Here is a 72,089-nt window from a genome sequence, read left to right as displayed (position 1 = left end):
TAGATGGTAGTCCAGCTGACCCTCTGGAAAAGTCAGGTGGCACAAGCCAGGTCAGGTCCCTCCACACATTCCATGATGGGCACAAAGTTACCAGAGCCACGCTTTACGTGTTGTGGATCCTTCCTCAGAAGCGTGGTTATGACTCTGGCATAGTCCAGTATTTAAAGGCCGGTGGGTCACGAACACCTGCGTCCGATTTCCTGTTTAGAAGGCACCCTTGCAAGTGTCTTGAGGCACCCCAGGGTACCACGGCACACAGTTTGGGAACCACTGCATTAGGGACATTGTAGAGTGACACCCTTTTACCACTGTTCTACAGAACAGGGGGCAAACCGCTTTTGCGGCACATAAAAGGTATTCCTATATTGTGAAAATTGCGACGGAGGAGCGCATATGACCGCTACTTCTGGTTCTTTGGAACACAGTCATATAAGATCTGTTTGGGTACGCATGCCTAGTTATAATCATAAACAGGAAATAGGACACAGGTGTGCATTACTTACCGGCATTTAAATACTGGGCTACGCCAGAGCCAAAACCACGCTTCTGAGGAAGGATCCGTAAAGCGGGGCTCTGGTAACTTTGTGCCCATCGTGGAGGGACCTGGCTTGTGCCACCTGACTTTTCTTGAGGGTCAACTGGACTACCATCTAATTGGGGACAGTAATGACACATGTTCCAGTCTTGCCTTGGGACACTTATTTTCATGCTGATTTATGTTATTTTATTATTAATCAGAAAGTTAAGAGACAACCTCTGGAGAATATACATGCTCCAGTTTAAAGCGACAGTATTCCTTTATTCCCATCCAACTTGGAGCACTGTCTAAGCTTTTTTTTTTTTTATGTTTCAAGTGTACTGGATGTCACTTTTCACTTAAGCTTTTTAGCTACAGCACAGTTTGTATTTGGGCACTTCAATAATAGACTGAGCCCTGCTTTTGACAAATCTGACCAAAGTACAGTCTCACAGAAGTATTGTGGCTTTTGCAAAAGCTAAGTCCTGGGCTTTCTTGCGTGCAGCCCACTATCCCTTTTAATAAGTCAGATGATGCGACCTGACACTGAACTTCACCTTGGAGTGCAGCTTGTTTCTTTTTCCTTGCCTCTTTTTTTTTTTTTTTTACCATCCTAAGCATCCACCTGTTCAATCTGGGGTCGAGTTTCTTCTTGCAGCCATGTCCGGGTAGGTTGGATATCTGATGGAATTTAAACTTCATAATATTTTATAACTAGTCAGGAACATGAGGTCTTATGAAATCCTTCGCTTTAACCTTAAGCAATACATAAAAAATCCTCAAGATGGCACCACTGCACTATTAGCTAGCAGCTGCAAGGAGCGGAGTCCATACCTTCTATTGATATCAGAGCTCTACTTGTAAAGGTGCGTACCCACGGTAAGATATAGTGCAAAATCTAGCACACTATCTAGCTAGTTTCGAATAGCATGCTAGATATTACCGTGTGTACGCACTATCCAACGTACGATGCGCGCTCCCGCCGGTCGTCTGGGAGGAAGCTGCTCGGGTGAGCATGCAACTCAATCTGGCTAGAAAGCATAAGATAGTATAGTGTAGTACAGATGTGATGTCATATCGTATATGATATCTTATGCACATTGTAAGTTATTTTAAGCACAAATCTTATGCTTTTGACCACTGGGACTTTCCTGGTAAATCGTATACAATATCATACGGAAGATAAAGCGTACCGTGGGTACGCACCTTAATGAATTAAGAAGGGTAATACAAAAGTAATGGATAAAGTCTAATTGTAAAATATAAACAGTTTAATTATAAAGGACTCGCAGGTTAGGCTATAAAAATAGCATATAAGCAATTTATTCCATTAAGAAATTATTAAAAAGAACAATATAAAAGTGCAACTTGGAAGAAAGAAGCAGTACTGTAGGTATTCATTTAAATACTCCTAATGGATTGGGGCTGATAGTACACTGCATGAAGAAAGCTTCAGCATATGACTTGAGGAGATATTACCAGGCTTGATAAGGTATGTGCTGCACATACTTTTTGAACTAGATCGTATTGAATCGCACGCAAATCGCATATAATTATTGTACTGTGTATGGGCAATTTTACACAGTTGTTCAGGTCTCCTGGAAACCCAATGACCTGCTGTGTCCTGTACCATAGCTGGAGAGTGATGATAATCCTATTAAGCAGTCAATGATAGAGTAGGTGCAAGCCTTATAGAATGCAGAAGGACGTAAAAGGCACCTAGCATGTTTCTCTAGGGTGTCATCCGTAGTATATCTGAGGATTTCTCCTATACACTGCTATCCTCTCCATCCTAAAGGCCCATACACACGGGGCGATTTCGAGCTGAAAGCAGCTCAGTTTTGTCATTTAAGCTACTTTGAGCTCAAAAGCCGCCCAGTGTGTATTGGCCAGAGATGAGCGCTGGTATCGCTGTCCATACACGCTGGACAAAATTGCCCAGTTTGTATGGACCTTTACTTATACTATACTCCTCCCTTATAGTTAATTTCAACCCTCCTTCTCCTGCTATTAATTTCTGAGAACACCCAACCAAGTTATTTCATTCTTCTCTTCCTTTCATCAAGTATCCCCCCCCCCCCCTCTCCTCCCCTGTTGTCCTCTCTTGCTCTGTAATTTGTTTTTACCTTTTGGTAAGTTCTTTGCCCCCTTCACTGGCCAGTAACGCATGTGCCCTGTAATTTTCTCCCCTCCAGCAAGCTGTTATTTAACTTCCAGATCTTCTCTATCTGGCTAGTGCCAGCAGTTATAACTTTTGTACTGATTGTGTGATGCAAATACCATGAAACATCCATTGATATCTTATTGAAAAGCTTTCAATCCAAATGTATGTAAGCTATTTCTGCTGGTAATGATGGTTGTAGGTACAAATCATTCACCATCTGTTAGTTTAGCATTTGCCTTTATTGATCCACTGTGAGAAAAGTGGTTGGCAGTGGATCTGAACAATAAGGCAGAGTGGCAGCATTGTTATGGGTACAGCTGGGGGCAATAATTCTGTAGGAGGTAACCGTTGCCTGTGAGGCAGTGCTATTTCTGGCTCCTTTCTCTTACCTTTTTCTTCATAGTTTTATGTTTGTATTTGTAGGCTCAGCGAACATTTGGTTGCCTAGGACATTTTCCTCTTCATCATTCTGTGGGCAGAGTGGACAACAGCTGTAAGTAATATACAATTATTTCTGAGATTAAAGCTGGGTACCTGCTATACAACATATTGGCCACTATTGCAATCCAGGGTGGATCGAAGCCACCATCGAATAGCGTATACATCCAGTTCAACATTTAATGAATGCAGGCTGTTAACATTGATATTGTAACAATGTTCTATGGTAGATTATGCATTGTTTACAGGGGCACTATATATTGTTACATCGTATCGGCCCATCGCAGGATTACCACGTTGTTAGGTGTATACCCAGCTTTTACACAATTGGATGTTTGGAACATTTTGTTCCTGTGGCATATCTTGTTTTCTACTAACTTCACGTGTAGAACATTTCATTTTATTTAGCAATTAATGGTCTTCAGACAAATGGAATATTTTAATCTGTTTTTTAGATTGCAGAAATATGAATGAGCATCCGAAGAAACGGAAAAGGAAGACCTCCTTTCCTTCCCGCTATGCGGTACAGACTGCTACAGTCACTTCTCCAGGTATGTGGGTCGCTGGCAGTGTGTTCAGGTGCCTGTGTTACGCATGTCTTCTAGAACATTGTCTGTTTATGTAGAGATACTTTAAATATAGATCTTTTTTATTTCCCCCCCAGAGGTTGCTGTTCCAGTCAAAACTGTTGAGAACAATGGAATATTTTTTGATCACTGTTACAGCGTCTGCTCTATAATTCAGGCTGATCCTAAAGTTCCTGAGACTGAAGGTGAGTAGAATTAGAAAGAAATCGCTATTAGGTTTAGGATGAGATCTCCCCACCCTGTCCCCCTCCCATACCATAATGGTGCTACTCCTCCCTTGGTTATCTATTGTAGCAACACCTCACATGTAATTAGTATGTGCAAGTTATGTACATTACTTTTACACATTTAATGGCTCTTTCATGTTTTTACTGCATATTAGAGGATATTACGACATAGGGGGGTATTCAATGTCAGGGTCACGGCAGTCGAGCTTGCTCGACCGCCATGACCCAGTCCCGTTCTCGGTCAGCTCGACCGAGAACACGCAGGCGGGATTCAATGTCCCGCCTGCCGGGGAGCGAAAAGGGGGCGTGGCCGCGAGTTGCCGCCGGGAAGAGGCGAGCTGCAGCCGGCAGCTCGTCACTTCCCGGCTTTTCTCGGCAGAACGAGCCCGACAGCTAGAGATGTCGGACTCGTTCTGCCGAGATACCCTGCTCAATGCTGTCGGGGGAGACAGCATTGAATAGGGCCCGGCGGGCATCTCCCCGATGGGAGGTGCTCGCCGGAGATTGAATATCCCCCTAACACTTAAAATGCAGTTTTAGGGAAACAACTAATAGTACTTATCAATGGTCTATCATTACCCCTTTCCACCATAATCCTTCCTATCCTGTTTCTGTCCCTTTTCAATACAAGGAGCAGTGTTCTCACTCCCCTAATTTGTGAATGGTACATTCATGTAGACAGGACGTTCAGATTATTGGCAATATGCTGTCTGCATAAAGCTTTGTCATGGCGTGAGTGAGTAAAGTTGCTGCAAGTCTCCTAACTACAGCAGTAGACCTGGTAGATTGGAGGAAACGGCAGACCCTGTATTCAGTATTATTATTTTGTCTAGTGAACACTTAAAATAGGCAAGGCAGATTCCTTCCCGATATATTACAATTTACTTGTACAGATGGAAAAGTTGTCTAGAAAGAATTGATATTTTGTTTAGAAAGTGTCCATACAACAGCGTTCTCTTTTTCTTTTTTAATAAAAATGTGGTTATATCCGAAAATATTAACAGAATTGTCCACATTTGGAAAAACTCCACCACTTAAGATAGGCCCAACCATGTGGGTTCTCTCACTGAGGCAACATGACACCAGAGCTCTGCTTAGTGCCAGGTAGGGACTCCAAGTAAGGAAAAGATAAAGGGCTGTTTTAAATGCTGCCGGTGAGGGGGACTACCGCAAGGGTGGCTTGTTTTTGGTGAGGATTGCCAAAAACAAGCCATCCTCTCCGGTTAACCCCCACACTGGCCACTCGCCCTATTCAACATTCCGGGGGACTCGGAGGATGGTAAGATTCGCTGCCAATGCAGTGAGCCCGCTGCAATCACCTGCGAGCCTTGCCGTTTTGACGGCTGCACTTGCCGTTTCCACCTCACCGGAAAAATGGTGAGTGCAGGGGGTCAGTTAAATACTGACCCACGTGCTGATGGCACTGCTCGCCGTCACAGCTTGCTAAAAAGCATTGAATATACCCCAATGATGGATGAATATACTTGAACTACGGCTCTTTAAATAAAAAAAATAAAATTGAATGATTGATACTCTACTAACAATCTAATGTAGGAGCAGGATGAAAAGCAGAAACTTCACCTAAAATTTATTTTGTTTTCATAAATCTGTGTGATCTGTATAAGAAATGTTATTCTGTTTGCTCTCTAGAGGAACCACCCAGTACCAATGGAGAAAGCAGAGAGATTTGCGAGTCTCCTACATTAATTCCCCAACCAGCTCATGAAGACGCAGTAGTAGAAGTCCATACAGAAGAGCCAGAATGTGTTCCATCACCTGTCACTGAGGAGGAAATAAAGGATATCCCACTTCCGATACATGAGAATCCAGAGAACAGCCCTTCATCCAACCTGACTGCAGCTCAAAAGTGGCCATTACTGAGGGCCAACAGCAGCGGCTTGTTCCGCTGTGAGCAGTGTGATTACAACAGCAAGTATTTCTCTGACCTAAAGCAGCATATGATACTGAAGCACAAGTGTACAGAGTCTCACATCTGCAAGGTGTGTAAACAAAGTTTCTCTAGTGACGATTTGTTGCTGGAACATGGCAAAGTGCATGAGGAGGAGCAACTGAAGTGTAAGCACTGTGACTACAAGACCAATTCCTTTGAGAACCTCAGCCAGCATGTGGCAGATGCTCATTTCAATGATTTTCTCTACTGGTGCGAGCAATGTGACTTGCAGTTTTGCACAAGTAGTGAACTGTACCTTCACTTTCAGGAGCACAGTTGTGATGAACAATACCTATGCCAGTTCTGTGAGCATGAGACTAATGATCCCGAGGATCTGCACAGTCATGTAGTCAATGAACACACGTGCCGTCTAATAGAGCTCAGTGATGCCTATAACAATGGAGGACGTGGAGAGTTCAGTCTCTTAAACAAAATCAGCTTTGATAAATGTAAAAACTTCTTTGTCTGCCAAGTATGCGGCTTTAGCAGCAGGCTCCACACTAATGTGAATAGGCATGTTGCAATAGAACACACTCGTTTCTACCCTCATGTCTGCGATGACTGCGGGAAAGGGTTTTCTGGCATGCTGGAGTATAGTCAGCATTTAAACTTGCATTCCTCTGAGGGGGTGTACCTGTGCCAATATTGTGAATACTCAACAGGTCAGCTAGAGGATCTGAAAACTCACCTAGATTTTCGGCATTCTGTTGATTTGCCTCATAAGTGCGGAAACTGCCTTTTGAGGTTTGGAGCGGAAGAAGAACTTAAAAACCATCTCCAGACACATGAGAGAACATGATCTATTCTTTCATCATGTCGCATGTCAGGGCTGTTCGCTTGCAAAGACCTTCTGTTCCCTGCTAAGGATTTCTGTATGCAATATGAGAAAACGCTAAATATTTAAATGTCTAAAGCTTCTTAGCTCCTTATCGGTCTGGCAGATTCTGTGTTCTAGAATTGTATTCATTATGTTTAAAAATAATAAATCTGCCTTTCCTAGGGAATATAATCTATGTAAATCATAATCTGAACACTGCTTTTTGTTATGCAGCAGTTGACTAATTGTAGTGAAAACAATGAACGTAAAATCACACCTAATGTGGGATGCTTGGGGAAGATATCTGAAGTATGGTACACTTTAAACTATATTCCCTAGTGCTGTTGTGTTACATTTTTTCTTTTTTTAAGTGTATGAAGTTTTGATGCCCAATTATGGAACACCTAATATACTGTAGGATCTAATAAAATGATTGGAAGCAGGGTATTTATGTTCTGTATGTGTGGAAATATTAAATTGGGAATACTTGTAAATGGCTTACTGATTTGTTCCTTGTTGTAAACCCTTGCACAAATTTAATGTATTAACTGTTAACGCCTGTTCTACTGTGTTTCCCTGATAATTAGACACTCTTATTTATTTTTCAGCAAAAAACACCATAAGGCTTATTTTCGGGGTAGGACTTATTTTAATTTACAGTCCTTTTATAGCACCATGCCCCCAGTCCTGCTTTCACAGCCCCCAGTCCTCCTTTTACAGCACCATTCCCCCAGTCCTGCTCCTCACCTACAACACTCTTCCAGTTGTTCTTCTTACTTTCCGCCGGCACTGCTGCTTCTCCGCTCCCACCATGTACAGAAGCCGCATGATGAGCACGGTGACATCATCCGCAGGGCACAATGTATCCCTGGGACAGGAGCTGAAGTCTTCAACGGCTGAACAGCACTGTACTGTACAGCATCCCTCAAGCGGCAGTGATGGGGGTTAGTGGGGGTTAGAGCAAACCTGGGGGCATTGAAGTTAGTGAACGCACTCAGGTAATGGGAATTTTGATAGGGCTTATTTTTGGGGTAGGGCTTATTATCCAGAAGCCAGGGTAATGGTGGCCACACACGCACCGATTACAGTGCTATGCGTTTTTTGCTGTACAATGGTTCTATACAATTTTTCGGGCAGATTTTAGCATGACCCGATGCGATGGTTATTTAGCCATTTGCGATGCGATGCGATGCTGTGCTGTGCTGTGCGATTTAAGCACATTTTTCACCTGACTTTTCTGAACTTTTTTTTGGCTGAAGTTGACAAGTTTGAACCCATCAATAAAGTTGTTGATAACAATTTGAATGTATAAAAAAAGTGATCAGAGTTTATTTATAGGCCAAAACTGACAGACTTCAATTCCTTTGCGCAGTGATTCTGTTGGTGATTTGGGCTATTCCCAGAAATTTGTTATGGATGAATTCCAGTATCAGGCGCAAATACTATATGCTCAGGGCATCGCAGTTATGCAAATGGCCCATCATCATCATACAGGTGACCGAAAGGAACGTAGTTGCTGGACAAAAGAATGGCTCCTGAAACGAGATAGCATGTCCCATACCTCACTCCTTCAGGAATTGCAAGAGTCAAATCCTGATGATTACCGCAACTATTTGCGCATGAACGACCACACCTTTCAAGAACTACTGTTAATGGTCACGCCCTTGATTGTGAAAAAGGATACAATCATGCGTAAAGCAATTTCCCCGCACGATAGGCTAGTAGCGACTTTACGCTACCTAGCCACAGGTAGATCGTTTGAGGACCTCAAATTTTCAACCAGAATATCAGCGCAAGCTTTAGGCCAGATCATTCCAGAGACGTGTGAAGCCATATATTCTGTGTTAAAGAAGAAGTGTTTCCAGGTAATATTTTGCTTTCACTTGAAAAATGTAAGAATAGCCTTTACTCTGATCGGTGCGGATATATACTCATGCGTTGGGCTGGCCGATGTTTTGTGTATGCGCATATGCAGAGGCGTCTCTGCGCATGTGAGAGCGGGGCATATGGGTAAATGCCGCATGAACTGTGAACACTCCGAACAGGGACTGTCGAGGTGCGTGAAGGGCTATTTGTGCGAATTACCATATGCATACGCCCCCCATTTCATGGCCCTTCCCATGCAAACGCTGGTCGTACGTATGGTTATGCAGTCGTGACGCACGTGTAGGGGGCGGACATCTGACATTGCTGGATGTCAGCTGGCCGGCCAGATCCCTGCTTTAGCATGGAAACATGTCCGTGTGCTTGCGCTACTTGGTGGAGCAATTTCTCCTGCATTCCATGGTCTGTGACCATCGAATGATGGGGGAGGTTCCCTTAGATGGAGGAGGCGTATTGCGTGGCAAATACACGTGCGGACCATTCCGCCACCTTCTTACCGCATACAGACGCAGTTGGCGATCCGTATGGAAGGCGGGGTTTTGCGCACACGGTCCGGCCTGCATAATCGCCTGTGTCCGCACCGATCAGAATCAGGGGCAATATGTAATGCAAGTAAATCCGTTTCATTTCCCCCTTGCTTTTCATAACATACTAATTGTCATTTGGTAGATCTCACCATTTCAGCAATAGCACACCGAGGGACACACTTATCAATAAGCTGCAATGTTCTGCCATTGGCAGGGTCTTTAACACCTAAATGTATCAAGGCAAGTGGCCAGTGGTAGCATGTGTGTGAAAAGTTGCACACATGGATCCGCAGCTTCCAGCAAAGTTCAAGCATTACACTCCCCTAGACACTACCCCATTTTCCACAGCCCTCTGAAAATGTTTGATGCTAATCATGTGCACAGAGGGAGCAGAAAGTACTATGTGTTGATAGGTCCACCTGTGTACATAGCTAGCTGCGCCTGTTGGGGTCCTTTATGCTGGGAGTTCATAGCTGCTGAATCAGATGACAGTGATCTGATGTCTCCACGGTCCAGATAGTGAGGAACACGGATTTTGATGATTTCAGGGCGCCACTGTGGCGCCATTAATCTCACTACATACAGGACCCCGGAGGCAGGTGCTCCCCGCTCCCCATACACACCAGGTCAGGCCTTTTCCCCCTCCACACACATGTGGTTCTTTGGCCATGATAATCTCGCCCAAAAGACTGTCGACCTAGGTGTGCTGCAAAATTGTAACATATCGGTTTGTGGCTGGGACAGGATTGTCACTGTAGACTACGGGGATCTTTTTCACTGGAGATCTGTTTTGCCATTACATGCAATGCATTTTTATACTCACATCAATGTCTGCCTCTATCTTTCTCTCTCTCTGTCACTCTCTCTCTCACACTCAAAACACATCAATTCTTGTATACATACATACATACCTACCTGCATACATACATGCCCTTGCATACGTATACACTATATATTTGCATGTCTAATTTTGAAAACGATTTTAAATATTCACTACTATTAAATTTCTCTACATCTAGTTTCCCAGAAATTCGGACCAATGGTTGCAATTGGCTCAAGGATTTGACGACAGATGGCAATTTCCAAACTGTGGCGGTGCCATAGATGGAAAGCATATTCGAATCAGGCCACCAGCAAATAGCGGCTCCTTGTTCTACAACTACAAAGGCTACTTCAGCACCGTTATGATGGCAATTGCCAATGCAAATTATGAATTTATTTATGTTTCAGTTGGTGCTAATGGTCGCTCCTCAGATGGTGGCACATTTAAGGCAACCAAATTCTACCAAAGGTTGCAAGACAGTACACTTCATTTGCCTACTGCAAATGAATGCAAGTTTGGGCTTAATTTTGTCTTTGTGGCCGACGAGGCCTTTGCCCTCGAGAATCATTTACTGAAGCCCTATCCTCAACGTTCGCTGGATCATGACAGAAGAATCTTCAATTACCGACTGTCAAGAGCACGCCGGGTAATAGAGAATACCTTTGGGATTCTTTGTAGCAGATTCAGAGTGTTCCATACCACTATTGATATGACCCCATGCAAAATTGACAAGGTAGTTCTTGCAGCCTGTTCCCTTCATAATTTCTTACGTCAAAGTTCACCAACTACAGTCAGACCATGTACACCATATGTCTCTGATACAACATGTGAAAGTATTGAGACTTGCCCCCTTGACAACTTTCATGTCACAACCTCTGCACAGGGATCCAGCACATCTGCAAGAAATGTACGAGAGGAGTATTTGCAATATTTCAATGGGATTGGAAGTGTACCATGGCAGGAACTAAGCATTTCGTGAAATACATATTCCTCAAGGCTACATTATTTTTGACCAAATTGTTCTTTTCAATTTGCAGTGTTCATGAAATAAAAACCCACCCATCACTTACAAACACCTTACCAGTGTGTAATTTTTTTGAGCCATATATGTCATAGTTTGTCACTACATTACTACTGTACGTAAAGGTCATGTGTGCACCAATTATAGAAATTTCATTTTTACCATCCTTGAGGCAAATTGTGTGACATAGGCCCTTATTGTGATCGGTGCGGATAATCCCGCTTGCATACGGTCCGCCGATGTTTATCTTCTGCGCATGTGCAGAGGTCACTCTGCGCATGTGCAGGCGCTTGCGCCGCAACGATTCTCGATACGCCGCACAGGTGGCGTGAGGGGCTACTTATCCTCATTACACTATGCATACGCCCCGCGTTTCATGGGCCTTCCCATGGAAACGCGGGGCGTACGCATGGTAATGAGGCTGTGACGCGTGGCTACAGGGCAGACATCTGACATCGCCGGATGTTAGCTGCCGGCCCCCATACAAGAGTTCACACAGACAAGTGTCGGTGTGGTCTTGTGTTGCGGGATCTGGTGGAGCCTGCGGACCTGCATTCGATGGTCGGCGACCATCAAATGGAGGGGCTTCTCCCACCATGGAGGAGGCGTATCCCCGTCCACATTCATGCGGGCCGCCACATATCCGCATACGGACGGAGGTGGCGATCCGTATGGAAGGCAGGGATTCGCCAAGACGGACATCACCGCATATTACTGATCGGGCCGCACCGATCAGAATAAGGGCCATCGATTTTTCATTTTCAAAAGTTTCAAACCATTATGTTAATAGGTCAATACCTTGCTAAATTAGACTCATATCCCGTGACAAAACAATGGTTTTTGGAAACAAAAACCGTAATTCCACCTTTCCAGCTTAGTTTTCTACCAAAATTGACTTATATTAATATACAGTGTTTGGTTAATATGCAAAACAACAATGTATGGCTTGGAGCAATATCTATACATTTGCAAGGAAAAAAACACCACACGGAATTTAAATTTTGAAAACTTTACTGCATTCGGCAGATTCTGTCATCTGGACACGGTTCATTAAGAAAAATGAGGCATACAACTGCCTCGGAGGAACCATTAACATAATAAAGAGAAAAGGAATCAAGCACATATCAGCAATTATGAACATGCAAGGCACGAAACAGTGCTGCAGACTATACATTTGTACGGAAGAAAAAGGCAAAAATGGGAGACAGAAGTGGGAAAAGGAGCAAATCAGGCACACAAATCACAACGATCAGGAGCACAGAACCAATTACATCTCCAATAACCAAAACTATGGACGAACAACATCATGAGTTTATTATCGAACAGACACCAATTTGAACAGCACGAACCTTTTTTTAAGTACCAACAATTAACGCATGCCAAAATCGAAGCCAAATTAAATCAATTTATTTAATAATACGCATCATCATCTGGGGGGAGGGATGGATTGTTCAACATAGTCCTGAACAAACCGCCAGACAATGCGCTCGGTTGAGAGGTGGAAGATGATTGGGTGGATGGCCCGGGCGCTTCAAAAGAAGTATGGGGATGCGGAGGTAGACCCGGCGCATTGACAAAGGGGTGGTGATATGGATAAGGGGCCGGTGGGGGCTGTGGCTGGTGCCGCATAGCTGATGGCGTTATGTCACACTCATCATATAGGGTGTTATCTGATGCGCGTATCATACCGACATGAACTATGCGTTTGAAGATGCGATACTGTTCTGGACGCATCTTCCTGCACTCACTAGCCATATGGTTTGCAAACATTTGAATATCATCCAGGGGCTTATTTAGAACTTCCTCCGCGCGCTTAAAAAAAGGTAGCGCACAGGATGCAGCGAGACAGGTCCCCTGTGACGGTTGCTTCCTCCTCTGTTTTTTGGGAGGAGCAACAGTTGGCAACTCATCTACAGGTCCCTCTGCTTCTGGCTCGACGTGAGCCGTTGCATCCTGCTCCGAGAAAACGTCCTATGGATAATAAGAAAGAAAGAAGACATTAAAATACATTACATAAGCCATTTGAAAAACAAAGATGAATCAAAAACTTACTATGTCACCACTCTCCGGATCTTCAACGGGAACGACTTCCGGAGAGTCATCATCCATAGGCGTTTCCTGTGCTGTTCTTCTTGGTGGCTGTTCGATGATAAACTTCATGATATCGTAGTACCATAGTTTTGGCTTGTAGATATCATCGGTTCCTGCTCCTGATCGCTGCGATTCAAGCACCTGATTGTGCTCCTTTACCACTACTGTCCTCATATTAGCAATTTTCTTGCGTACAAACTTCAAGTCTGCCTCACTGTTCCGTACCTTGCAGTAATCAATTAGCTTCTGATATGCTCTATTCCTTTTCTCTTTATTATGGTAATCTTTATTCGTTGTCCTCCAGAGACAGTCGTTCTGCTCATAGATCTCAATGAACCGTGTCCAGTAATTGGTGCTCATTGCAGCTGTAAATTGTGCTGGAATAGTCCAAAAAAATTCACTTGTTAAAGGGCTAGACCAACAAATTCAAAATGGCAACACACATTAGTCATAAACTTTGCAATGGTAAAAGTTGGATGAAACAAAATATTGCTTTGTAAAGTCGTCTGCAAATCTTTTTTACACTTTTTTACTGACAATCACATTCACTTATGCAGTGGTCATTGTTATTGGGATTATTTATTTTTGTTCTGGCTGCAAAGGCAGAATTTGCCTTTCTTTTTGTATATTACTCTGTGTCATTAAACAACCATACTCTGTGTCATGAAACAACCATTACTATTCACCATAGACTGTGATTGGCATGAAGGATAATATGGTGAAGTATTGTGAATGATGGCTAGCTTCGACATTTGCCCTACGCAGATGTTTACACCACAAAAAATAAATACAAAAACAAGCTTCATGTCCCAGGTTGAGACTTTGGAGCAACCCTGTACTAGTGATGATGTTAAGTGTGCCCTGTACCAAAATCCGGACACATTGCAAATTTCAAAGGTAGTACGGATGGTCAGGGATTACTCCCGGGGTCCAGGGTAGTTTCAAAGGTACAGAATTTGGATAACCGGGTTGCCGTGACCAGGCCCACAAGAATTCATGCAGGTGTCCATTGCAAATGAGGGGCTAGATGTATGTTGATGATGACGCGGATCTCCGGTGGGAGCCATGGCGTTGGAGAGCAGTATCTTCTTCATCAAAAGGCTGGCCCCTCATTTACAACCATCACCAGGGAGTTTTCCTTTCACTGTCTGGAGACGGTGCAATCTCGGTCTGAATTTCCCCCAATCCGCCCCCGCCCATATTCCCCCAAATGGTTAAAACCAATAATTGCGTAGCTGTCAACCACAAAATGTTATGTATGTTAAAAACATTGGAAATTACTAATTGGTTACAAAAAACATTGATACCTCCAGTCCTAAATATCAGATAGACATTATTTTGTAAGAAGCAGTACAAATCAACCAACCCCATCACTGGTGGATGTAACATACCTTTCAAGTCTGGGTGAGCGAGGTTGTGGAGATTACCGGGGGCGAAAGGCCCTTGTTTCCTCAATGATAACAGAAACTGAAAAAGAAAGGGTCAACATGGAGACGTCAGGAACATACAGGGCAAAGGTAACATAACACAAACAAAAACAACAAACAAAAACAATGCCCATACAAAATGATAACACCCATTTCATTTCCCATAAATTCACAATGTATTGCAAATGGCCGAATAGTGGAAGACACCAACATAAGCCAACAGACCTGGCCACCCAACAGATCCTGAGCTCCCTTTGCGCATCCGACCAACATCCACTGTTCTGTACACAGCGAGTGAACAATACAGCATGCCCAAAGCTTGGGACATGCAATAGCTGCTACCCAGTAGAAAAGAATACCCCCTCACTGGTGGATGTAACATACCTTTCAAGTCTGGGTGAGCGAGGATGCTGGAGATTAACCGGGGGCGAAAGGCCCTTGTTTCCTCAATGATAACAGAAACTGAAAAAGAAAGGGTCAACATGGAGACGTCAGGAACATACAGGGCAAAGGTAACATAACACAAACAAAAACAACAAACAAAAACAATGCCCATACAAAATGATAACACCCATTTCATTTCCCATAAATTCACAATGTATTGCAAATGGCCGAATAGTGGAAGACACCAACATAAGCCAACAGACCTGGCCACCCAACAGATCCTGAGCTCCCTTTGCGCATCCGACCAACATCCACTGTTCTGTACACAGCGAGTGAACAATACAGCATGCCCAAAGCTTGGGACATGCAATAGCTGCTACCCAGTAGAAAAGAATACCCCCTCACTGGTGGATGTAACATACCTTTCAAGTCTGGGTGAGCGAGGATGCTGGAGATTAACCGGGGGCGAAAGGCCCTTGTTTCCACAATGATAACAGAAACTGAAAAAGAAAGGGTCAACATGGAGACGTCAGGAACATACAGGGCAAAGGTTTTTCCAAAAACTATTTGCACATATCCATAGTTCTCCATTGCCATTTTGCATTTGCAAAAGTGTGTGAAATTGTAGCTGATTTGGGGTAAATGTGTTGACGATGTGGAGATATGCTGTTTGCACTCCACAAAATTAATTGAAGCCTGCCACATATCACATGCTTACACTGCCCTATCATTGTATCCTAATCATATTTATCTTTTTCCTGAATGGTTCACAAAGCACTAAAATACAGAGAGTCCATGTGGTGTTGTGTGCCTTGTCTCCTCTGAGTGCATAACTCCCACTGTGTGGCCCCTCCTACTCATGGCCGCAGTATAGACCAAGCCCATGAGGACCCACTTCATTCCATTGTATCAGCAAAGAGTCTCGAGTGTGGCCCTGCTGCTCCGCGCAATTATTCCACACCTTCCATCAGAGGTGCAGACTGCGAAGCTCGTGCCCCACCTTCTCATGCATGTGTAATGTGGGGGGGGGACGTCATACTGTGAATGAGCACATAACAACATCAATGTGCCATATCATTCAATGGGTGGTGCCATGTGGCCTTTACATTTTCAGGGGTCCTCCGTGTATGCCCCACTGGCATTACAGTGTTGCCATCCTGTGTACATGGCATTACGGCGTGTGCCACTATGTGTAATGGGCATTATGGTGTTGGCATTATGTGTAATAGCCATTATGGAGTTGACATTACGTGTAATGGGCATTATGGTGTTGTCTTTAAGTGTAATGGGCATTATGGTGTTGTCTTTAAGTGTAATAGGCATTATGGTGGTGACATTATGTGTATTGGGCCTTACATATGTGGCATTATATTTAATTTGCATAACAGTGTGGCATTACTATTGATGCATAGCAGAGGGGAGAGGACAGGGTGGTAAAATGATGGCTATGTTGCTGTCCCATGGCAGTCGGCATCAGTGCGGAGGGGAAGATGCTTCGGCATGTAGCTGCTGCGCTGCTGCCAGAGGCCGCTCGCAGAGGTGTGTGGGGGAGGGGGAATAGGCTCCAGCATGTTCCTCCTGCTGCCTGTGCCCAACCGCGACAGTGCAGGAACATGGGCCAGGATGGGGGGTAAGGGTAACTCAAGTACCCCCTGCAGCCGGTGCCCGCGGTGAGGTCAGTGCCTCCCCAGGCAATGTCCAGACTGCACAACACTGCTGATGGTTCTCTGCCCCCCTGCCCATGCATCGTCATGACTGGGGTCCCCCGCTGTACTATTGTGGTCTGTGTCCCATGACTGAGCTGCAGCATCAGCCCTGCTCTGTTCCCTGAGGCCTGGCCGCCCCTGCCATGGCATATTATATATATATATTTGGTTTTAGTTTATGAATTTGTATTGTTTTTGCAATACCAAACAATAAACTATGCAGGTGTATATACAGGGGATAAAAGGTGCATATACAGGGGATATGTCACAGGCAAAATATTGTATATATTTAAGCATATAATACAAACCATATCCATGCACATTCACAGCATGTATGATATATACATAATGAAAATCTGCCTTTAGGTGAACACAGTTCAGTACCCATCCGGGTTCCCAGTAGCAGAGAGGTGGTTATATTTTTATTAGACCTCCACAACCACCCTGCCCATGCTGCCACTGAACACATATATAGTTCAGAACCCTGAGGCACCATCCAGCTTCCTAGTAGCAGAGAGATGGTTTTGGATTTATTTTACAAGCTCACAACCCCCCTGGACATGCCGCCGGGGAACACATATCTACTTCAGTGGCCAGCGGTTTAAGAGTTGCAGACACATGCATACACTATTATATTTATTTGTGGCTAACACAGCCCCCCTACACATGCCGCCACTTGACTGGGGTCCCCCTCTATGTTGCTGAATTATGCGGCCACCTGTAATAGAAATAAATTAAAAACTTACCTATTACGCAGTGTCGACGTGCTGCTCCGCTGGTAGCTGTGCCCCACGTGACTGCCCGTCTCTCGCGCGAAAGCAGGAAGAGACTGACAGCGGAGGGGAGTGTTGTAAAAAAAAAAATAAATAAAATAAAATCGTCCAGCATCGCCTCGTATGCCGGTATTTGCAGAGCCCGATGCTGTGCGATAATGTCCTAAAAAGTACCTGCGGCACATACTTTTTAGGACATCTAAAATCGAGCAACGGGAACGCGCATAGCACAGCATCGCGTCGCACACGCCGCGCTACTACTACACTAGAATCGTATGCACGATGCGTTTTGTACTTTAAAAGTACAAAACGCATTCTAAAATCGATGCGTGTGTGGGCTGCATAAGGCTTAGTATCGTGGAAACATGGCATTATGTCAATTGGATGTGTGAGTCAGAGGCATTGGGGGGGTTATTCAATCTGTGGTGGTATTTCAGTCAGGTGAAAATGTGCGGCCATTCCGTAACAGGTTTCACCGATCAGTGGACTTTCCGACTCCGCAGTCGGAACATTGAATTCCGACTGTCGAGTCAGTGACGGAAGCTGGAAGGATTAAAGATTCAGATGAGGCTTTGTCCTGGAACAAATCAGCAGGAAGAAGGCAGGAAATAGACTGGTTGAATATAACAAGCACATCGACCAAAAGTGGGAGATTTCTGAGCATGGTGAAGGACCAGTGTATTACACAAACCTTAGAGGAGCCTACAAACTATTTATTTAGTTTCTTATATAGCGCACACATATTCCGCAGAGCTTTACAGAGAATAGTTGAACATTCACATCAGTCCCTGCCCCAGTGGTGCTTAAAATCTGTTCCCTACCACATATACACGCACACACAGACATTCTAGGGTTAATTTTGTTGGAAGCCAATTAATCTACCAGTATATTTTTGGATTGTGGGAGGGAACTGGAGTACCCGGAGGAAACCCACGCAAGCACGGCGAGAATATACAAACGCTGCACAGTTAGGGCCATGGTGGGAATATAACACTCAATGCTGTGAGGCTGTAATGCTAACCATTACACAGTCTGTGCTGCCCCCAAACGATTGGGCTTTTGTATCAAACACCAAAGTAGTTGAACCTCTGGGCAACAGCAACCATAATATGGTGTTGCTAGATATTGGCTTTCAAAAACCGCAATATAAGGGACCATCAAAAATACTTAACTTCAGAAAACCTTAGTGATTCAATAAAAGAAATAGAGTGGGATGCTGTATTCAAAAGAAAAAACACTGCGGATATGTGGAAGGCTGACAAAAATTTTTTAGCTAGACAAACCAACAAATTTATCTTGAAAGGTAATAAGGGGAATATCAACAATATATACCATTATGGTTAAACAAAAAATAAAGGCAGCAATGAAAATATAGAATTAACTGCAAAAGAAGTCATGAGGTGACTGCACAATAAAACTAATAAAGTCCTGTACACACAGGGTGACGCCGGCCTCCATGTTGAGCGCCATGCTAAGCACAGATGGCTTGGCACACAAGTGATGCATCTACAATGTTTTCTGAGTGATCTGTGCTGCGTGGTGTTTTGACTTGTTTATAGTCAAAACCTCACGATCTAGCAAGATAGACAGTACATGCACTGTCTAGCTTTGTGGACTATGCATCGATGTAGTCCGGGGGCCATGTATATGGAGTGATCGTGCTTCGTTTTGAAGCAAACTAGTCAGATTGCTTAGAAAAGGGTTTAGATCACCCTGGGTGTATGCACCTCAAGGGAGGAGTTTGCAAACCCCTTGTACTTGAGTCCTGTTGGAGAAAGTGCGCTACATAAATTATACTTACTCCATATTAGATAAATCATTCTCGACAAGTTTGGTACCTAAGTACTGGAAATTAGCGGAAGTGGTACCAGTATTCAAAAAGGGAAGACCTGGCAAATTATAGGCTTAAAATCGGTAGTAGGAAACACTATTTGAGAAATAATAATAAGAGATGGTATCCAGAAATATTTAGTGCAAAATAACAACCGCTGGAACTAACATGGGTTTGTAAAGGATCGCTCGTCCCAAACTAACCTGATTTAGCTTCTATGAGGAAGTTAGTATGGCAATGGTATACATGAATTTTGCAAAGACCTTTGACACGGTGCCTCACAAGAGGATGATCCACAAAATGGGACTAGGAAAAAACTTGAATATGGGTTAAGAACAGAGAATGGCTATAAATGGTGCTTTTTCAAATTGGATAAGTGGGGTACCTCAGGGTTTGGTGTTGGGACCGCTTCTATTTAACATTTATCAACAATAAATATTTGCAGATGATACAAAATTGAGCAGAGTGATTAAAACAGGTCAGGATGTAGCCATGCTACATAGGGTCTTAAACTTGAGTGGGTGGTTAAATGGAAAATGCTTTTCAGTGTTGATAAATGTAAGATTATGCATCTTGGGAGAAATAATCAGTGTGCTAGCTACAATCTTAATGGGGGAGTCAGGAGCATCGGTAATGGAAAAGGACCTAGGAGTGCAAATTGATTATAAACTTGGGTGCAGTACACAATGCCAAGCAGAAGAAAATAAGATACTAGCCTGTATAGAATGAAGGGATGACACTGTAATTGTGCTGCTCTTTTAGACATGTTCGGCATCTTCTTGAGCTTGAAGTACAATTCTGGGCACCACACTACAAAAAATACATTATTGAATTTGAAAGGTTCAGCGAATGGCAATTAAACTAATTAAAGGGATAGAGGACATCTTTCATGAAGACAGATTAGCCAAACTATGTTAGCACTTGGGAAAAAAGATGTGCTTATCATGTAATATCAAGGGACAAAATGAGGACCTATCATGCAGCCTATTTACCTTAAGGTTGGTGACCAAGACAGGAGGGCATCCACTAAACTAGAGGAGAGAAGGTTTTGTACCCTTAGCAGGAAGGGGTTCTTTTACGGTGACAGCAATAAAGGTCTGGAATGCACTGCCTGTGGAGGTGGTGATGGACCAGGTTGGACAAGTACTTGATGGATAATAACATTCAGGGCTATAATCCACATGTTATGGTCTAGTGTAGGCATTCCCAACCACGGTCCTCATGGCACACCAACAGTGCCGGTTTTAGTGAAATCCAGGCTTGAGCACAGGTGACTTAATTAGTACCTGAGTGATTCTGATTAAACCATCTGTGCTGAAGCCTGGATATCACTAAAACCTGCACTGTTGGTGTGCCTTGGGGACCGTGGTTGGGAATGCCTGGTCTAGTGAAAGGATCAGTGGGTTATATGAGACCATATCTGACTGACTAGTTATGCCAACGATGGAATCAAAATGTATAATCCTGAGGGGTTATCATTTCGTGGACTTGCTCCGATGAGTCTAAGTAACCCTTTGAATGCTAAGTGAATTAAAAAAAAAAATAGGTTTGAAAATTTCCAAGCAAACCTTTTTATTTATCATAATGACCTGTAATGTTTACCTTATATAGGATATATAATCTTTTTTTCATAAACCATTTTTGTTTGAATTCATATAACAAATGTAAGCGATCCTGGCATTTTTTGCGGATATTTTGAACATCTCTCACAGAGATGTTGGCATTCAAAGGGGTTAAAACAGGCTGAACTTGATGGACGAATGTCTTTATTCAACCTTAGCTACTATGTGAAATGCTGTGTTTTAATTTGAAGCCAAGGTTTTTTGTGTTGTATTTTACAGGCAAAAGTTGCAATAAAGGAGTAGAATTCTTTGTAAAGGCCACTTTGTAACACTAATAACAGATAAGTACTGTAATCATTGCTTTCCAGAATATAACAACCCCAGACATTCACATATAATCAGGGCCATCTTTTCCACTGGGCTGGTTGGTCCAATGATCTTCAATATGATCCTGATGAATCGCTCTTGGCTTCGATACTTAAATATACAAATACAAAGACAAAAAATTGTAGTATTTCTAAAGCTGAAAATATGCACACCCAGTGTTCAAGCGAACACTACCTAACAAATACTTCCTAAGGCGAACTCAGGGAGGACAGAAACCTGCCATGGAGCAGAAGGGCAGTGGTTTTCAACCTCTTTCCGGGTCTTTTTCAAGGGAACGCATCGAAAGGATTGTGTTTTTTTTTTTCTTTATCTTGTAATGGCCACTTTTTAGATTGTGATGTTTTCAGCCAACGCCAATACCCATCTTATAAGAAATGTATTTATATAGTGCATTTACCCCCCAATCAGGTGCCCTACCCACCTTTTGAAGTTTTACATTTTTACATTGTATATACATCTTGTATGTTTTTATGGAGGATTGGATTAAGACGTTAGTGTTTTTAAAGATAAAGGGATGTAAGGATCATCGCTCTTTTGATAATGAGCATGGTACGCATTATTACTCTATAAACTCGATTTGAGATGAGTGATATATTCCTAATACCGTGTTCAGTGTGTGAACAACATGGCTTTTTACCGGCATTTAAACTGCAGCGCCGGACCCCCGTTCTCACTGCTAGCCAAATTTCCAGGTGAAGCAGTTCTACCGGGTAAAAAGCAGGGATGAAGACCCGGGAATTTCGACCCGGGTTCACCCGTTCACACTGAAAATAAAAAAACCCTGTGTTGAAAGGCAAATTCCCAGATTGACATGCTTGACCCGGGAATTTGTTTCGCAATGAGAACAGGGTATAACTGTAAGTGGAGGATTATAGCTGCAGAAAGAAACCTTTATGTGAATTAGCTGCAGTTGTCACCGAGCTCTGATATGCTTGCTTATACAATTCAGAGGGATCCACTGATAGAAGTCTGCTTGAACACTATGGGTTTCCATACTACATGATTATTTTTTTGCTTTGTATTTGTATAGTTATGTATTGGAGCCAAGACAGATTCATCAGGATAATACTGAAGATCATAGGACTCAAACACAGAATATATGGACTAAATATTTATGCACTCCCCTTGATGCTTTTGTTTTGGACTACACGGAGAGCCTGTGCTTGTTTTTGTTTGTTCAGGGTTTACCTACATGAGGGTTTGGTGGCCCTCATTTTTTCAAACAACTGCATAGTATTGGTGCATTGGGTGTCAGATTGCTGGTTGGTGGTCATCCCTGCCAGTAGTTATACCCTTGTCCACACAGTGCCAAGGTAAGGGTGCCCACTGTCCAGAACCCTCAGGTGCCAACTAATGCCTCTACCCAAAATACTGTTAGGGGATTTGCTCCGAGTTTTGGCTACCCACTGAAGCAGATTAGCGCCAGAGAATTAGTGGCCAGACCCCAGGGGCATACTTGCCTACTTTTGAAAACTAGTTTCAGGGAGATTATAGTTGGTAGTAGAATTTTGCACAGCACGCCATTGAGTGGGCATGTCATGCTCCACCCAAAGGGTGTGTCTAGTTAAATATATAGAGCAGTGTTTTCAACCACTGTGCCGTGGTGCCTTGAGCTGTTCTCAGGTGTGCCCCCAGAAGCGTGGATGTGATCTTCTACGTCTGAGAGGAATCTATTAAAATAACTTATATCCAATTGTAGATGAGCCCCAAAGCAGTTAGTAAGAGATACTATACTTGGTAAAGCACTGGGAAATGGTGCTGATGATTAAATGTAAATGTATCTATCTCTTTTTTTCCCCAAAAATTTTTTAACAGTGTAATGTGGGCTAGGTGAAATGAGGGAGATTGCTGCTATTTCAGGGAGTCTGCAGGAGGGTAGGCAACTATGCCCCAGGGGTGCATAACTCCTGGGACATTGCCCTTGGGCCCTCACCAACGCCGAACACTAGTCACTCTGGCTGCAGCCACAATTTATTGCAGCAGCTAAGCACTTGATTTAACAATAGTAATGTAGGGAGGAAACATGTCCTGGGAGACGCACACACAGGAGACTGTACCAAAAAAGAGAGCGCAGCAGCGCGAGTGAGTCGCCATGTTTCCGTGTACAGCGTCAACAGTTTATTTAATCGGTTAGTGACATATTTGGTGTGAGTTATATAGAATAGCTCAGACTAACGAATCCAATTATTTTAGATTGTGTCGCTAGACTTTTGGGTGGTGCAACCATTCAGGTGCATGTACAGTGACAGAGGTAAATATCTTCAGGAAAATGGCACCAGTTAGAGACCGGACGTTTAAACCCCTTTTTCCTTTTAGATACGTAACGTTTCGCTGTTCCTTAGGAAGTGACGCAATCCCCGCCCCCTTTTGTGATTGGCTGCGCTCATGTCAGGTTACTGCACGCCGGCCAGGTATGTGTGTGTATAGCCAGTCACTCACCTATGGCAGTAGCAGTGACACGGTAGCGGCAGGCAGGGAAGCGGGGTAAGGCAGGGTGACGTGTCTGTGTGTGTGCATTGGGGACAACTATATACGTAGAGGCTCCGGCATGGTGGGCACACGTTACTCAGGGTCTTGGTGAGCAGGATCTCTTCTATTGGGTGTCCGCACCATGCACACTCCTGCTGTACACTGACTACACACAGTACCTAGTGGAAGTGATAGGTGAAGTACTGTCTATAATAGGTCATAATATTATGTTACCTGTTAGTAAATATTTGTTTCTACGTTGAATGCCGACATGTAGGTGCACATGGTATAATTGTGTATATTACCCACAGTGTTGCTATATGTTGTCTTGCCATTCCAGCTTTTTTTTTGTTTTATGCTTTCCTCCATAAAAAATGAGCAAAAAAAACCCCGTTGTCACCCTGTTACAGGGTGACTATCATGGGTTTTCTTTATGTCAATTTAGTTTTTTTGTTTTCTTGAAACATGAAAGTGAAAGTTAGTAGAGAGATGTCACTGCATTCATCTGTTCTCTTTTCTGGAAGCTATTACCTATTTGTATTAATATTTGATCTCTTATTATAACTGGTGCCAAAACTTACTTGAATAATTTTTTATAAATGATATAGATTCTTTCTTACAACTTCAGTGGTTCGGAGACTTCGGCATGGCCTTTGGTTAAAGTTGGCAGACAATGTGATTATCCATCGCTTCATTGCTGATGCAATGGAAACCGTCATCACCAATGTTTGTCAACAGCTTTCAATATTTATAATATGTCAAATGGTAGGAACAGCCATGCTCGACTCAAGATGGGAGTCCTCCATTGTTCATATTCTTTTCAGTATATTATAGTATTCAGCATAAACATATCAATTAGGCAGTCATTTTTAGTAGTACTATGTCTATTTTAGTAGCAAGCCGTCTTATTTTTCTATTTAATCTCTATAATTGAATGACTTTCTTATGAGAAAGCGACAAGAAAAACACTTTTTGCTGGAATACAGTCATTGGGTCACCAGCAAGTAGGTTGATATGACAGGGTCGTTAGGACGACATGGGGTTTTCACTGTTTTTTGAGCCGACAGGTGGTATTTCATGCCCTACCATCCACTAGGGCATGATGCAAGAATAAAATAGTGTGCAGAGCGTAGCGAGCGCACACAATGCTACGTTTCAGTGTCCATGTCGACTATGTCGACATTCCGGTAAAAACAAGTTGGTCTTTGGAGTGTTTTTCACTGACCACTTGACCACCTCCTTGCAGGTATTTTTTTCATTTATGATATGCACTTTTCAAGAGTTATTGTATTAAATAAGATCTATCAGTGTTAAAGAGCTAATCTTCTTATTGTTTCTAGTTTGACTGTAATGTGTTGAAACCTTTTAAAATATAATATTAAAGTTTATTGACCAGAAGATCCAAAGGTTCTGGGATAATGTTATGTCCTTTGTTAATATGGTAGGTCACCTCTTGCTATGTTATGTGCTAACTTTTCTGACTGGAACCCGATGGGCCTAAAGACTGAGCGTTACTAAAACCATTATTTTACCATGCTGGACTGCTAAAAGTCCACCTGTCCTAAATTTCGTATAATCTGCTTTATCACAATATCGATATTTGGACAGAAAGGTGACCTTACCTCAAATAGAAACAGTAGTTGAGCGTTTTTAGAAAATAAATGGGGGTCTATATTGATTCTTTGGACAAAGATACACACTCCACTATCTCACAGGTTTTTGAGGGAACTTCATGGTTTCTGCTCCGTAACAGTCATATGATTTCACGATCTCTCCATATATGAAACTAGACAAACCCTTTCGGAGGAGTGTGACACGCCCCCTCAATGGGGAGCTGTGCAAAATTCTATTACCAACTATAATCTCCCTGAAACTAGTTTTCAAAAGTAGGCAAGTATGTTTGGGGGAGAGGTAGATGGGGAGGGATTCTGTATGAAATCCCAGCGGTCGGGATCCCGGCGTTCAAAATCCCGACCGCCGAAATCCCGACAAGGGGGGGACGTGGATCGCCCCCCCTTGCGGGCTCGCTGCGCTCGCCATGCAGCTGGCCCGGTGCCTCGCTACGCTCGGCACGCTAATTTATTCTTCCTCCAGGGGTGTCGTGGACACCCACGGAGGGAGAAAGTGTCGGGATTTCGGCGGTCGGGATTCTGAACGCCGGGTTCCCGACCGCCGGAATTTTAACTGCATCCCGTGGGGAGAGTTTCTTTTGTTTGTTCACTTTTTTCCATATTCTTAATTTCTATTATGTGATATTGTATACCAGAGATAATATATATATTTAGATATTGATTAAACATTCAAATCTTTCTGTTTTAATGTATGATGGGGTACTGACCCTGAATTGGGCACTGTATTTTATTCTTTTTACAGCAGTATGTGCACATAATTAATATTACCAGCATAAACAAAGTTTCTTTTTGTCTTTATACATATATTTGAAAACTTAATAAAAATGTTGAAACAAAAAAAAGTATTGACAAATCTGTTGGTGACGATCAGGACATTGGGTACACTAATTAATATATATATTTATTTTTGTAAAGGTTATATAACGTGTTAAGTAAGTGTACTCAATGCCCTGAACTTTTAAACTAGTCTTTTTAGCAAAGTAAAAATACTAATTTGGACTGTGTGGAACTGTTTACTGAAACATGAGCCCTATCTCGTTACACATTATAACACAGCCAGGGAGTTATGTACATGCACAGATGTGTGGGAAGTGCACCAATGACTTAACCATTTGTGACCTTCAGTCTCAAGGACAGCCACTGTGTGTGCTAACTAGTAAACATTCTTGAAGTTACTATTGCAAAAGGGATTTGAATTAAAATGTCTTAATCTGTGGTTGATTGAGTTGGACGAACAGCACTTTTTTTTTGTACAGTACATGCACAGATGCAACTTTCTCCTGCGCAGTCTAATCTGTCTTTCCATGAAACTGGGTGTTATTGGCATAAACCATGCAAGCGAACATCCCTATAGATTGTAAGCTTGCAGCAGGGCCCTCTAACCCCCAAGTCTGTCTGTCATTGGGATGCGGTTAATTTCCCGGCGGTCGGGATCCCGGCGGTCGGAATCCCGACCGCCGAAATCCCGAAACTTTCTCCCTCCGTGGGTGTCCACGACACCCATAGAGGGAGAATAAAATAGCGGGCCCGCTGCGTGGCGAGCCCGCAAGGGGGGGCGATCCATGTCCCCCCCCTTGTCGGGTTTTCGGCGGTCGGGATTCCAGTGTCGGGATTCCGACCGCCGGGAAATCATATCGGATCCCTGTCATTACCCAGTTTGTTTTATCACTGACTACTATTGTAAAGCGCAACGGAATCTGCTGTGCTATATAAGAAACTGTAAGTAAATAATAGAACTGCACTGGGAATATCATAGGCGTATATCGCCCTGTTCGATTTTTGAGTTGTGCTTACAGGGCAGGGGAGCTGGTTTCTGATGCATCTCTTGCACATGGGGTGGGGCTGATAATGATGACCATTGTGGCAGCTTGCGCAAAATCTGTGTACATCAGGTGATTTCAGCTTGGAGACACACAAACCCCCACATTATTGCTACGGATTTACGCCTTAACTTAGGTTTGTAAATCCAGCTTCTGCAGCTATAGCTGCATTGCATGCCTCTCAGAAGCAGTCCCTCTGTCTTAACAATCCTTTGAGAATAGTGTCCTTTTCTCTATAATAAAACCACTGTTCATGTTATTGTATTGTATTGTAAAATATATAGCGTTTTTTTTTTTTTTAACCTATTGTAAAAGCCTATATTATGATATGTAATAATACAACTATGAGACTACTCGGTTATGCTTTGGAATAGACATTGCAGACCTCCTCCAATCTATTCCAGTGCGCTACTGATGTTTTTCAGGACAGTAGTTACTTTTTACATCTCTTTGGTTGGGATACGGTCATTGGGTCTACAGCATGTTGGGCGATAAGCATTCAGTCGACATGGGTTTAGGCCAACACAAGCATTAGGTCGACGGGCAAAAGGTCAACATGGGGTTTTTCCACTGTATTTTTTGAGCCGACATGTGCTGACAGGCGGTATTTCATGCCCTACCATCAACTAGGGCGTGGTGGGAGAATAAAATAGGGTACTTGTTTCCTAGCACGGCCACAACGATCATAATCGCGGTCATCGGGGGTAAAATCGGGGCCATCGCGGCCGCTAAAAAATCGGGTGCAATGGGCCAGACGCGATGCCCGCGATTTCCCCATAGAGAACAATGTTAAATGCCTCAATTTACCCGCGATGACCACGATTTCCCATAGGAAACAATGTGAAATGGCTCAATTTAGCCAAATTATCATAGGAACAATAGTAAATGGGCCAAAAACACCCCTGAACATTGAAATGTCCCCCCAAAAGTAGTTGACGCCACCCCGCCATCAACGTGAACCCGAAGCGTGGCGAGCGCAGCGGTACGCGTCCTCCGACCTTTTCATGCCCTACTATCCACTAGGGCGTGGAGTGAGAATAGAATAGTGTGGCGAGCGCAGCGAGCCACCGAGCCCGAAGCATGGCGAGCGGACGCGGATACCTTCACAGTTATACGCGTCCCCTCGCGGGCTTCCCAGGTGTCCATGGCGACGCGGACACCTGGGAAGCCCGCGAAGGGACGCGTTTACCTGTGAAGGTATCCGCGTCCCCTCGCGGGGCTCGCTGCGCTCGCAACGCTTCGGGCTCGGTGGCTCGCTGCGCACGCCTCACTATTCTATTCTCACTCCACGCCCTAGTGGATACTAGGGCATGAAAAGGTCGGAGGACGCGTACCGCTGCGCTCGCCACGCTTCGGGTTCACGTTGATGGCGGGGTGGCGTCAACTACTTTTGGGGGGACATTTCAATGTTCAGGGGTGTTTTTGGCCCATTTACTATTGTTCCTATGCTGATTTGGGTAAATTGATCCATTTAACATTGTTTCCTATGGGAAATCGTGGTCATCGCGGGTAAATTGAGGCATTTAACATTGTTCCCTATGGGGAAATCGGGGGCATCGCGTCTGGACCATTTAAGCATTTTTAGGTGCACACGACGCGACCGACCCGATTTTTCAATGCATTTCAATGGAAAAATCGGGGGCATCGCGTCGGTCGCAGGCCACTCAAATTACCCCCGATGGCCAAGATTTGTGGCCGTGCTAGGAAACAAGTACCTAAAATAGTGTGCCCGAAGTATTGTGAGCGGATGTGGTGCACTGGAATCTGTGCCATGTTGACTTCGTCAACATTTGGGTAAAAAAACTGTGAAAAACACCATGTCGACCTTTTGACTGTTGACCTATGCTTGTGTCAACCTATTGACTAGTCGACCTAAACCCATGTTGACCTTTCCCCATGTTGACCTAACGTAGTCGATCTAATGCTTGTCAACCAATATGCTGTAGACCTGGGGTAGCCAACCCTAGTCCTCGAGAGCTACCAACAGTGCATGTTTTGCAGGTCTCCTCACAGAATCACAAGTGAGCTAATTAGCTCCACCTGTGGATCTTTTAAAATGTGTCAGTGATTAATGAGTGCAGCAGCTAGGTTGTCTGGAAAATGTGAACTGTTGGTAGCTCTCGAGGGCTAGGGTTGGCTACCACTGCTGTAGACCAAATGATCCCAACCCCTTTGGTTAACTCCATTGTAGAACATACAGTAGAAAACGTACAGGGATAAACGGATTCAGTATTGAATCCCGGCGGTCGGAATCCCGACAGCCGAAATGCCGACAAGGGGGGGTCGTGGATCGCCCCCCCTTGCGGACTCGCTGCGCTCGCCACGCAGCGGGCCCGGTGCCTCGCTACACTCGACACACTAATTTATTCTCCCTCCAGGGGTGTCGTGGACACCCACGGAGGGAGAATGTGTCGCATTTTGGCGGTCGGGATTCCGGCGTCGGGATTCTGAACGCCGGGATCCCGACCGCCGGGATGGTAACTGCATCCCGGATTAACTCCATGCTGTGATACAAGGTTGTACTCAATTGTAGTACAGGCCATGGAGGAAAATGTTTTTATTTATTTTTTAGTAAATGACCTGTGGACTTGTCTACAGTCATTACTCATAGTATGTTCATCTTCAGTAAAAGATTTTTAACACAAAATCCTTTTTTTCTGTTTTCTATTGCTAATCTGTTTCTGTTTTTTTTTACATAGAAAAGACATGGATGAAAGAGGTGTCTCCCCATTAAAGCACTTTGTGCAGGCGAAGAAAGCCATTACATCTATCTTTGATCAGCTAGTCGGATTTGTCAATGATGGGGTTACGTTTGTAGAAGGTGAGAGACTCTTTAGATCCACTTTACAGTCTAGTGTTCATGTTAGCTAATATGAAGAATTGCACATAGAAATATTTCTTCTGCTCCATACACACGGAGCGATTGGTCGCTAAGTGATATATCGCTTAGCAAACAAACTGCTGAGTGTCCCGTTTTCATCAGTTACCAGCATTGGTTGCTGATGAAAATGGGGGAAGTTGCAATGACCACTGCAGGGCGTCGCTCTGTACTCACGGGGATATGATCACTCAGCGACCATATTCCCGGTGACTTAGGCTTTCTAGTTAACCAGTATTTGATTCATCATTCCCCTAGATGCTAGCAGATACACCATACATTGGTGGGGGATTCTTTCTCCACTTCTTCTTCCTTCTGTCTCTCTGTACATCTCTTACCGCATCTATATGCCTGCAACCCCCCCCCCCCATCTCAGTTCCTATTTTTCATTATTTAGGTCACCTCCTACAATCTCCCTCTTGCTGATGCCCTCTTTTCCCAACCCTTCTTTACACTTTCTCTGTCTGTACATTTCTAAATCACCAGCTTGCATAGAGAGACCAGACTGTTGTTCGTTCTGGGTGTGAGTTGGGGTGTATTGAGACCAGGCTTCTACAGAGGAAAAGGGGGTGCCCTTGTTTGGGTTAGTGGTACAGCTACACACCTAGACTGTCTGACTACCGTGTGTAATTGATGGATTCTCCTGTTTCAGAAGGTTAGAGGTTGCAGACTTTCCCTCTACCTGCCATTGCTGTAGGAGTCCTGATGACACCCACAGCCCTATTGCTGACTTCTTTGGAACCCTTACCTTCACTCATTGGTCCCTGTTACTGTGTGTCAGAGAACACCTGTAGAGTTAAGATTTCTGCTCCATTTTCCCTGCTGCTGACTAGTTTTCCCCTATAGATTGTAAGCTTGCAGCAGGGCCCTCTTACCTCCAAGTCTGTCTGTCTGTTACCCAGTTTGTTTTATCTCTGTTTACACTTGTAAAGCGCAACAGAATCTGCTGCGCTATATAACAAACTGTAAATAAATAAAGAGTGTAGAGGCATCTGTCCATGGCACCTTATTCTGGACTTCAGTGCCAGGAGATTGTTGTGTATCCTCAGGACGCTTTATCCCACCATATGCTGGATGACTACTCTTTACTTCCCGTGAGTGACTTTGGTTTGTTGAGCCCCTGACATTCCCTTCTCACAGGTAGCAGTTACAGGGATTTGCCAGAAGGGGTGCTTGCAGGTGTATGGTGTCCACTGTGCCTGCTCTGGCCAAACACCATACATGATTGGGTTGGGACTGTTGGTCGACATGGGTCAAGGTCGATATGGGTTTAGGTCAACAGGACACTAGGTCGACAGTCAAAAGGGTGACATGCGGTTTTTCACTGTTTTTACCTGAATGTCAACACTGTCGACAGGGACACAGTTTTACGTGTACCGCATCCGCTTGCTTCGCTCGCGATGCTTCTGGCATGGTCCCTCGCTGCGCTCGGCACACTATTTTATTCTCCCACCACGCCCCAGTGGATAGTAGGGCATGAAATACCGCCTGTCAGCACATGTCGGCTCAAAAAACAGTGAGAAACCCCATGTCACCCTTTTGACTGTCAACCTAAGGCTTGTGTTGACCTGTCCCCATGTTGACATAATGGTGTCGACCCAATGCTTGTCGACCAACATACTGTAGACCAAATAACCGTATCCCACACGATTATGTATTCTAATTGATCCTTCTACCTCCACAAGCAAACCGATTGCACCACTAAAAGGGAGGTTAGTATTTTGATGCAGATTAAGAAGCTACCCGTTGGAAGAAAGTAGGTTGTAAATCTCCTAAACATTGGAGCAACAGAACATATGACCCAAGTGTTTGAATATTTGGGGTAATATAAAAAAAGCTCTGTTATAGTGTATGTCGACATTGACTTTTTTTATTTATTTTTTTTATTATTTATTTATCATAGAATACTAGTCCTGTTAGACTTAGCAAAAAATCTGGTTCTATCACTTTTAATAACTAGATAGTGACCGCCAGATAATTCAGCTTACAGCATGCCTGTATTTCTCTTTCAATGGTCCTGGTGACACAGCTCAACACTGGGATGTAGGAGGGTCTGAAGGAGCCAGGCACCTATCCTAAAGCTTTAGAGGGTAGGCTCCTCCCCTACTGCATCCCTGGACTCTTCAGTTCGTGTTAGGTGCCCACTGGAGTGGGTGCTATTCTAAAGGGCTGCGGGAGCAGCCGAAGAAATAGAGTAGTTAGGGAATTTTTATTGTTTTATTAACTTTCACCCTAGCTAGGTAGGCACAGTGTGAGGATTCTCATAGTGAATCCTCACACTGCTAGCGCAGCAGGAGCTGACAGAATCGCGTCCTGTCAGCTCACTGTGCACAGGGGAGACGCTGTCTGGCCTCCCTGTGCAGCGCTTTTAGCCTCTTTTAAGAGGCTGCCTGGGCTCCGGAGCATCCTGAAACCGGCTCCACGTTTAGGTGGGGATCATGGGGGACAGGCGCTCCGTGATGGCGGCGGCCATTTTATGCGGAGCTTACACGCTGAGCTCCTGATTGAGAGGACAGCAGCGTTGTGACAGGCATGTTCCAAGTGGTCCCCAGTCGAGGGGGAGACACTGGAACTAGGAAATCCTACCTAAGGAGCGGCTGGCTGGGGGTGGTTGGCGCCAAAAGGTCACGGACCCCGCAGCAGCAGGGACTTTTGGTCTCTTCCTTCACTCTGACTTTGGCGCCTTTCAGAACGCTTGCAGCGGAGCTGAGCTGGCTAATTGATCCTGGCAGAGTGACTTGGATTTCCTGGGCATCGCTTCCCCGCAGTTGAAACCAACAGACAGCTAAGTGACTGGGTGCATTGCCTCTGTATAAACGCTTGTACATTGTTTGCACTGTGTATACTGATAGATATACATTTATCGCTTACATCATGTCTGAGCATCAGGCTGTGGTTTTGGGGGAGGGAGCCCTTAGTGCACTGAGCGCGTGCAATGTTTGCACACAAAAGTTTGTCCCTGAGCAGATGGCCAAGGGAACTTGCGCTGATGTGAGACCCATGGGCAGTGAACCCCATAGGGCTGAGCAGAGTGAACCTGCGTGGGCCAGTGCCCTAGGCAGGTCAGTAAACGCTTTGGTGCAGCTTGGCAGAGTGATGTGTTGGTAGAATCACAGAGACCTATGCCATCATCTCAGCAGTCTTCTGGCTCCTTGCCTCTTACCCAGGCAGATCCTGCGCTTATTCAGGTGATGCAGGATACTGCAAAAGGGGATCAACAGGTTCAGTGAAATACTGGACAAAATGGATGATATGGCAGGGACCCCTAAAAGGTCTTATGCTATGCCTACTGTGGTAGATGAGGAGGAGGGAGCGTATACTGACACCCCCTGGGATCAGGGTGATGATTTTGAAGAGACCTCTGCTGCTGGTATAGTGGATCTTATTGTAGCTGTGAAACAGGCTTTAAAACTGTCTGTGGAGGATAAGACTCCTGTTAAAGGTGTTTTCAAGCGACAGCGGAAGGAGGCTGTTACTTTTCCTTCAGATGAGGGGTTGCAGGAATTATTGGAAGGGGCTTGGAAAACCCCGGATAAGAGGCTACAGATGCCTAAGAGATTCCTTAGTCTGTACCCCATGCCAGAGTCTCATGCGGAACTCTGGGAAAAGGTGCCTGTTGTGGATGCTTCAGTGGCACGTTTATCCAAAGCTACGGTATTGCCTGTACAGGGCGGTGCAGCTTTTAAAGATTCTGTGGATAAAAAGCTGGAGGGAAACCTCAAGGCTATTTTTGAAGGGGTGGGGTTTACCCTACGCCCCCTTATTGCTTCAGCCTGGGTCTCTAAGGCCATGATAGAGTGGGCTGGTGAATTATGCACCATGCTGCAGGCTGACCCTGGTGCTTTGCTTATAGCAGAGAAGATTAAGGCTGCTGCAGAATATGCGGTGGAAGCAGAGGAGGAAGCTCTTAAAATGGCGACCAGAGTGTCCACAGTCTCTATTAATGCCAGGAGAGTGCTCTGGCTTAAGGCCTGGGAAGCGGACAATGAGTCCAAGAAGGCCCTAGAAATGTTAGCTTTCAAGGGAAAGTTGCTTTTTGGTTCTGAGCTAGAGGAAATTATAAAGCAAGCCACGGGCGGCAAGAGTACATTTCTGCCGGCCCCCTCAGCAAAGCAGACATCCAGATTCGCTGCTTTTAGGCCGTCCTTTCGGCCCTCCCCTAGAGGTGGTGCGTCCTTTCGAGGACCGTCTTTCAGGGGAAAGTTTCAGGCCTCTAGGGGCAAAACTCAAAGGTCCAAGTTTGGCTCCTTCCATAAGAAGCCTGCCTCCAAAGGAGAGGACAAACCCTCCGCATGACTGTCAGGGGATAGGCCCGACAGTGATAAAGGTGGGGGGGCGTCTCACACATTTCAGGGACGCATGGGCTTCTCTAGACCAGGATTCCTGGGTCTTAGAGATTATTACCCAGGGTTACAAAATCCCTTTCAGAGGGTTGCCTCCGAAGAGGTTCATCCCCACACCCGTGCCGAAACAGGCGCTCCTTCGCACAGCTCTTATGAGAGCGGCTCATTCCCTTTTGGAAAAAGGGGTGGTTATTCCGGTTCCCAGGGCAGAGTGGAAGAAAGGCTTTTACTCCACGCTGTTCCTGGTGCCCAAACCAGACGGGTCTTTCAGACCAATACTAAACTTGAAATCCTTAAATGTCCATCTATGGGTAGACCATTTCAAGATGGAGTCTTTAAGGTCAGTACTCCTGAGTCTGGACCAGGGAGAATTTTTGGCGTCCATGGATGTACGTTCCCATTCACCCGGAACATCAGACCCTGTTGAGGTTTGCTATAGGAGACCTGCATTTACAATTCCGGGCGTTACCCTTTGGGCTAGCGACCGCGCCAAGGGTATTCACAAAGATAATGTCAGTGATGGCGGCGGTGCTGAGGCTCAGAGGAATCACAGTAATACCCTATTTGGACGATCTCCTGTTCAAAGCAGGGTCAGCAGCCATGCTTCAAAGTCACCTGGCAGAGGCCATCAGTTTTTTGCAGGCTCACGGCTGGATTTTAAATTTACAAAAATCTCAGTTGGTACCATCACAGAGGCTTCAATTCTTGGGAGTCATACTGGATACCCATCTCCATCGGGTTTTTCTCCCGGAGGTAAAGGCCAGGGATCTGGTCACCCTAGTGCAGGAGATTCTCAGAGCTCAGAGCTTGTCAGTATGGAGGTGCCTCAAGCTCCTGGGGAAAATGGTGGCGTCATTCGAGACGCTTCAATTTGCCAGGTTCCACTCTCGGGTGTTCCAATGGAACATTTTGTCAGCCTGGTCAGGAAACACTCTGACCATGAAGGCGGAGATGATAGTGCTGTCTTCGGACACTCGAGACTCCTTGAAATGGTGGACAGAAGTAGATTCCCTTCAGTGGGGTCGGTCATTACAGACCTGGGACTGGTTGGTAGTAACTACCGACGCCAGTCTCAGGGGCTGGGGGGCAGTAGTCCTGGATCTCAGGCTGCAGGGCCTGTGGACGGCAGAGGAATCAGTGTTACCAATCAACATCTTGGAGCTGAGAGCTGTCTGGAAAGTGATTTCCTTGGCGGGAGACAGGTTACGGAACCTCCCTTTGAGGATTCAGACCGACAATGCCACAGCTGTGGCGTATCTGAATCACCAGGGAGGTACACGCAGCAGATTGGCCATGTGGGAGGTGTCCAGAATCTTCCTATGGGCGGAACAGAATGTTCCTGCTGTATCGGCTATATTCATTCCAGGAGTGGAGAATATAGAAGCAGACTTCCTGAGCAGGGAGGAGCTCAAGGAAGGAGAATGGAGCTTACACCCTCAGGTGTTTCACCAGATCACTTTGAGGTGGGGAACTCCGGATGTGGACCTGATGGCATCCAGGTTCAACCATCAGGTGCCCAGGTTTTTATGCCAGAACGAGAGATCCGCTAGCAGAGGCAGTGGATGCCATGACTACTCAGTGGCATGGAGATCTTCTTTATGCATTCCCTCCAGTTCCAATGTTAGCGAGACTTTTGAAGAGGATACAGGACCAGAAGGTTCCGGTGATCCTTGTGGCCCCGGATTGGCCAAGGAGGTCCTGGTACTCGAGGCTTCAGAGGTTGTCTGTGGACTCATGGCGTCTACCTCTGAGACCAGATCTGCTAAGACAAGGCCCATTCAATCACTTGGATTCCGATCGATTGATTTTGACGGCCTGGCTATTGAAGCCGCCATTTTGAAAAGGAAAGGGTTTTCTGACGCAGTAGTGCAGACTGTGATAAAAGCCAGGAAAGCTGTTTCGTCGGCAAATTATTATAGAGTCTGGAAGACTTACATTAGATGGTGTGAGAGGCGAAAAGCTCACACATCTCACTTCAAGTTATCAAGAATGTTGGAATTCTTACAAGATGGGTTTTCATCGGGCCTAAGCCTTCAATCATTGAAGGTGCAGATTTCGGCCTTATCCATCTATTTCCAAAAAAGAGTAGCCATTTTGCCGGAGATTCAAACTTTTTTACAAGGGGTATCCAGACTGAAACCCCCTTACAAGCAACCAGTAGCGCCTTGGGATCTGTCACTGGTTTTGGATTGCCTTCAGAAGGCACCTTTTGAACCTTTAAGGTCGGCTGACTTTAAGTTTCTCACGTGGAAACTAGTGTTTTTGTTAGCAGTAGCATCTGCTAAAAGAGTGTCAGAGTTGGGAGCCTTGTCATGCAAATCTCCCTTCTTAATTTTTCATGATGACAGGGCTGTTCTGAGAACAGTGCCTCAATTTTTACCGAAGGTAGTCTCTGCCTTCCATTTAAATCAGGAGATAGTTCTACCTGTGTTTCAACCCCCAGAGGGTTCCAAGAAAAGGGACAAGTTGAAGACTTTGGATGTTGTGCGTGCCTTACGCATATATGTGGACAGAGTGAAGAGTGTCAGAAAGACTGACACATTATTGGTACTGTATGACGTACACAAAATTGGTTGGCCTGCTTCTAAGCAGACTATTGCTAGGTGGTTGCGATCTGTGATAGCTTTTGCATACACCAAAGTGGGTAGGCCTGTACCGGCCAGAATTAATGCGCATACCACCAGGTCAGTTGCCACCTCTTGGGCTGTTCGACATGGGGCCACAGCTGAGCAGGTTTGCAGAGCTGCCACTTGGTCATCTGTTCACACATTTGCCAAATTCTATAGATTCCATGAGTTCGCGTCGGAGGACGCATCATTCGGGCGAGCAGTGCTGAGAGCTGCAGACCTGAGCGTACCCTCCCAAAGGACCGGCTCTGGAACGTCCCAGTGTTGAGCTGTGTCACCAGGACCATTGAAAGAGAAAAAGGGATTTTTGTAAGAACTTACCGTTCGAATCCCTTTCTCTGATATGGTCCTGGTGACACAGCGATCCCTCCCTTACGCTCAGTAAGTATGCCAGAAGTTTCATGATGTTCATGTTAAAATGGTTAAAAGTTAACAGTTTCTGTTATAAAATGTGCATATAATATGGGCAGGCGTTTGTACTGAGTTAATGTATTCCAGTGGCTTTGAAAGATTGAACTGAAGAGTCCAGGGATGCAGTAGGGGAGGAGCCTACCCTCTAAAGCTTTAGGATAGGTGCCTGGCTCCTTCGGACCCTCCTACATCCCAGTGTTGAGCTGTGTCACCAGGACCATATCAGAGAAAGGGATTCGAACGGTAAGTTCTTACAAAAATCCCTTTTTTCTGTACTCATAGAAACCTATCATAATCCTGAGTTAAAACAAATAACAACAGAAGATGATCTCAGAGAAATTCAGAGTTTTAAAAGAAAACTGGCTGGAATCGGGGAGGTCCTATCGCGAAGACAGATGAAGGTGGCATTCTTTGGCAGGTAGCATATATACATATATATAAAATGTGTGTATGTCACTTTTAGTAACTCCTTATTTGTCATAGCATGAATCCCAGAAGGAACAGGGACCTCTGCTCCAGTGTGTAGACTGAGAAAAGGTGGAACCTTTTGTGTTTTTTTTATTTATTTATTTATTATTGTCGCCTCACAGTCTACTTATCACCATCTTGTCCTCTAATTTATTTCAATATGCTACTGTATTATGTGATTGTATTGCTTTCTGTTTCCCATTGTAGAACAAGCAGTGGTAAAAGCACAGTGATTAACTCCATGCTGTGGGACAGGGTTTTACCCAGTGGTATAGGGCACACAACTAACTGCTTCCTGAGCGTGGAGGGAACAGAGGGCGACAAAGCTTTCCTGATCACCGAAGGTTCAGAGGAAAAGAAAAGTGTGAAGGTGTGTGATTAAAATGAGGTGTCTTTAAAGTTATTACTGATTTTCTGCCATATAAATAAGTTTTAGATCAACTATTCTTCCCACGTATGTGTTTAAGCCAAAGCTGAGCTAATGGCTGTGATGCAATGGAAGCCACTTTAGCCTTCTCACAGTGGGGTCTTCTGGATAAATGAGGTTTAACCCTCTGAAATATTTACACTGCCACATGGCTGTAGCCTATTTTCTCTAGCTTCACTATACAGCAAGTAGGCTTAGTGTGACTGGATGCATTCATTCTCCTGTACATATTTGCTTCCACACATTTAGAATTTGATATAAATGCACTGACCAGCATGTCACAGCCAAATCAATGCTATACCACAAACAGAAATGATTTAATTTCTATGTGTGTAAGGTCATTGTTGCATCCCAGTTCCTGTCCCAAAATGCCCAGTTTCCCGGTAACACCAATACGGACATCTGAACTCATAATATGGCAAACATCACAAGAATGCATAAATTCACATCTGTACATGCTGTGTATGCATAAAGTCGCCATTTGTCTGTGCATACAGATCCATCTGACAGAAACAGGCGCAATATGACAGCTGTCACAACCATGCTCTGTGACAGCTACACGAACAAGCATTATGTAATCCTATTGCTCCTCTCATGCTTGCTCTGACTTTACTGTGTGCAGACTGTGAACCAGCTGGCTCATGCCCTTCATATGGACAAAGACTTAGAAGCTGGCTGTCTTGTGAATGTTTTCTGGCCTAAAGCAAAGTGTGCACTTCTCAGAGATGACTTGGTCCTTGTAGACAGGTGAGTCTAGTGATATGTATCTATATACGGAAGGATATTGTGTGTGTTTTACATTAGTTCCATCTCTGCCTAAGCTCATTTCAGGAAGATAAATATGATTAAATCACACGTGGAAGCACATCTTAAGGTGCTCTGTGGTTTTTTTAATATTTGAACATTAATAAAGACTATTGTTCTTCCGTAGTCCGGGAACTGATGTAACTACTGAGCTGGACAGCTGGATTGACAAGTTCTGCTTGGATGCCGATGTTTTTGTGCTGGTGGCTAATTCGGAATCGACTCTTATGAACACGGTAATGTTTATTTTAAAATATATATATTTTTTTTATTTCAAACCAATGAGCCAGTGTTAGCATTGCTGACTCACAATGTTGTGAACTTTATTTCAATCCCACCTAGGGATGTGTTTGTTAGGGTTTCCGCTCCTCCAAAAACTAACTTTTCTTCTACGATCCGCATGGCAGCCAAGACCTTGGGATTTCATCCCTCTCCCTTCAGATAGACAGGTTGTTTTTTTCTAGGACCTCCCCCTTCCTGTATAAATAGACTCTCCACCCCTTCATCCTTGTCTTTTTTTTTTTTCCTGTCTCCTAGTTTTCAGTTAGACTAGGCAGAGTAGGTTTGTTAGTTTTCTAGTGGAGCTTACTTCAGAAGCAGGGGTTCACTAAGGGGAAAGTTCAGCATGGGAGCATGACCAAAACAAAGGTTTTCTGCCCATAAATAATCATACCTGAAAGTGTGCCCGTGAAGGAGTCGGTTCAGGGTGTATACAGCGGCTTACTGAAATCTGACAAAGCCGCAGAAGAAGTTAACAGCAGCAGCATGAACGCTGCCTGTTCCAGGACGCCAGCGCCGCGCACGCGGCGACTACAAGACCCATAAGTCAGTGCGCTACAGCGCGAACTTCCGGCGGGCGGCTAAACAGGAGAATGGCCGCGGGAACTACAAGCCCCACAATCCTTGGCGGCGGTTCAGACGGAGCGCGTCTTTCTTTGTCTAAAGACGCTACAGGTATAAGCTAGCTTTTAAGTTAGCTTTATTGTGGAAATATAGAGCTATATGGGCAGCAATTAAATAAATATACAGAGAGTGTTGTACTTTTTTATAAAACAAATTGGCACCATAAGAACTACATATCCCAGAATGCTATGGGAGTAACATTGAATTGGCACCCTTTTTTGAATCCTGCAGCTATTTAAAGCCCTGCATGAGGGTTAGAAGGAGGCTGTGTGCTGTCCTGCTGCATTAGCATGCTTAAATGACTTGTGTGTTATACATGTGGTGTGTATGGTATATTGGATTTAGACACCTATATAGTGACTCTAAACTGCGGGTGCCCTGTGCGAGGACAGGGCGGGCAGCTGACATCCGGTGATGTCCCCCCCCCATGCCTTATTAGCCTGAGAACACCCATGAAACACTGGCGTTCCCATATGCTAATGGGGTTGGCCGGCGCCCCCTGTCCGCTGTGTCTGGTGTGTGCACCCATGCGCAGACGCTCAACATCGGTCTTACAAAGAAGTTTTTTTGTTCACACGGGTGCGCTCACAGGCGGGCAGCAGATATATCAGAGATATAGAGGAGGTTTTCCCACAGACCCTCCGGTGAAAAGATTCAAGAAAATAGATATATATCTCCAACACTTTAGTGCACCAAAAACCTTTCACATGTGTTATATGAAAAAATGGTCTTATCTTGTTTCAATCGATTGTGTCTCACTTCCCCTTCTTCCAGATCTCTTGGTGTGTATCATACAAGAGAGAGAAGTAGAGCTCCCATAGCGTAATAACGTTTTTTTAATGACACAATCTTACACACAATAATAAAGTACAGCAAGAAAAAAATTATATTATACACTAAATCCTTAAAATGCAATTACCAAGTACTGTTGAGAACTATACAATAAAGTTCTCTATATGGGCATATAAATGGGAGATCCACTCCAGTCAGTTCAGCTACAGAAGAATGGGACAACAATTACCAGATGGTGTGGAGAACATAAGGTGCACTTAGTTCTCAAACAGGCAAATCGTCGCAGTTCTTACACCGTTCCTGGAACCCTGCAGTCAGTCCCTGGGCGGCGTTCCTTTCTCCTGGCTTCCACTTCTGGTGATGGGTCTCACTGGTCCTCTCGAATAGGCCGACGCGTTTCGACCACAGCTGTGGTCTTTTTCAAGGCAGGTAGGTGAGTGTTTCTTTTCACTATACAGCGAGTTTATATTGCCCGGGTTCTATCGGGCGTCCAATCCTAGCTTTTGCTAGGAGTCCAATCATATAGCGCCTCGGCTGTCACGTGACCTGTGTCTGCGGGTCCGTCCGCTGATAGGTCCTCTCGTCAGGGCGTCATTTTCCCACACTAAAAATGGCCGCTATTTAATTTCCGGTTGGCGATAGAATGACAGTGTTTGAGAACTAAGTGCACCTTATGTTCTCCACACCATCTGGTAATTGTTGTCCCATTCTTCTGTAGCTGGAGTGGATCTCCCATTTATATGCCCATATAGAGAACTTTATTGTATAGTTCTCAACAGTACTTGGTAATTGCATTTTAAGGATTTAGTGTATAATATAATTTTTTTCTTGCTGTACTTTATTATTGTGTGTAAGATTGTGTCATTAAAAAAACGTTATTACGCTATGGGAGCTCTACTTCTCTCTCTTGTATGATACACACCAAGAGATCTGGAAGAAGGGGAAGTGAGACACAATCGATTGAAACAAGATAAGACCATTTTTTCATATAACACATGTGAAAGGTTTTTGGTGCACTAAAGTGTTGGAGATATATATCTATTTTCTTGAAGCTCAACATCGGTCCTCCGAGCTGAAATAGGTTTTTAGTGTCTGGGTCCTCTTTATACGCATCCCCAAATATGATGTTTGTGGGGTCGGCACAAGGCCCATTCTGCACATGCGCCACAGCTGTTTGCAGCCCCTGTCATCGGCTTCTGCGGAATCCGGTACTGTCCTTGTGTTGATAGCTCAAGGGTCTGTGTCATTGGGTGCAGACTATATAAACCCGGATATTTGATATCCTTCCACAAGCCTGCAAAATCTTCAGCTTGCACAGGCTTGCCAGTGCCTACAACTATCGAACTGGGGTTGCATCCTCCGACAACTCCTGATTGCATTAGTAAAGATCTATCTTTTACAGATGAACCCTGCTGCATTACCGTTACTATTGGATTTTTAAAGATAATTGCCTCTGTGCAAATCCTTACAAGCATGAGTCAGGCCCTTAGTCTGTAATAATATAATCGGGCAGGGACTGGTGAGATTGATTGCCGGAGATGGCTGTCTCACCCTCTGCAAAATATGTAAATTGCTTTGAGACCTGGGAAAAAGGCGTTATATCCATACAGAATTATAAATGTTTTCTTAAGACAAATGTATAAACAATGTATTTGGGAAATAAGTGTGACTCTCCTACTGCCTGATACATACTAAATATGCTCAAAATGCTTTGACTTAAATTTGTTTATTTTATTTTTTTAAGATGTTTATAATGTAAAATCAAAAGTTGTGATCCAATATAATGGTTTCTTAACCTGTATGGTATAATTTTTTATTTTGCCGCGCTTGCATAATATAGCAGCCCTGTATTAGAAATAGTCATAAGAAATGGTAGTGGAGCACTTCCTATGTATGAATTTATAATATAGGAAGTCACAAAAATAAAATAAAAACCGGGGATAGAATGATCAATTAAATAAGAGAACAAAATAAAGGAAAAAATGCACTAATAAAAATGAATATATAAAATGAAAATGACCAGACACCTGCATATAAAAAGTCTTTACACTCCTTTCAATGAAAGGTGTTGCTGATATTGGTGTTAGTACTGGACTGTCCCTACCGTACCCTGCCTGCGGGATTTCTCAGCCCTGTGTGGCTATCCGCGGCTCTGTTCTTCTTGCTAATGCCGGGAGGTGCAATGTAGCGCCGCTGCATGGTGTCACCAGCAAGTCGTGGGGTACAAGTTGGAGTGCCAGTTGCCGTTACTGCCTAGAGTATTCAATGCGTTTCATGTGCGCACTTTTTTAGAAGATGCTGTACTTCTGGGAAATGGGCAGATTTATAGTAAAAACCTTTATTAAAAAAACAGGTGTTTTCACCGGAAGTGATGTAGAGGAACCGCATGTTTTGATATAAAACCAGATTATGGTTGTCCATTATGGGCAATTAATACTGCGGGAACCGCCTGTAGATTATACTACATAGTCTTTTTAATGGCAGTATCTCACTAAAGATAAAATAAATATTGCAAGGTGTTGCGTAATGAAATAAGGAAAAATTAGACAAAATTAATAATAATAAAGGAAAGCATAATTTGAGGTGAATGTATAAAAGTAACAATAACTGCGTAACATCACACTAGGGATAATAAAAATAAGATATAAATGAATAAAAATAGAAATACTAAAAATAAAAAATAGAAATGAATATGAGTGACTTTTCTTTTTTTGGGGGGGGGGGATTACATAACAATAGTGAGAAAGATATGAGAGTGAATTTGTTTTGGATCCATATAGTATAATTAAGATGAATAAAATGATCAATATAGTGAAGATGAATATAATGGATATATTTATAATTAAGTGCATTACATTTTTAGAAAAGCATTTCATTCTATGTTTGTGTTTTCATCTCAAATATCCGCTTTGTTTCTGTTTTTTTTTATTATTTATTTGTAATACTTTGATAATGTTGCCTCCTCTCCAGTGTTTGGTTATATTTTGTATTTCCATTCATTTGAGACCTGGTGGATTTTTCTTGTGTTTTTCAAGAAAATGATTGGACACACTGGGGGAAATTTTCTAAGATGGGAATAAGACATGATGGTGCTATCAACAACCAATCGGATCCTGTTTACTATCTTCTAAAGTGTGCTAAATAAATAAGTAGATTCTGATTGGTTGCCCATAGCAGCATCACATGTGAAGTCTTATTATTAGTAAATTTCCGCCGCTGAGTTTTAAGTCTTGTAGATCTGTGTTCTGTGAATCTTATTTTTACTTTGCGTTTGGTTTGTCCGATATCTATTGAATGCTGACTCCTTTGCAGTCAGATGGACTTTTAACAATTAACCAAGAAATGGAAAATCAGGCGCAATGTGTTAAATGATAAATTTAGTAAGTATATATGTATGTATGTATATATATGTATCTCTCTCGGTCCACAGCTTAAATGGCTGCTCCCAATTAAATAGAAGGCCTGAAATGCCTATCTAGAATCAAAGCAGAAAAACTAAATTAAAGTAAAGAGAGCGCGCACTGTGTTGATCTATTAATTTTTACTCAATAAAAAATTATAAATATAATAAACAATACATAAAGTTTAAAAAATACACAATATTAAAAATGCATATGCAGATACAAATTGATATATAAGCAACTGACTTGATAATGAGCCTGAATATTTAGGAATAATGCCTCTGTTTAAAACATGGATCCTTTGGAAAGTCAATCGTAACTTTGTGTGAGAAGATTGGAGTTGGATTGATACAATTGCTTTAATTCTTGTATAAAGACATAAATATTACCCCTTGTAGTCCTCGTCCTTGTGTGATGTTGTAGAACTCGTTATAGGAGTCCGCTACCACCGATAGTGCTCTGATGTTTGTTGAGCTGACACCGGGAGCAGACTCCGTAGCCGGGCGTCTGCTTGTCTGCTACAACCAGCGTGGCTCCACGGTGGAAAGGGGCTGGCGCTGGGAGCTGACAAGCCGCGAATTGTACCGCTGACAACCAGCGTGGCCCCGGATGGAGAGGGGCTGGCGCTGGGAGCTGTTAAATCGCAGAAGGTAGAAGGTAGCCCGGGCGTCCCGATGGACGGACGTAGTGGAGTAACACCTGGATCGAGGGTACAAGATGCGGTGATGTAGTAAGGCGGATAACAAAGTCCAATCTCGGAGGTAAAGGAGGTATTGGATCGATCAGAGGTATTCAGGAAAGTCAGGCAATAAGTCCTTGACGCGTTTCTCCGTCTGAGGGTGCTGACGGTTTCATCAGAAGGTAAATAATTGGTTACCTGCCCAGGTATAAAAAGGTTGTTTTGGCCAATCAGCCTTTAGTAGCAATTAAGCCGCAGCTGTAGCTTTAATGTGGGTCAGGCATTGAAGAAATACGTATCTGCAATTTCAGATGTGTGGACTCAGATCTGTTTTTAATAATAACTCTAAATTTATATATATTATTAGAAGGCTATATATACACAACAATAAAACCGTATTTTTCATTATTAAACTCTAAAGGCATCAACGAACGTTTTGAGGAGATTATTTAGACCAGGTATATGGTAGATTCTCACAATAGGAGACTGGTTCGAATCCCATCCTGTCTCGTCAGAGTATTTATTATTTAATTTTCAATATCATTATATATTTTATTTTTATACAGGGATCTATCACATTTTTACATAGATTATCAGAAAAAATTATCAGGAAAAATTAATAAAATAAAATACATGAAATCAAAAAACTTTTTAACATTCCATTTAGAAGGTCTTAATCTATAAATTATGCTAATGGCTGATTTTCCATTTTCTCATTTTATCATTATTATCTCTTTAGACCATTCATTCTGTATAGCTATGAATCAGTTATTATCAGCGTAATAATTTCAGTGATAGAATTTGGAGGAACAATGCACATTTCTATATTCATGAATTACTAGCCAAAAAATAAAAATAAATTTAAATAAAGATATGAAAATAACTATATAAAGGGGGATGTAATGGTAATAATGATGATTATAATAAGAAAGCAAAAGTGATAGTAATAATGAATATATATAAATGTATATAAATATAACTAAAAAACATGAAAAAATAAAGCCAGGCATAATTCTAAATAAAAAGACTAATTTATAGTTGAATGTAGGAGATTCATTTTAAAGATAAGTTCTGATGCTCATTCTATTATTATAGGCATCTATTATCATCATGCAAAATAAGAGATTTATATGAAAATTGCATTATTTTCTACTGTACTCTATAAATGAATATATTTTGTCTCAAATTTAGAGACCGAGGTAGAAGTATTAATCTAAGTAGAATTAAACAGGTACACTAGGGACCTATGTAGAAAAAGATACTTTATAAATCAAGGAACAAATGTAAACAATACATCTTCCAACCAAATTGGATTAGATGCCTCCGATAATCAGGTTCTAAGGATCCTTGAAGATCTAGAACAGGAAAATGATACTAACATGCTCCCTATCTTTGATCAGGCTAATCCAACAAGAAATAAAATTCTTAAAAAGAAGTCAGAATTTTACCCTATGCAACACAAAAGTGGGTGCATAGAAGCATTTTATTCATTAACAATGAAAGACTTCAATGAATTCTGCGATAAGGTCAACCTAAAACAATTTAAAAAGAAAAGCAATCTACATCCTAATGAGCAACATGCTCTTAAAAAGTTGAAGGAAGATAGCTCAATTACAATCAAAGCCGCGGACAAAGGCGGAGGTGTACCTTCTGATGAAACCGTCAGCACCCTCAGACGGAGAAACGCGTCAAGGACTTATTGCCTGACTTTCCTGAATACCTCTGATCGATCCAATACCTCCTTTACCTCCGAGATTGGACTTTGTTATCCGCCTTACTACATCACCGCATCTTGTACCCTCGATCCAGGTGTTACTCCACTACGTCCGTCCATCGGGACGCCTGGGCTACCTTCTACCTTCTGCGATTTAACAGCTCCCAGCGCCAGCCCCTCTCCATCCGGGGCCACGCTGGTTGTCAGCTGTACAATTCGCGGCTTGTCAGCTCCCAGCGCCAGCCCCTTTCCACCGTGGAGCCACGCTGGTTGTAGCAGACAAGCAGACGCCCGGCTACGGAGTCTGCTCCCGGTGTCAGCTCAACAAACATCAGAGCACTATCGGTGGTAGCGGACTCCTATAACGAGTTCTACAACATCACACAAGGACGAGGACTACAAGGGGTAATATTTATGTCTTTATACAAGAATTAAAGCAATTGTATCAATCCAACTCCAATCTTCTCACACAAAGTTACGATTGACTTTCCAAAGGATCCATGTTTTAAACAGAGGCATTATTCCTAAATATTCAGGCTCATTATCAAGTCAGTTGCTTATATATCAATTTGTATCTGCATATGCATTTTTAATATTGTGTATTTTTTAACTTTATGTATTGTTTATTATATTTATAATTTTTTATTGAGTAAAAATTAATAGATCAACACAGTGCGCGCTCTCTTTACTTTAATTTAGATGGACTTTTAGCCTGTATTCTTTATTTGTTCTGTTTTTTTTTTTTTTTTAATTGAGTCGTTTTTATTGATTTTTCAGACAATAACAAAACAAATTAGCATGGAAGTCCCGACAGAGGCAAAATAGACATATATCAAATGGGCACGAACCATAATTTGTACATACAGTGAACATTAAAATTACGGCAGATACATGAAAAGTGAAAGATATTCTCAGCTCCCTTCACCCATATAAGTGCAGCATAGTTGCCTGAAGGCGCCATTCAGACAACCACTATAGCAGGATATAGAGGAGCATATTTGTGCAGTGATAAGTTGAAAAAAAGTACTGCAACGTCATGGTTCAGGGTGGACTAGCAATAAATTACCTCCTGCCAGAACCTCCACGCCAGATCCCAGATAAACCTATCTAATTCTAACAAAATAAATTCCCCAGAAAAACCCCAAAGCAACCCTCCCTATAACCCCCCACCCTGTATAACCTACCCCCAACTCAGGCATACCTGGAGCCCATCCCGCTAACCCCTATCCCACTGGCTACACTAACTGAACCATCCCATAACTACCCTTATAGAAAATAACCCTCCCCCCCCCCCCCCCCCCTAAATTGTTAAAGATTATAATACACAGGATATGAAAAAAAAAAAAAAAAAAAGGATATAAAGAAGGATATACCGAGGGCTATAACCATATGTCAATAATCTCAGCTATTCTAGATCGGCACATTCCCCCAATTATCGTAGTGTACCGCGTTTAGCGATGGGGATATATGACGATAGGATAGACAACTTCAATAGTATGTCCATACAAACTCTCCATCCAGGATGTAGAGGCCCGAGACCAATAATGGAAAACAATAAAATAAAAAATATATACATATAGGCAGCATCACAATACAGGATTAAGGTACTCTTCTAGTGATTGAAGAATTTATCACCAGAGAAAAGCGAGCATCTGAAATGTGCTAATAATATAATAAGCACAACCCACAAATCAGGGTGTAACCCTAGTCTGGCCAATTTTCTGTCCCCTGATAGTACCTAGCATACATTTTTTTGGGAGTATCAGATACAGGAGAACAAATGAAGGGGTAACTGTAGCACTTAGGGGTCAATGTCCAGAAGCCAAATAGAGATGTTGATAGCAGGAGAGAAGACTGGAAACAGACCAAATCAGTTCCAATGTTCTGGGGAATAATGTGACTATCAGACTTGGAGTGCAGTTGGTTATAATTGAACAAGTCAAGTGTAATGTTCATTGTGGAAGAGCAGAATAATTGAAAATTGGTCAAGTCTACATGACAATGGGTATCCAGGATATAAGCAAAAGCAGGAGGTGTAAAATCCACAGGATCAGTAGACGGGGGTATAACTCCCCCAGGAGCAGCATCACATTTTTCAGGGGTGCTGGAGATAGAAGGGACAACTCCCTGTATGTCATCCAACTTGGAAATAAGCCTGTTAGCTGAGGAATAAATTGCATACAGGATTTGTGAAATCGAAGCTTCCATGGCACAGCAGCACAATAGTGTGGATAAGCAATACTGTAACTGTGGAGCAATATTACTGACAGCTGTATCACAAGTGGCCGAGAACCAAAGTCACTTAGTTGTATGAAGTGTGCAGGATGAGTAGGGGTTGGACGTCCTGTCAGAGAAGATGGCGCTGAGCCCCGCAAATCTCTCACAGCACCACCCTCCACTGTCTCAGCAGGAATCAGCCGACCGCCGCGGCACAGGACTTGTGAAGAGTCCGGATCTGTAGGGCAAGTCCCAACAGGGGTCTCAATGGCGCAGCAACAAATAAGTTCAGGCGCCACAGCCCAGCAGGGGACACGAAGCCAAGATGGCGCCGATGCCGGCACACTCCGCGCGGACCGCGGCAGTGTCCCGAACAAGACAGCTACCCGCTCACACCGCTCAGTGCAACGGAGTGCCACCGGCGGACCCCACCCCAGACCGCTGTACCCCCCAGGAGTGCGGCACCAGGACTACAGACCAGCAGTGCAGTAGATAGTCAACAGCATCCGGGTCCCGGAGCAGGAGCAGGACACGGCCTCCAAGTCCCCCGTCCAACAGCCACGAATTTCAAACAGAAAATATTCACTGTAGATACAGGGCGATCGGGTAGTATATTCCACACCTGCTTCAGGGGGTCCAGACCTTCATCAGCGGTAAAACAGGATATATTTACAGGATATATCAGGGGAGCTCAGGGAAGCTGCTGCCTACTCCGTTCACAGCCAAGCCACGCCCCCTTTATTTGTTCTGTTTGAGTTCAATGATTGTGTCCCTTTTTTTTTTTTTTTTTTTTGGTTAATTTTTGTATGCAGTTTAGACAGTGGATAAAGCAGTTTTTATGGGCTTTTGTTTGGTCTTCACTGATGTATAGCTGCAAACTCGTTCTATAGTTTTTAATTTTTTGTATATGATACTTGGTTTTACCGGGATGATTGGTAGTAATGTTTCGTCGAGTTGAATAATGTGCCAATGTGTTCGCACCATGTTTTCTATAATTTGCGTGTTACTGGTATATTGAATGATAAACGGAAGATTCTGGATGTTGTCTTTATTTTATTTTCAGTTTTTTATTTGATGAGCTCTGTTCTGTCTAAAGATTCTGTTTTTTAAGTTGTTCCTGAAGTTTGTTTTCCTTATTTCCTTTTGCAAGCAAGTTGAGCTTCATCTCCTTGCTTTGTATTAGAAATCCATAATTGTTTAAACAATTTATTTTTTATTTTTTTAAATCTGCTTATTGGGATGTGTGTAATCCATTTTACATGGTGGTTGCTTGATGATGGTTAGATGTTATTCCAATTAACTTCTTTTAATGTGGGTTCTTGTTTTTCTTTATTTCAATAAAGATTTCCAAGTCCAGGTATATCACCTTTTCTTTGTTTATTGTAGTTGTGAATTCCAGATTTACAGTGTTACCATTTTATGTATTGAAAAAAAAAATACAATTATTCGTCTGTTCCACTTGTGGCGAACATATCATATATATATATATATATCAGCCAATTTGAAGTTGGTATAACACAGTAGTGGTGTTCCCATGATACTCCTATGCAAATGTTTTGCTAAGTTGACAAAAAAGATTTCTACATATAAAGCAAAAGAATGGCATTATCATATTTTGGTGAAGTAAGGTGAAGATTCTGCTGAATGCCACAAATATTTCCTTTCCATCTTTTAGGAAAAACATTTCTTTCATAAGGTCAACGAGAGACTCTCTAAGCCGAATATTTTCATCTTAAATAATCGTTGGGATGCATCTGCGTCAGAGCCGGAGTACATGGAAGATGTAAGTTGATATATCATCGTGTCTCACATGTTAAAACACATTTGTTTTGGTCAACTTGCAGTAATGAAGAGTTGTATTTATGCTTGCTCTCCTAACAATACATTGAGTCGACACTTAAGTTTCCCAATTATTTGTCTTTTCTTTCTATGGCACTGTAGAAACTATGCGCTGCCTTTAAAAGTAAAATCTAATAATAATAAAAGACAAAACTAATTTCTAATCGGTGTTTAACACTACATTTCTCTATATATTGTTATGCCTGCCTCATCTGACTTACCGTGATTTGTACGTCACTTAGTGCGATGCTACCCCCTATTTTTGGTCTCCCCTTCTCGTTCTATCTCTGTGTCTTGTTTGTTTGTTTGATAAAAACATTTGAATTTGAGGTGATTTTCCTGTATGTACTATTTTTTCCAACTATGTTTATTAGTGACAATGATTCTGTACAGATGATACGTATATCCTATCTGTCTATTTCTACGAACCTCATATACATGTACATGATTTTGTACTGCCTTCTACTTTCTATGTGTCTACTGGATTGTACTGCTGTGAATCGCTAAATTAAATGTGTTTAAAAAGAAAACCCATTACATTACTCTGTTCTGTAGAAGAGTTTTTTTTTTAAACTGCAGTGAACACATTGAGGTGTATTCAATGCCGCCGGCGAGGGAGTTTGGTGCCTTGTTTTTGGCGAGGATTAATGAAAAAAGCCATCCGCGCTGTAAAACCCAATTGCTCCCTTAAATGGCGGTGTTCCCCGCAAATTCAGTTAGTCCGCCACATTTTGTGGTGAGCCTTGCCATATTAATAGGCACACTTGATGTTTCCTCCTCGCTGAAAAGAATCAGCGAGGTGGAAACGGCAAGTGACGGGGAGCAGTTGAATACTGAGGGCGAGCTATGATGATGAGCTTTAGAAACTGCTCGCTGCCCAAGCATTGAATATACCCCATTGTATTTGCATGATACTTAGAAACTAGAGCTGCTCATTTATTCTGGTATGCTTGTATGCAGGTGCGTAAGCAACACACTGAGCGCTGTCAGTCTTTCCTGGTGGATGAGCTGAGAGTGGTAGATCGTTCGGAGGCACAAAACCGCATTTTTTTTGTTTCTGCCAAAGAAGTCTTAAATGCCAGGATGCACAAGGCCCAGGGGATGCCTGAGGCTGGTAAGTAGAGATCAGCCTCCAAGTCTTCTCGGCTGGGGCATATCCGGTTCCCTTGGTCGATAATGTCTAGGTCGACAGTCATTAGGTGGACCACTATTGTTTGACAATGACAAAAGATCGACCTGTACATGGTCGACACTCACAAGGTGACACAAGCTTTTTTTTTTTTTCTTTAGACCGACTTAGTTCATACTTAACTATCCAAGTAAGCATAGAATTAGATTATAATAGTGTGCCCGGCGCAGTGAGGCACCGTGCCCTAAGCATGGCAAGCACATGCACTTATACGGTGTCCATGTCGACATATGTCAACATAGACACAAAAAAAACATGAAAAACTTGTCGACTACAGATGGAGCCAGCCCTCTCATTGCCGCTGATTCACCAGTTGCTCCGATCTGGCAGTTGGTACACCAGTATCTCAGACGTTTGTAAGGCCAGAATACCCGGTGCACCGCAGCGATTGGCGCACTGTGGACAGAATGAACATGTCGATCTAGGATATGTTGACCAAGCTTAGATGTTGACCTAGTCACTCTCGACCAATAGTGGTTGACCTAGACATTGTCGCACATTATCCAAGAATTGGCTGGGGAACGTCTGAAAATAAGTGTGTATAATAATAATCTGTACTACAGTAACTTTCTTAAATATTTTCTGTTCTATTGAATTGTTCCTGTGAATGTAAGATGGTGTTGAACCAAACTGACCTCCTGTCTAGCCAATAAGGTGTCTATTTGATTTGGACCCTAAAGCATTGAAAATGTTTGACTATAAATCTGGTCCCTGGGAGAGCCTTTTCTAAAGCGGTACATGATCTGTATCCATTATAAGCTGCTATTTTCCATCCCATTCACTTTGTTGTATATTAAACCGCTAAATAAACAATTCATGATCTTTATATTATGTTTACGGTCTAGGTGGTGCTCTTGCTGAAGGATTTCAGGACAGGTTTTTGGAATTTCAGAAATTTGAAAAACTTTTTGAGGTACAGTGCTGCAAACCTCTAGTAAATGTTGTTGTATTTCATTTCTCATCTTGGAAATTCCTATTATACTTCACATTGCAAGCCCTCTGTGCACTTTTTTTAAGCCTTTGTAGTATGTATATAGCTTTTCCCGATTTTTTTTTTTTTTTTTTTTTTGTCTTACTTTACATTATTCACATTAGACCATAAAAAAGAAATCTTCACTTCCCAGACACAGGAATGCAGTCTGTATAGTGATTGTCCAGCATAGTACAGATATGCAGAAATCCATAGTAAGCAATCTGTAATCTTCTTTGTTTAAGAATTAGAAGGCAATATAACTATAGAGTAATGGGCCCTACACACATTGCGATGTGTGCAGGGCTACCTAGCTATGCTAGGTCGGGCTGTGCTGTGCCGCTATCGCCTAGCACACAGAGTTGACAGCCCACACACAGAGCGAGCTGTCAGCTCTGTGTGCTAAGCGAGCAGACAGCGCCAGTGTTCTCCGGTGGGAGAACACTGCCGATGCCGAGATTGATGGACACTGTCCATCAATCTCGGCCAGCGATAAAGACGCACGGGGACGCGCACCAATGCCGATATAGCCCCCACACATACGCCGATGTGAGGGCATTTGCTAAGCGACTTTGCCAAACCAAGCAAAATCGCTTAGAAAATGCCTTAATATCGGCATGTGTGTAGGCCGTATAAGTCATGAATGAAACTTTGCAGATCTCTTCTCCAAACTAACTCTTGTTGTTTTTATTCCCTCTTCCGCCATCTCCTGCTGTGCAAGTACTAACCTTTCTCCTGCTTGAGTCCCTTGCTTTATAACCTAGCTCTAGCAGTGTGTGGTAACCTTTTCAACCTCTTGTTCGTCATTGCTGACCTCTAGATTCACTTCTTTGGGGGACAATAAAATGTTGCTTTTACTTTTATTTCCTCCTTCTCATAACTCTTCTTTTTTTAAACTAACCATAATTAACACGGAATATTCACAATGTTCTCCATTACTTTCATTTATGAAGCTATTAAACCTGATCGATTATTTTCCTAACAGTAAAGTATTGATCTAAAATTGACATACAAATATTTGAGTTTAGAAACTCTTCATATATATTGCAGGTATATCATCTGCATTTTTCTCCTATTACTGGAAACCCGACAGCAGATGCTTGAATAAAGCATCTTGTCTAGTGGTGTCCTAGAGAAAATAACCAGTGATATTGAGATTAAATAGTTTTAAAGAGAAATTGGTGTGTGTCATCATTTCTGGTATATACTTCAGAAACCATACATAATATAACAGTGCTGGGTTGGTCTTAAATGATTGCTAATATTATCTGATTTCTAACCTAATTGTGGCTCATTAAGTGTTTCTGCTTTCAATAATGATGAGTGATTATAGACCCACAGAAGAGAAATTGCAATACTGTAATTCCTCTTCTCCTTTACAATTCCCCCACGTCTGCTTTCTCTGACCTGTAACCTTGCTTGTCCCCTTGTCTGTCAATGATTCTTCTCCCATACTCTTTTTAGTGACCCAATAACAGTGGGTTCTTGACTGCTTAGATGAAACCCAGTGGTAACGCTGGCTATGGATGCCATCCCAGTACTGATCCTTATTAGCTCCTGCCCCCAAGTTTGCAGTGTGAGAAGGTAATCAAGCCCGGGGTTGTGGGGAAGTGATAGAAAGTAATAACAGCATAGTAAATGGGAGCTGTGCACCATCATAGGAACCAGGGAAAGTCTCATAGAATCCAGTAGACAAATGAAAGAGATTAAGGTTAGTGTTCGGGTAGTCCTATGCTCACACAACGGATGCACATGACTGTGTTATGTAGGTAGAGGGCACAGACTTGCTGCTGCATTACCCACCTTCATCTTTCAGTTTGACCGTATCATGTTTTGGTTGAGTTGTGTGTGCGCAGCAGCAAGTCCTTTCCCTGGGCACTAGTTTGTGCCACCTGCCTCTTGTTATTCCTGACTGGCTTTGGATGGGATCACAGTTATGTGTTGTGACTTGGGCCCCACAGGAATGTATCTCGCAGTCAGCAGTGAAAACAAAGTTTGAACAACACACTATCAGAGCTAAGCAAATAACGGATACGGTGAAAGCTATAATGGATGCCATAAACGTGGAGGCCGCTGATAAAAGGTAGGAAATGATTTCTCTTCCATTTTTTAGTTACTAGGCAGAAACTAGGAGCTTGTGTATGCACCTCATAGGAGGTATAAGATTAATGCATACTTGAGAACCGTCTTTGTAATGTGTTTTCCATGCATTGTGCAATCTATTGTAATTGTTGTGTGCGCCAACACGGAAAATGGGTTGTGATGCATTCTGAGGTTTGAAACGCAAGAATGTAATCACAGAATCAAGATCATTCTAAAACATTAATCTTATTGTTAATAATTTTTTTTTTTAAACTGCCTTAGCATTTGAAATGCACAAACTGTTCATTGAGCGATTGTGAAATTTTAATACATTTTTATTTGCATTTTTTCACTACCTGCCAAAAGTTTTTGAAAACCCACGTTTTCCCAGTTATTTTATTAATTAATTTTAAGTTGGGTACACGCTGGACATCGTTCAGACATATTGCATTGTTCCTGCAGCACAGCCTATACCCGATGTATATGTGTATCTGATTTGTGTCTGGTTGGCCGCCATCTCTCTGTACACTCAGTGACTGGCGTGACAACTAGGTGAGCAAATTCAAATGCCTGCCCAGCTGTGATGTGAGGAAGTGGCCATTTGGTAAGTGTATTTACCTAAACCAAGCACTCTGTGGTCCAGTGTATATTAGTCTCAATGTTCTCCAAAATAAGTGCATAGAATGAATAAACTATTGGAACTAAATAAATAAATTGTATAAAAACGTATAGATCTTGCCGCTTTCTTTCTAAAATGGGAATCGCACATTGTTGTATTTGTAGGTTGCGTTGCTTTCACTAACCAGTTTCATTGGATTAAGTCTGGAGGTTATGCTGGTCTTTTTATAAATTGACACTAGTGGCAAAGACATGCCTTGTTAATGACTGCCGCTTTAAGAACAAGTGCGAGTACAGCTGGCATCTCTCTCTTCTGGCAAACTGACCCAATTACATTTCACTGCTGGCATTGTTTCTTTTCCTCTAAGGTAGTTCCAGCATGAACTCTTTACCAACAAGGCATAAACCTGAGGGTGCATGTATTTTTATTAAGCTTATGAAAACCACAAATAGGTATGAGGGAGCAAAATCCTGCAGAGGTTTACAGACCATATTAATGTTGCCATTTTTTTATTTTTTTTTAAGATGTAGATCTCCTTTCAGACTAGCAGTGTACCTTTTTATACTTGTACATTAATATGATTTCAAGATAAGGTCTTTAAAAATGCCTGGAAGTGTATCTAGAGATTATTTTTATTTTGTGTACTTGCACATCAATATTGACCGTGTCTGTATGGTGTGTCTGTATTTTCAGGGTGTCTTCAATAGAACATAGAGAATACCAGCAGGACAGACTAGAGTTTGTGCAGAGTCAGATGGCGATCCTTGCTGAGGACGTCAGGAAACGAATAATACACATCTCTGAGGTGGTAAACACACAGGTGAGGCCTGCGCAACAACTACAAGGTTGGACTAGTTTTTAATGAGTGGTTCCTTATTTTATGTGACTGGCCTCCTTGTACACCCCAGCAGGACTATTCACTTATTCCTATTCTAAATGAGTTTATGGCCATTTGTCAGTGGAGTGTTTATACAAATCCCCATACCTTGATTAGTACATGAACAGAAGTTAGTGCCCACAATGCTGCTGCTGCTGCTCTACATTTGACATTTTGATTGTCGGCTTTTTGTACCACTCCCTTTGTTAGTACAGATGTGTACATTTTGCTGCAGTCGCACCATACAGACCCTCTTGTTGTGCACGGTCTCATGAACTCTGCTAGGGATGGCTGTTTGTTTGTTTTTCCCCTCTAAAATTGCATGTTAGCACCAGGAGACACTGTAGATTAATTTGATAAGACATTGTACATCTGTGCGACTGAGTCACTGTAGCTGTACATAAAGTGCTACAATGTAGCAGCTGCAGATACAAGTTCTGTTCTGCTCCACATACAGACTTATTCGCACACAATATACAAGTGTCATATATCAAATTAATCAGCACAGTCCCCTCGTGTGTCCTAGTCATTGTGCTGTGGGTTGCAAATTCAGTAAAACAAATACCCAAAAATAGCAGAGTTTCATGGGACCAGGTGGCTCACTCGTGCCAGGTTTCTCACTCTAGGCCTGATTCTGGTTGGCTCGGGCCAGAAAGTTACCTTACCGAGCACCAGAGAGGCCCCCCCCCCGAAGTGCTCATGCACAAACCCCGACCATCGGGGCAGCGGAAGAATTGGGATCACTGTGCTTGATCCAGAATCTGACCCACTGCGTGGTGTATTAAGGCTAGTTGTACGAGGACACATCTGTTTACGTGCTGACGTCTTGTCTGCAGGTATCCTTGCTTGCACCTCATGTCGCCTGCCTGTCTCCCCCCTCCCACTAAATTGTAAGCTCCTTGGAGCAGGGCCCTCTTCCTTCCTGTTCCCACAGCCCTCTTCTCTCACACTTCAATTACACTGTTTAGAGTCTATACCTGCATCTCTTCCAATAATCTGTATAACGTATATATTTACATTACATTTATTTTTCATTCATCTTTTTTACCTGTGTGTGTGTTTGTTTTATTTTTTAATAAAGTGAGACTCCCCACTGTGAGAGACTGATTCACTTTGTTGTATTGACAGGTTTCTGATGCTATGATGGATGAGATCTGCCATCTCTCCAACTTGGTGGACAGGTTTGATGGGAACTTTCACCCATCACCGCAGTTTCTGAAGCACTATAAAAACGTAAGATGCTCTCCTAGCGATCGGCGCAGTGCAGAAATCTATACATACCTTGGGCTGGATTAGGGGTCGCACACAGTTCTGAATGCTGATCATTGTTTTCTGTTCAAGTACTTATGCTGGGTACACACGAGATGATCTTTTTTTGACTATTGAGACGGGCCGGAATGACAACATCTAAATATTGTCTAGTGTGTATACTCTGTTGCTGAGTCGTCGCTGATAGACTCCTTTGGCTGTACATGCAGGATGGATGATATAGCCATGGAGGCACCCCTGCCCCCGCTACGTCTGTGCCGGCATTGGCATGTGTGTATGCACGTTGCGGGTGCCAGGTCCCTGTTGCTGCCGCTCTCGCTGGTTACACATATGTTGTAGTGTGTACCCAGCTTGACACTTACAGAAATCTCTCCGTACCCTTAGGCTACTTGTGCTAAGGTCAGCATGTTATGACTTGGGCCTGCTACACAGTGAGTAGGAAGGTGTTCACTTCATACCTGCACCAAGACGTTTAATATACAAAATGCTTTACTGTCCGTTTTAGCATCTGGTTGTTCAGCCCATCTTCCTTAGCTGTGCTTCATTCAGTTCAGGAACGTAACCATTCCTATGATGATTATAAGGGCCAATAATATGGACTCTTACAGCAATGCTGGTGTCAAAATGTGTGCCACAGTAATAGACCCAAGAGCAAATGGAGTACATAGGATGCCCATCTCCTTCATCAATTGAAATCTGATTTTGTAACTCTAGGAACTGAATGGGCACATAGAGAAAGGAATGGGGAGGAAGCTGGCTGACCGCTGTTCCACTGCAATCAATACATCTATACAGAAAGCACAAGAGGACATTATAGGTAATCTTTTCATAGCCACTGTAGTGTTTAGTAATAAGGCAGTTATGTACTGTGGAATGTGCTACTACTCTAAAGCTCTTAGTGGTCACTAGAAGCCTCTCATCCCCTATCGCAGGACAAAGCAAACACTATGCTTCAGTGTACCAGTTTCCTAACCTTGTAGATCACAAGGTTCTACCAAGCCCAGACTATGCTTCAGAGCACTTGACATTTAGCATCTGTTATGTAATAATACATATAGTAGCTTGATCTATTACTGATGACATCCCTTTCTGTAGGACTACTTTTTGATTCGATTGTAAACTGTATAATGTTGAGGGCCTCACCGTTGGACTCCAAGGATGTACCTTTTATTAAAAGTAGTATTTGTTTTGCTCCAACTGAAAAAAAGCACAGTTAAAGTACCATAGTATTGTTTTACATTTGCAGAAAACCTACTACCTTTGCTGCCCCCCGCTGTTCAAAATGAATATGGCACATGCCTGCCATGCAAGAAATTTGATCTCAGTTACAATTTAAATTGTGAGAAGTTGTGCTGTGATTTCCAAGAAGACATAGAATTTCGCTTTTCGTTTGGCCTGTCATCACTTGCTAATCGGTACCTAGGAGCCAAGAATGCTCGTCTCTTGCAAGGATTTGCAGAACCAACTTTCCAGGTATATATTGAGCCACAATGTTATGCTGCTGTTTGTGAACTGGGAAAACTGGGTCATCAATTGCCTCTGTGTGTTCTTCAGATTCCACGGCCTGTGACCACCCCCACCACATCCCATAATTCTCTGCAGTCTCCTGATTCCGTATCACAAGAGGAATTGGTGGCTACAGTAATGACTGGATTAGCATCATTGACGTCAAGAGGTTCAATGGGTGTTCTTATCGTAGGAGGAGTGGTAAGTGACTAATACATGTTGTTATGCTTAAAAAATACATTTTCTAAACTTACAGATATATGGTACCTGCATTGGTCTGGAAGGTTGCTGGGTGTTACATGTGGTGGACCTGGGGGGTAATATTGAGTAAGACATACAGTGTCTGCCCTAGAAACAAGATACTTAGATCTGCCACCTGTTTAGCAGTACTAGAATGGTGACTGCGGCCTAAGCAGTACCTGTTTACCAAAACAATTTATGTATCTGTTTAACCCCTTCAGGGCTGTAATGAGTAGGCTACATAGGAGTAAATAGCAAAATCCAAGGCACCAGGCCACAAGAACTTTTGCTCATTGACCTGCTAAACCATCAGTGGTTCTCAACCTCAGTCCCACAGTTCATGTTTTCCAGGTCACCTGTGCATTTTTAAAATGTGACAGTTGGTGATACAGAGGGCAGCTGCTGGTGACCTGTGTAGGGGTCCCAAGGACCAAGGTTGAGAACCATTGTGCTAGAGGCTTCTTTATATGTTTTATACAGTGTAATACTTTTCTCCTGTTTGCAGGTTTGGAGAGCTGTTGGCTGGAAGCTGATTGCCTGTTCACTGTTAGCATATGGTAGTCTATACACGTATGAGAGACTAACCTGGACCTCAAGAGCAAAGGAAAGGGCCTTCAAGCAACAGTTTGTCAACTATGCTGCTCAAAAGCTGCAAATGATAGTGAGCATTACCAGTGCAAACTGCAGCCATCAAGTGCAGAAGTAAGTAACCTGTTGGCAGCATATTCTACAGCCCTGCAGCAGTACTGCACAAGGGGGTCTCTGATGGTCACCGGAATCTATGTATTCTGATGATATTGTGTATACAGTTACTGGACAGCTAACAATATTCTTTTCTCTCATATCATGGCCATTGCCCTAAATGCTTCAGATCATCCAATCTCCCTCTTTGTCCCTCTTATTGCTTGTAAGGAGTTACATTTTAATGTACGGACTTTCATCTCACAGATTTTTCCTTTTCCCCAAACATGCCAGAGCCTTTCAGGCTTTTCAGAAATTGTATACGTTAGGGATAAATGTATATATGTTATATAGTGTACTGTAAGCGGAGTCTGATGATTATTGTAATTTGGTCTATTTCTAGGGAGCTGGATAACATCTTTACCCGCCTGTGCCAGCAAGTTGATATCACTCAGAGAGATCTGTTGGAATCCATCAGCAACCTGTCAGTGAAAATAAAACAGCTGGACAAAGTTCAAAACCAAGCCAAGCTTTCCAGGTAATTTACCTTGGATAGCCTCTGTCAGAATGTGTTCGCTAAGCAATCCCTGTAAGGAATAACCAAAGAGGGAGCTGCACACATGCTTTTTTTAAATGTATTTTTATTGATGCTTTTTGTGTTGCTATGTATCATGGGTAGTTCTCTACTGCAAGGGAAAGTTCCTATTACTGACCTGAATCTGCTGCACAATATGCCTGGTGTGCCAGTACTGGGGTAAATATGTCCGCCATGCTGTTTACTCTGCTGTACAATGATACGGCATTGGAAGACTGGATTCTCTTACATTTAGAAGCTGGTGTGAATGACCACTAGGACAGCTTTCTGGCCCCAGTCTTAAGCCCTGTACACACGCTGCGATAAAGGCAGGCAATGATATCATTAATGATTTCCCTTGCATTCCCGAAGCTATAGAATAAACAATATAGTGCAAACACACTGAAACATTTCAAACTATAAAGATAAATAGTTTGCTTTACTCTTGATCATCTTGTTTATGAAAAATGTATCTTTACCTTTCATACACACTGAACGAGATGCACCTAGTCATAAACAACATAGGCAAAATTTGTACAGACTAAAAAAGCGGCCACTAACGACCCACGGGAGTGTGCATGGTTATTGTTCATTCACACAGAATGATATGCACGATAATATAGTAAACAATATCATACTGCCTTTATCACAATGGGCCTAATTCAGACCTGATTGCAGGGCAAATTTGTTCTCAAAATGGTCAAAACCATGTGCACTGCAGGGGGGGGCCCCATACACCAGAACGATGTGCACACGATCCGCACAATTTTGACGGGTTTCAATGGATCATGTGCACTGAGCGCACAATGTGTGGTCCCATGAGTCCAGTGGTCGGTCCTCAGATCAGATGTGCTGCATGTCTGATCCGTCAGTTTCCACTGCAGTCATAAAAAGATTGTATGTGCTCTGATCACTCGTTCCACCGCACTTATGACCAGGTCGTTCTGGTGTATGGGGGCCTTTAGATTTGAGTGAGGTGATTTGAAACTGAGATCTAAATTGAAACCACCCACCCAAATCTACACAACCAAGGTGAGTATAGTGGTCAGGTGGCGCAATTTTGGAGCTGCCGAGTGGTATTCGCTTTTATGGGTCCCTCACAAACCCTTCACCATCACCACAAAACAAATATCAAAACATAACCCTCAGGCGCTCCACCTTAGGATGTTATAGGATTCTCTCCCGTACGTGAATTACATGGAAGAAAGAGAGTAAAAAAAAATGCAATAGTGAAGCAAGTTTTTTTCAAAACTCTCCCTCCCCTTTTAATAGACAACTAAAATCTGTGATACAATGATTAAGAACAATTCCATAAAAATGCATAAAGTGCTGTGTGCAGTCACGGATATTATCCAGGCAGGACACGGGCAGATAATTACCAAGTCTGTTGGGAACTGGTGATCAATCAGTTCCTATAAGCGCGTGCAACCCACCCAAATCTAACTATGTGCATGTTACATCTTCCCCACCTGCAGTGCAGCATGGTGTTGCACATTTTGAGAACAAATTTGTCCTGCGATCAAGTCTGAATTAGGCCCATAGTGTATACAGCCCATTATTTGTAGAAGGACCTTCAGCTGACACACTAGTAAATAACGGGAAAGAGGAGAAGTACCTGAAAATGTTGTCGCGACTTGAGCAGTGTATATGCTTCTATTTCATCTTTGGTTGGACACTGGCGGTTCCCAAATACTTTCCTCAAGGCACACCAAAAGTCCACCTTCCATAGCTTTCCCCACTTGTGCACATATGGTATAATAAAACTTACTGAGGTACTAGTTAAGTTAACAAAGGGGAAAAAAAAGACTTTTTATCTTAGTTTTTATTGATTTATTAAAAATGACATATTGATATGCCTTAAAATATATACAGGTCTCCTCCTGGGAGTGGAACAAGAAGTTAACTATAATACATTAGACAAAAGGTCATTTTAGCAAAAATTTGGATTTGGGTAATCACACACAATAGAGAAGATCCTAATGCATAATTGCTTACAATCAAATAAGGTGCAACAGATTGTAACCACCATGTTGCAATACTAGCGAAAGAGACCTTATGGGACCTAAATCCTAGAATCTATTTTTAAACCACTTGCTCAGCATGTCTAGGTAATACCAGTACATGCAGGGTTACTGCAACGTCGGACACATAATAGGCTTCTCCTGCCCCTAATCCCCATTCCACAGGACTCTCATTGCCCCCTGCAATGATCACCCAACAGCAGATCCTGGTTCTGGACCTTTTTCTCTCACCTCTGATGTTGTTGGTACTTTAAATGAAGTGTGTGGGTGTTAAGGGGATACCAAGGGAATACTTACCATATAGGACTAGATTATCTCCTTACTGGTACCTTCTACATGTACTGTTATACAGTACTTCGCCTTCATTTTCTACTTCATATTACTATTTAACTGATATGTGTGTGTGTGCTTTCTTCTAAATACTTAGGGGGTTATTCTGGTTCACTCGCAAAGGCACAGTCACACACTCTAATGGACAAAACCATGTGCACTGCAGGTGGGGCAGAATTAACATTTGCAGCGAGAAATAGATTTGGCTGAGGTTTGTACTTCAAACTGACATCTATATTGCAGTGTAAAAATAAAGCAGCCAGTATTTACCCTGCACAGAAACAATAAAACACCCAAATCTAACTCTCTCTCTGCACATATTTCATCAGCCCCACCTGCAGTGCACATGGTTTTGTCCATTAGAGAGTGAGTGTGCCTTTGCGAGTAAACTAGCCGCTCCTGATTGGATGCCGGACCGCAAGCTCCTATTGGCTCGCGGTGGGAGAATTGATAATAACGACATAGCAGTGCATGGTCACCAGGCTGCTGCTTTGACTATAAAGTAAGACTAGATTCAGCCGGGCAGCGCACGGACAGCGCTCTCTGCCCGGCTGTCAATTCTTTAACCCCTTCCCGACATATGACGTACATGTACGTCATATGTCGGTTGCGGGGGAATCAAGCCAGCTCACGGAGTGAGCTGGCTTGAAAGAGAGCAGGTAATGGCTGTATATTACAAGCAGGTACCTGCTCTCACGGCCACGAGCGGCGAGTTCGCCGATCGTGGCCGTTTAACCCTTTAAGCACCGCGGGCAAAGCGCCCGCAGTGCTTAAATAGCTGATCGGAGGGGGGGCGCCCCCCTCCGGCGCCGATCGGGGCCCCCCGCGGCGAGATCGGAGGGTGCCGATCGGTTGCCATGGCAGCCAGGGGTCTAATGTAGACCCCTGTGCTGGCCATGTCAGCATTCCTATTACATCCTGCCTGAGGCAGGATGTAATAGGAAGTGCTGAAAATCACTATGTTCAGCCATAGAGCTCTATGGCTGAACCTAGTACAGGCGATCGCGCCCCCTAGTGGTCAAGTACACTAGGGGGCCTTGTAGTAAAAGCAAAAAAAAAAAAAAAAAAAAGTTTAAAAAAAAAAAAAAAAATATATGGTACTTGTGAGTTATCTGGGCGCCCGATTTTGGTACTAGATCGCATGCGATATCGCATGCGATTTGCATAAGATTTGCTATTCATTTCATTACCCCACTATCCCCAAAGTGTGTCTATCAACGTGAACCCGAAGCGTGGCGAGCGCAGCGAGCCCGCGAGGGGCGGCGGTACGCGTCCACCGACCTTTTCATGCCCTACTATCCACTAGGGCATGGAGTGAGAATAGAATAGTGTGGCGAGCGCAGCGAGGGGACGCGGACACCTGTGAAGCCCGCAAGGGCACGCGGATACCTGTGAAGGTGTCCGCGTCCCCTCGCGGGGCTCGCCACGCTTCGGGCTCGGTGGCTCGCTGCGCTCGCCACACTATTCTATTCTCACTCCACGCCCTAGTGGATAGTAGGGCATGAAAAGGTCGGAGGACGCGTACCGCCGCCCCTCGCGGGCTCGCTGCGCTCGCCATGCTTCGGGTTCACGTTGATTGCCACGCTTCACGCTAAGGGGATAGTGGGGTAATGATGAATAATGAAACGGATAGCAAATCGCATGCGATATCGCATGCAAATCGCAAGTACCCAAAATCGGGCGCCCAGATAACTCACAAGTACCAAAAATATTAAAAGTTCAAATCACCCCCCTTTCCCCATTTCACAAATAAAAATAAATAAAAAATAAAAAAAATAAACATATTTGGTATCGCCGCGTTCCTAAAAGTCCGATCTATTAAAATATAACATTAGTTATCCCGCACGGTTAAAGGCGTAAACGGAAAAAAATTCCCAACGCCAAAACTACGTTTTTTGGTCGCATCGCCTACCCAAAAAAATGTAACTAAAAGAGATCAGAAAGTCGCACATATCCCATAATGGTATTAATTAAAAAGTACACTTCAGCCCGCAAAAAATTAGCCCTCACCCAGGTCCGTAGGTGGAAAAATAAAAAAGTTATAAGCCGCAGAACATGGCGACGCGACGCAAATTAGAAAAAACGTAAAATTTTCTATTTTTTTTTTTAGTGGTAAAACGTAACGAAAACTATATAAGTTTGGTATCACCGGAATCGTAACGACCCATAGAATAAAAATAACCCATCATTTTAAACGAACTATGAACTCCAAAAAAACCGTAACCAGCGCAAAATTGTGGAATTGCGTTTTTTTTCCTTTTTACCCCACATTGAATTATTTCCTGATTCCCCAGAATATTATACGGTATAGTAAATGGTACCATTAAAAAGTACAACTTGTCCCGCAAAAAAAAAGCCCTCGTGTCTATATAGCCGGAAAATTAAAAAAGTTACGCTTATTTGAACGCGATGAGGAAAAAAAAAAAGAAAAGTTAACAAAAAACGCCCCGTCGGGAAAGGGTTAAAATAACGGTACATTCGGTACATGTTGAATTTGCCGGTACAGACCGATAAAAAAAACGGTACTGTACTGTTGGAGGGTATGGGATACAAGGGACCTAAACATAGGTGTTTGGTCAAACCAGAAGTAGGCACAAATAGATATGTATACAGAAGACTTTCAATGGGCAAAATCCAGCACAGTGAACATGAAAGGTGAGCAGAAAAAAGTGAATACTTCTTATATGGCAAATGGAATAATTTAAACAAATGCATAATAATACAAGCTGAAAACTGATGCTGACAGCGGAATAAAGCATACCATATAAACATGCAGCAAATTGAAAATGAAACAAGAGGAATACAGGTATTTAGCAAAATATTACATACAACAAAGAGAGCGCTTCCGGTATAAACAGTGTACAAATATTTTATTACATAAAAACAGTTCAATAAAAAGCAGCTACTGTAGCCATCAAAGGTATATTAAAAAATTCTAGTGACCCGACCAATTCACTGTATCTGCATTGTTAGGACAAGTCCGACAGTATGACTCTAAATCACCTGATATTAATCTCCTTTAGGTCTTTATGATGGAATGTTTATTGGTTTGCAAAGGAGACTTTGAAATTATAATTTGCATAAGAGAACCAGCAGTATAAAAAGTCTCTGCACGCTCCACAGACCTATATGATCTCATGTAAAAGGGGACTGATATCTCACCCGTCTCTTGCTCTGCTTAATGAGTTCTTTGTATTCCGACTGTGTCGTTTGCACAACGTCACATCAGCCGGCCACCGAAATGATGTCACAGAAGGACCCTTCCCTCTGCTCAGCCGAGCTCTGGAGGGTTAATGAACAAGCAGGCGCTATAGATGTTTGGTGTGAAGCTCTGAGGAGTCGTCCCACATAGATGTCCCGTGAATGTCTGGAGCTGCGTCCCGACAAAGCAGGACTCTCTGCCGCAATGTAGATTTTTATTGCTGCGGCTCTGCACTGCCGATTACTGAGAAGACTCCTAACCGCGCCTCCGTGTCTGTCTCCCCAATCTGGCAGAGGTTACGGTGGTGTGGAGACCTGAGTCACGGCAAACAGGTTCAAATAGCGTTTTGATTTTAGTTGGCAGGAATGGTCCAAGGTGTAGATAGCAACTGCCGGTAGTAGATCAAAGTCCTTTTCTGTGCTTGGTCAGGTCACATACACCCTTTAAGCGTTTCTCCGCAAGTAGTAGGTGGCGGTTTCATCAGAAGGCAAGTTTGTGTACACCCCACATGGGTATTTAAAAGACCAGAGTCCAACCAAATTTCCGTGGCAATAAAGAGCTTAATTGGACACATGTGTTAGTGCACATCTCATTTGCTCAGCCTATATACTTACAAAATTACTCAGCAAATGGTTCCTTTTAACTTGGCATACATACATATAAAATATTTTTATAATATTTAAGTCTCCTTTACAAACCAATAAACATTCCATCATAAAGACCTAAAGGAGATTAATATCAGGTGATTTACAGTCATACTGTCGGACTTGTCCTAACAATGCAGATACAGTGAATTGGTCGAGTCACTAGAATTTTTTAATATACCTTAGATGGCTACAGTAGCTGCTTTTTATTGAATTGTTTTTATGTAATAAAATATTTGTACACTGTTTATACCGGAAGCGCTCTCTTTGTTGTATGTATTGTTTAACATTAGTGTCCCAGTGAACTAAATTGGGAGCTGCTACCGGTGTATATAGACCACCAGATCTTGGGATCTTATATACTCAGCATATATTGGATATATTTCTTAATATAATTGGGATTATTATACCTTCACTAATCCATGTTTAGCTCTCCATAATTTTATCTGAATTGCGCCCAATATTTGTGATTACTATTTAGCAAAATATCACAAAGACAGAAGTCAAGATAAGCACTATAAAATATTAAGGGAATCCTGCATATACACTTAACACAATTTTTGGACATGCAACAGGAGAAACTCCATTGTCGAGTTCATTTTGAGGGAACAGTGATTTCAAGCAGTCGAGGTCAGGTGTACTTTTTGACGTTGACTAGGCTGCAGGAATTATCTTGACAGATTTTACCCAAAATAACTAAGTCTAGAAATGTTCAACTCGACAGTCGAGGAAACAGAAAACCAAATCAGGTAAGCTCTGCTGGACAAGTCGAGAAGACTAGACCATTAATAGGCGACCTCATTAAAAAAAAAAGCAACCTCTCGTCAAGAAAACAACAAAGCTCGCCAAAAATAACTAGCACAACAGACATTCAAAACCCCCGTAAAAGTGCAGAACAAACCTCAATCCTTTGCCCAGTCCGGTTTATTTTACTTGGTGCCCTGCAGAGTCAGTTGCTTTATGTCCTTGTTGGACTAGGCTGCTGACTCGCAAAAAAAAAAAAGCAAATAGCTTGTTCCGTCCATTTTGAATCCGGAGTTGTCCTTGTCCATTATTAATGCCATGGCCCCAGGAGGCTCTCCACATCCTGGTTTGCATGGGACATTTGAGTTTGTTCTGGTTTGTGGTCACTTCAGGTTCCAGGCATTCCCCTTTGGCCTGTTTATATGAACCTTCTGTTTTCAAAAAAGTGTTGGTCATGGCTGCGTACCTCTTGATGAAAGGGGTCAGTCATTTTTTACACTTGGAACAACCTCTTCATCACTGCAGCATCTCCGGAAACCATTCTGCATTTCACAATCCAGACATTAATAGCCTGCAGGTGGATTCTTAGTGGTATATTTACTGTAGCGTCTAAAAATGAAAAGAGGTGATGTTGCCCATAGCAACCAATGAGATTGTGTCTATTCTTTTCTAGGATGCAATAGAGAACTGATAACCCTGATCTAGTTGGTTGCCATGCGCAACATCACCACTTTTTCATTTTTTAAATGTTCTATAAATGTATCCCTTAAAGTGTGATCCCATCACAGAGGATGGTTTTTATGGGATCAGTGCTGGGTTCTCGAGATCTCTGGCCAAAATCAGGGGTTGTAGTGTAGAAATCATGGGGTAGAAAGATCCAGAGTGTGCTACATATAACAGAGCAGTGTCCCTTCCCTTAAGGACCGCTTTGGGACATCCCCAGTGTTCCCCACGGATGAAAACAAAAACAGGAATTTGTCTTTTTTTTTTTTTTTTCTATTGCACCGGGACGCTGACAGTCCCATGTGCTTATGGGGATGTTCTCTGACTTTGATGTGTGTACTTATTAGTGGTTCTTGATCTCCTCATATGCTCCCTTCTCTGTCATTAAGGCTTAAGTGTCTCTTACATCAGCTGTTTCGCTATGATTTTAAGTGCTGACCATCGATGGCCACCAACTGACACTTTATTGGGGAATCTGATCTCTTATCCAGACCATTTTCTGGTCGCGATCGTACAATTTAAATTGAACATTTTTAATATCACCGGTTCCTGATCCGGCACTGTGGATTGGAGAATTGCGACAATCGGTGGCCTTTAGTTTGTCAAATTGTCTGGTGAGGGCAGGGGGTGAGTTATAGGGTGGATGCCACCTGTGCTGTTATACTTGAACATTTTTGTGCCCAGACTCCTCAGTGCCATGTATATTCTAGTGTCCCCATACAGAGCAAATCTTGTTGTGTTTTTTTTTTTTTTTTTTCACTATGCAACACATCAATAAAAAAATCTCTGTAGAGATAGGTACTGTATTTTCTAGTTGTTATTGAAATTTTGGTAATGTTCATCATGCAGTTCTAATACTGATTCCTTTATAGAAACAGAGCCGTCCACCTTGAAAATGATTTGGATCATTTTACAAAGCTGTTCCTTAACCAGAACAAGTGAAGAGGTGAATGGAAGAAGACACCCTTGGGAGGACATGAGTAGTAAACGCTGGATCACCCTGCTCTACCATTCATCAGCTGCAAACGTTAATGGCCAGAGAACTGCAAAGTTAGGCAACATACAGAAGCCTTGCTGGGAATGTTCTAAATTCCTAATCTAGATTGGATACTGTACATTTGATGGTATCCTCTCCTGCTGGGACTGACCTTACCTGTCCTGTCCAGCAGCAAGCCAGGTTACATTTTCTTCAATGCTGCCAGAATCTTTATTTCACAATTTTGCTAAATTTTCTTAACAAAAAAAAACAAAAAAAAAAAACATAAAAGAAATATACATGGTTTCCAAAACATCTACATTTAAAGTGTGATTTAAAAAAAAAAAAAAAAATCAAGCTGTAATTAAATATTTATTTTATTATACGTATACTGTATGTTAGATAACTAGAAAATGGATGAGTGGAAAACATCAGACTACTGTATGGAAGGCCTTTGTGCCAAAGAAGAGGTATAAAGTAGGTTTCAGAATAACCACTCAGGTGCATGTGGAGAATTGAAAAGAGAGCGCTTATGTGTCAGCTTAAGTACTCAGACTTTCCATTTGCAGTGTAATGTGCAGTCTCCAGTGGGAGACTAGCAGTATTACCAGAAAGTTATAGGGTAACTCCAGCTACATTAAGATTTGCACGTGTTCCTCTTCCTCTTCTACACCAGAAATGCCCAGGTATATGCAGTGGAAAATGTTGCATGTTTGTAAACATCAGATTTGTTAAGTCACAGGGCAACAAAAATACATTTGAGTGGAGGAAAGTTTCTCCTGACAGGGATTCCCCCCCCCCCCCCCCCCCCCCCAATAGCGCAGCAGACTGTTAAAAACAAAGTTAGGTATGTATCATTCTAAAGAGACAATGGGTGGTGTTTCCAACAACAACCAATCAGCTTCTACCTATTACTAATGTAGTACAGAGGTTCCCAAATTTGGTCCTCAAGGACCCCCAACAGTGTCTTCACAGAATCACCAGTAAAATAGCTCTACTTGTGGATTTTTAAAAATGTGTGCGTAATGAGTACACCTGTTCTGCTGCTGGGTGACCTTAGACATGTTACCTGTTTAGAGTCCTTGATGACCAAGTTTGGACTGGAAACCACTGGTAGTGTTTGATATCATGTGCTTTATAGGGTGTATAATGTCCCACTAGGACATTATACTAGTACCACAGGAGAGACAGCTATTCAGAAATAACATGTCTGCCTTGTGTACCATTGTGACTGCTGTAGTGAAGTATCTGCTTTCTGTGCCAACTCTGTTTTAAAAATGAATCCTCTGGTCCCTTTTGAATAGGATTCCTACACTTTGAAAAGACTCCATTGCTGCACCCACTATTCATTAACCTACAGTCTGCAACAATGTATCATTATGAACAGTATATTGTTATTGCTAGAATGTGATATCAGGAAGGGATATTCAATTAACATTGACTAGCTATCATGTGAGGTTATGTCTGAGATAACCAAAAAATCAGGTCACACTTGAGGAAAAAATGTACAAGTAATCTGTGTGTGAGTCCTGACTTTCTGGCACTGAAAAAGTCTATGTAATTGAATAGAGTTTTCCCACGCTGTGTGGATTTCTGCCAGCAATTAACCATTGAATACCTCTCCTTGTGTTAATGATTTGTCCTGAGAACCTGGGTATAGTAAAAGCAAAGGTTTGGCTACTAGTAGTAATCGGGGCTTATTGCAAGTTTACAGTTCTTACGTGTAAGCTTCGTTTTTGAAACGGCACTGATTTTTCTATACAATGTACCTACAAATGTATATCTGTTTGACACAAAACAATAAATCTGAGTTTTGTATTACTCATTGCACATGTAATATGTTTAAGCCATCTGATAATTACTATTATCGTTTATTTATATGGCACCACAAAGGTTCCGCAGCGCCTAACAATACACAAATGAGCAAGAACAGGTAGTGCCTCTAGAGATTATGGGGTAGATTTATTAAGTGACGATCAGGGGAATATGCGCTATCCATGTGCCTTATGGCAGGGGATAGAGCTTCTCCTGATCTATGACACCGGCTGAGAGGATGTCTTACGTGCGGCGGTGTGGGGCAGGAGGCATAGCACAGCTACAATATTTTGTATTGCGTGCCTGTTTCCTGCCTGATTTATGAACGGTCAGCATCGCTGACCGTTCCGCCGCCTGCAGCTATCGACTTCGACAGCTGCAGGTGGCGATGCCCTATGCCTACAGCAGGGACAGCTCTGTCCCTGCTGCTGGCTCTGATCTGCGCTGGGATCTCGCGTCAGTAGCGAGATCCCGCGCATGCGCAGTTCAGCCGGCCGGGGAGAAGCAGACAGCGCGGCAGTGTTAACTGCCGCGCTGTCACCTGGAGGAGCCATAGCCAGAGGGGGGAGTTAATGCTCTCCCGGTTCACGGCAAGATCTTAGTAGATCTTGTCGCTGTCCCCTCCTGCTTCGCCTCGCTACTGAGTCGAAGCAGGAAGTGTTTATAGCGGCGATAAAAGCGCCGCTATAATAAATCTACCCCTATATGTTAAGATAAAGTGATGTTTTGTAAGTCCTGATTATTTATTTATTAAAAGTTTCTTATATAGCGCACACATATTATGCAGCGCTTTACAGATAATTTTTGAACATTCACATCAGTCCCTGCCCCATTGGAGCTTACAATCTATATTCCCTACCACATGTACATGCACACACAGACATTCTAGGGTTAGTTTTGTTGGGAGCCAATTAACCTACGAGTATATTTTGGATTGTGGGAGGAAACCGGAGTACCCGGAGAAAACCCACGCAAGTATGGGGAGAATATACAAACTCCGCACAGTTAGGGCCATGGTGGGAATCGAACCCATGACCTCAGTGCTGTGAGGCAGTAATGCTAACCATTACACCATCCGTACTGCCCC

The 72,089-nt window shown here is 42.9% G+C and overlaps 3 protein-coding genes across 6 annotated transcripts in view; 2 read left to right on the top strand and 1 right to left on the bottom strand.

The window, feature by feature from the left end:
- ZNF639 (zinc finger protein 639) overlaps positions 1–7,216 on the top strand; it is an 8,501-nt gene extending 1,285 nt beyond the window's left edge. Inside the window, exons 2-5 of the mRNA XM_083177713.1 lie at positions 3,105–3,174; positions 3,575–3,670; positions 3,784–3,891; positions 5,584–7,216. Coding sequence (XP_083033839.1) covers positions 3,586–3,670; positions 3,784–3,891; positions 5,584–6,683 — 1,293 coding nt within the window. The 5' untranslated portion in view covers positions 3,105–3,174; positions 3,575–3,585 and the 3' untranslated portion in view covers positions 6,684–7,216. The remainder of the gene's footprint in view (positions 1–3,104; positions 3,175–3,574; positions 3,671–3,783; positions 3,892–5,583) is intronic.
- A 4,922-nt stretch (positions 7,217–12,138) lies between these two features.
- LOC146062679 (uncharacterized) lies at positions 12,139–15,844 on the bottom strand. Its single transcript, XM_083174743.1, has 4 exons — positions 14,859–15,844; positions 14,439–14,514; positions 13,009–13,424; positions 12,139–12,927 (listed from the first exon to the last, which is right to left on the bottom strand). Exons 3-4 carry the CDS (start codon positions 13,405–13,407, stop codon positions 12,367–12,369), a joined length of 960 nt encoding a protein of 319 aa, XP_083030869.1. The 5' UTR covers positions 13,408–13,424; positions 14,439–14,514; positions 14,859–15,844; the 3' UTR covers positions 12,139–12,366.
- A 7,575-nt stretch (positions 15,845–23,419) lies between these two features.
- MFN1 (mitofusin 1) lies at positions 23,420–71,008 on the top strand. Of its 4 annotated transcripts, none has more exons than XM_083177710.1 (18): positions 23,420–23,528; positions 29,737–29,858; positions 37,579–37,714; positions 37,972–38,134; positions 38,814–38,938; positions 39,123–39,231; positions 50,377–50,484; positions 51,501–51,654; positions 52,575–52,642; positions 54,661–54,782; positions 56,094–56,220; positions 57,406–57,510; positions 58,261–58,363; positions 58,793–59,019; positions 59,101–59,253; positions 59,798–59,994; positions 60,377–60,511; positions 69,084–71,008. In XM_083177710.1, exons 1-18 carry the CDS (start codon positions 23,503–23,505, stop codon positions 69,151–69,153), a joined length of 2,250 nt encoding a protein of 749 aa, XP_083033836.1. In that variant the 5' UTR covers positions 23,420–23,502; the 3' UTR covers positions 69,154–71,008. The 4 variants fall into 4 exon arrangements, with proteins under 4 accessions (XP_083033836.1, XP_083033835.1, XP_083033837.1 ...); XM_083177709.1 differs by having other exon boundaries at positions 23,498–23,601; XM_083177711.1 differs by lacking the exon at positions 23,420–23,528 and adding an exon at positions 23,761–23,781.
- The last annotated feature ends 1,081 nt before the right edge of the window (positions 71,009–72,089 follow it).

The sequence above is a fragment of the Crinia signifera genome, chromosome 3, assembly GCF_055691185.1.
Source record: "Crinia signifera chromosome 3, ASM5569118v1, whole genome shotgun sequence".
Lineage (NCBI taxonomy): Eukaryota > Metazoa > Chordata > Amphibia > Anura > Myobatrachidae > Crinia > Crinia signifera.
Note: the sequence above shows the minus strand (reverse complement) of the source record. Positions and strands in the feature narration are given on the sequence as shown.

Bases quoted from the DNA above. Each gene is read 5' to 3' on its own strand.
- LOC146062679 (XM_083174743.1), bottom strand. From the start codon at position 13,407: ATGAGCACCAATTACTGGACACGGTTCATTGAGATCTATGAGCAGAAC. The intron at 12,928-13,008 runs GTAAGTTTTTGA...TATTATCCATAG, and splicing joins ATCCGGAGAGTGGTGACATA to GACGTTTTCTCGGAGCAGGA.
- MFN1 (XM_083177709.1), top strand. From the start codon at position 23,531: ATGTGTGTGTATAGCCAGTCACTCACCTATGGCAGTAGCAGTGACACG. The intron at 50,485-51,500 runs GTAAGTTGATAT...GCTTGTATGCAG, and splicing joins AGCCGGAGTACATGGAAGAT to GTGCGTAAGCAACACACTGA. The intron at 58,364-58,792 runs GTAATCTTTTCA...TTACATTTGCAG, and splicing joins AGCACAAGAGGACATTATAG to AAAACCTACTACCTTTGCTG.